Raw genomic sequence first — 72,089 nt, 5'->3', positions numbered from 1 at the left:
TCTATGACTAATAACAGTACAACTGTATATCTTTTAGTGGATTATATATTATATGATAATGTTCACTAAAGAATTAACGTTTGGATCTTTAAGCTGTCTTTTTAGATAAGTGTAATGATTTTCTTATCGAGTATAGTCTTTCCGATTACGACACTATAAGTACAATTTAATCGTAGCTTTAGTATTATCGAAAGCAATGTTTATCGTCTGTCAACAGTTAATAATAATCAACAGTTGTCGAATTAGTCATTTAATTACATATCACAATAGTTATAACGGATATAAATATTCAACACTCGAGATAAAAAAATAATAAAAGCAAATTATAATTTATTAATATCACGTTTTATCATTTTATTGATCAAACAAACAAAAAAAAAAAAAATAAAATAAAATAAAATAAACAATAATAAATTAACAAAACAAACACATCAAAACATATCTGCAGAATTATAACACTACATTAGAAAATATTTAAATAATAATTTTAGTTTTGTTCATTATAATATGTACACTAAAAGTTTAACAATATAATACGCATTCTAATATTAAATATAAAAGCAGAAATGTAATAAATATTATATATTTTGCATATGATATTCGTTAAAAATACGTATAGGTAGAATAGTATTATTATTTGTAATAATATGTATATATGTATAAAGGTACTTAACATTTTAATACACACAAATAATGAAAATTAAAAAACAACAAATTATCGTTTTTAAGTTACATTTTCATATTAAGAAAATAGCCAATACAATTATAAGTAGGTAGTTAAACAAAAGCTAAGGTAACATACATTATTAACGAATGGGTTAACCAACTCATTCGTTTGTTATTGCCTATTGGTAAGATTACGTCTATAAAAATAAAAATATGGGTTGGTAGGTAGTCGCTGCACCGAGGTACACTCGACTAAATTGTCGATTTACATTATAATAATAATTATAGACATAGGTAAATAATAAATAATAATATTAATAATATATATATATATATATAAAAAAGCTATAGATTTATGATATGGACGCGAGTCATAATGGAAAAAAACTTTGACAGAAGACTGAAGAAGACATTTTGGAATTAATACAAGACAAAAGAAAGAAAGTATAATAGTAGTTATTTACATCAAGGGCGTACCTGAATAACATTTTTCTGGGAGGTTTCACATTTTTTATTTGATACCTATAAATGTCAGAGTTATTATTAGAATTAAAAGAAAACAAATTACGTTTTTCGTTGAAATATTTTTGTTAATATTATTAATTATTATCAATATACTGTTTGTACATTATCCGATTATTGTTTATTTTCGCTCCTTAGAGATCGTCTAATATAGTGGATAGAGTCATACGAACAATTTGTGAGCCAGCGCAGTGATATGCACATGCGCGTGATCTCAGGTCATCAATTTTTGGCGCAAATAAAACAGATAAATAAGATAAAATATAAAGATTTCTTAAGTTCTATAAATTCTTGTTTCTTTTATGTATTATAAAATATAAATGTATAATATTGTAAAATATTAAATATTAACATTAAAGTCATAAATTTAAAATAATAATAACAAAAGCGTACTAGAAACCAGCATAGTTATAACTATACAAAGGTATTATAAAGAATAATAGAATAGCCAATATAGGTACTACATAGAAATTACATATTTTTAAATAAAATAATTTTTATGCATTTATTATATCGCACATTCTTGCCCGCCAGTGAAAATGAATGTACTTCGGCTACTTGATTTCGTTCAATGTTAAATCGTTTTAATTGACTTCGAATTTCGATGGTTATTAAAAGGATGTTGATTTAATATTATACCTATACGTAGTTTCATTTCGTTACTGTTGAATATTTTATTAATCGTGCATCGCACTTAAGACAACTTCTAAATGATCCTGATTCAGTCCATAAAAAAGCAAATAATACTATAGTATTTATTTATATTATAATCAACGGTAATACCTAAACTCAATTTTAAGCGGATAAACAGATTGTTGCAGGCGCAGATGTCATGGGTCTTACAATTATGTTGGTTTCAACCCAATCTATAGGTGTTATATGCGATGACTCCATTCATTATACGACACAAGATTGATTGTTTTGCTTATTAACGAAGAAATTATTTAAAACGAAACACCCGAAGCCGCCCAGATACACCCTTGACTTATACGTCCATATTTTATAATATTGTATTAATATACTATGTTATTATAAAAATCAGGAATGGTTACAACTACATATATAGTTACGTACAGGTCTACAAAAATATACTATATTATAATATTATATTATACGGGAATAGGCGAGTAAATATACATTTGATCACACCTATGTTTTTGTGATTGATATTAATTATTACCTATTCGTACTATGCGCCTATAATATAACTATACAATATTATCATGAACGTAAGCCGCCAAAGTATATACGAAGATAAGAGATAGAGTATGTTGATTACACATTAAATTTACGCGTGAATAAAACGGATTAACGCCGTTTATTTTGGTCAATTCGATTATCACAATATTGTTAACAATAACGATGAGGTACATAATATTATATATTTTGCTAAGTAAATTTTAGTATTTTATAAATTTTGGTAAGTAGATATTATTATTTTTTGATTCGTATTATTATCAATATGAAACTAGAGGATAATGTATCGCGTGTTTCTATTGTTAACTGTTAACTGCTTACACTATAATTACTTCCATCCAATAAAATTATATTAATAACTATTTTGATCTTTAAATCGTTTGTTGTAGGTACTTTTTAGTTTTTTTTTTTAAATAATAAATCACATAAAATAATTATCTATGTAATATTGCCAAAAAAATAGACTTTTGCAGTCAAAAAGGAACAAAAAACCACTTATTATAGCGATAAGCATGTGTCAAAACGATAATGATAGTCGTAAATCATTCAATTTTAAATTTAGAATATAACACATTAAAACGCTTTAAAGTTAATGTTGACATCATAAACAATAATATTCTATATTGATCTAAAACGAAAATAATTAATTTTTTTATAAAAAAAACGTTGCGCACAATTGTACATAATTTCACAGTTGGTATTATAATTTGAGCCAAAGTTACATGGTAGGTATAATAAAACACAGTATTATCTGAGATTCTAATTGTATGAACAGTATATCGAACAAATTCTATGCATTACCTTATTAGTTATTAATTATTATAGATAGTACGTTTTTTACAGCCTGGTATAATAAATCTGAAATCGAGTTATTAAATTTAATAAGTAAAGACCAATTTTTAGTTAATAGCTGTGTCTAAAAATATTAATATTTCGCCAATTGTATCTTAATCTAGTTATCTAAAAACATATTTGAATTTATTATTAAAGTTACTAAAAATAATTTTCTTACATAATTGAATTAATTTTTCTTACATCAATGTTATAACATTCAAAAATTTAATATTGAAGGGTTTATAAAGGATTTTAAGTTTTTAAAATTTAATTTGTGTTGTTAATTAAATCATGGAATTTTTGAACTAAATAGTATTGCACTGAAAGCTAATAATAAAAAAGTTTTTAAAATGTGGAAAAGTCATTTACAATAAAACTTCATGACGAATTCAAATATTTTTTTATTTGTCTTATTCGATATTTAGGATTATCAATACAATCGGCATAATATAGGTCTATTTTTATAGAAAACAAAGCCGGGATCGAATCAACTTAAATGAAAACTATAGTTTATAAAGTATGATGTGGAACGTGACCTCCGATAAGCAGTTAATTGATTTATTTAAGATGCTGGAACATTGAAGTTAAAAACCAAAATTTATAAATGAAATTGTGATATTTTTAAAAGTATTCAGTATTCACTTTTGTAAGTAGTGGATTGTGGAAAAAATGATTGCCTAAAATTGATTTGTTTAACATTTTATCAAGTGTTTCAAAATTATAATTTGTAATTTCATTTAATTGTACTGATTTATTTACATTAACATAATAATATAATAGTGTATACAAATCATTATGAAGAGATCAAATAATATAGTGTAATATTATGATAATAATAGTAATATAATACATATAAGCATTCAGAAATCATTCAGTTCATTTATCAATTTTATCATGGAAATTGGAAAGACTTAGTTAACAAATGATACAATAACCAAACATTAAATAAATAATAAATATATAAAAGGATAAAAAATTAATCGTAGAGTTGATGGAGGGTTGACGAAAGCTATCAAAAAGTTTAAATAAACTATTACTAAATAATATCAATTGACAAAATTATACTTAAAAAATAAATTAGTGGAATATCAATTAAATGATTTAATAGGTTTCATTACCCAAAAATATCTACTTTAATACGGTATGTACTATTTATTGCACACGTCGGAGGGGAATTATTACCTAAGCAAAGATGCTAAAATTACGTAAATGCGTTCGTCGGTCATCAGTGAAATTGCGATCGGTCGCGTATACGAGTATGTACCTCCACACGACTCGCGTACTAGCCACTCCTATTAGACTTGCAGTGATTGCGGTAATGAAACGTTTATATATGTCGGTGGATTATGTTATGACGAATTATTATTGCCGTCGTATACGATAAAATATTATGGTTGCGGCTGTCGCGACCACAATCTCATAATATTATAATATACCTTACAAACGATATTAATTATTATACGACGTGTAGAGAGAACGGTTAACCGTGGCAATCACTGGGGCGCGTTTCTCCTTTGCCTAGGACCGGCGGCGTTGTTGTGATGGTGGTGGTGGTGATGGTGGTGATGCCGGTGGGCGTTGGAAGCGTAACCACCCCTCGGGTTGAGCATGTTTAACACTAACGTGGAACCGAGCGCCAGCCTCGTGCCAGCCGACTGATGTCCGCGGTCCGGGAGTTTGATCAGCAGCGTTGTGACCGCCGCGTTCGCGTCGCTGGTTGGTTCGATCGCCAACGGCCTAATGTCGCCGAACCGAGCCACCTGGCTGCTGTTCGTTTCCGTTTGCTGTTGAGGCGTGCAGCAGTTCAGCACGATTGCCACGAACGCGAACGGTCTCTTGGCCATGTGCAACATCTCCACGACCTGCTGGCGACGGGCTCGTCGCATATCGGCTGCCTGCGAAAGCCGGGAAACAAAAATGACGTTTTAAGAAAAACTCATAAAAACCGCGTAAATTCATCGTAATTTGTTATATTTTACGCATACTATTATTGAAAAGTAAATCAGAACGGATGTTGAAAAATCTTCTTCCCGTTCATCGAATTATAGAAATATACAAACAAGTTTCCTGATGCCAAGGGGTTACTAGTAATACCTGACACAAGTATATTAGAAATAAGATTTGGAAATAGATGAAATATGAAATTTTCTCGGAAATTTCTTTTTGAATAAAATTTTTTTTTTTAGTAGGTAGGTACAACAAAGCAATCTAAACAATTTCAAATATCCAATCATCAAAAGTAATTGTTTAGTTATAGGTATATCAATACTGATTGATATTTGTGAGCACCGCAAAAGAAAGTAAGGCAAGTCTATTTTTTCATATGAGTTCAATCCATAATCAGATAATCGGTATATCGTTTTTGTAATCTTTTTTAAAAATATTAAATTATTATTTTAGTATTTATAAGCTGATGTACTGCAAATTTATAGATAACATGAGATATGATATGGTAACATACATAAAACATAATCTAACCTTCTGGGTCAGAAATCATAATATAATCATACAAAATAATATTAAAGAAGTATACAACTATACTGTGAGTTGATGTATGATAGTTTATCACTAGCAAAGATGTAAGGGGTACATTTTTAACAGTAAGTATTTTTCTATATGATAATGGACGTATGGTGGACCATTATAATTATTATAATCACTCATTAAATTAATATGTTTATCATGTTATTCTTTAGTTGACAATAAATTATAAATTCCTATAAGAAGTTTTTTAGACAACTTATACAGTTTTAAACATTAAGTTCTTAGTCCCACTCTTTACTAATTTACTGGTTATATAAGTAATTATATATTTTTAATATAAGAGTTTTAAAAATAATATATAGACTATAATTTGAACGAAAATGCATGCAATAATATTTATTCTATCTCTTTCGTAAAATTAGATTTTTATGACCTGCATTACTTTACTTTTGTGGAACAGACTTTTATTTAATTAATCTAATGACTAAAATACCCACAGGCCACTATTATTAGAAACAATAATAACTTAAGTCATCATAATTTACATGCGTTTTGTTTAATACGAACCCAAACAAAATACAAAGTAAGTGCATTTTCAGATTTTAAACCAAATGGCAACCCTATATTACTATGTAGTATAAATGTGGTATTATTTACTTGTTTTGCTTTCCATCCAACAACACACACAGCAAGAAACAAAAAGAAACATGAGAAAAATACAGAGAAGAACACGAAGAGATCAATATGAAGTTGGTCTTGTCTAAAGAACACTGTTCCGTATGTTGGGACGGGTACTAAATGAGTGGCTTGAGCAGGTAATGATGAGATTGCTAACAACGCCATATAATATCTTGTTGCTGATAGATCATGTTTGTCATGTGGAAGTGTAATGATCAATCTAAAAAACAAATTATATAATAATAGTGTAACAATTTGTTATAGATATTTCAACTATTTTCATACCTATTGTTGACATTTTTTACCATCAACAGCGACATACTCTTTTTCAATGTCACATACGTAGACAAACCTTTGGTTTTGTGCTCTTGATATGTAAATAAATGTCTACCTTTGGAAGAATTTGAATTACTACTCAGACGTTCAATCATTTCCATTTCGCTTAACCACTCAAACCTGAAAAATGAGCCCAGGTCATATTATTTAAATTGTTCACCACCCAAATTGATTAATGAATTTTATTACCTTGGATCAAAATCAAAAACATTTCTATTAAGTGACTTATTTTTAGTAACTATGAAAATATCCTCATGTGATGTTAAGAAGAAGTCAACAGCACCTTGTGTTATGTCAACCGTGATTCTGATATCAACATTCATAAAACGTGGTTGAACAACGAAAAACGACTAAAACAAAATAAAATGAGCACTATTAAAAAGATATAAAGTGAAACATAATATTCTACAATCAAGATTATTTAGAATATTTTTAAAATATTATTATAATATATTATAATTCATTGTTAATTTGTAGCATTATTAATAAAGAAAATGATAATGTATCCAAGATAGGAACTAAGTACCATATTTAAAAAATAATATCCCAGTACTAGGAAAATAGAAATACCTATTTTTACACAATTAACCAATAATAATTTCTAATCAGAGCAAGACATTTTATAGAGAAACAACTAATGATTTGAAAAACTACTAACTAGTAGTCAACCATCAACTTACTCTGATTGGTGATTTGAAAATTTAATTTAAACTAGATATAAAGAAAAATATTAATTATGAAAATGTTTGAATGTTTAATTGGGAATATGTCGCTTAGGCTAGTTTTCACTTAGTGAAATAATGTGTTCTGGGGAACTTATCATTGCTATTTTCAAACAGATATTTAATTTCTTTCATTACACAAACTTTTTTTTTGACTCCAGACATATTAATGTTATAATATAGATGAAATTGGAAAAAATATTTTTAAAAAAAATAGTGGAAGGTGCAGTTATAACTATGTTTTACTAAGAATTATCTTTTGACCGATGTGATTTATTATGGTTTAAATAGGTACCATCCTCTGGTATACCAGAAGTATATCATAATATAATAAAATAAGCAATGCAAGCCGTAAGGTCTAAATTAATTGCTTTGATATAATTTCCACGATTAATCATTTTTCAAAATTTCAAATGAATATGTTTCTATAAAAGCAACTAAATTAATAGAATTACTATAACTGCATAAAGAATGTTGTAAAACATACTTCATATTATAAAGTATATACATTTAATGAAATATAATACATTATATTGTACTGCATACCGTTTGTCCTGGATAAAGTGGAGTAGGTTTTGTTTTGCACTCATCAAGCAGCTTGGCATCTAGACAAAATCTTAAGTCTACACTCATTTGTTTGTAACACTGGTGACCATCAGTTGGTGTTCCCATGTATGATTCTTTGCATTTTGAACACTGTTGCATCCAACAAAGCTGAACGGTATTTTTTAATGATCGATGATGAGGTACACCCCCTGATTGACAGTTTGTGTCACTTTCAGTATTATTTTGACAATCACATTTTTCTCCAGTAACTGGATCACATGTACTCCCGTGACCGTGACATTCACAAGGTCTACAAATAAAGATAGAAAGTACATGTTAAATTTTATTATTAAGAAAAGAATTAATTAAAAATAATATATTTTATCCATGTTTATAATGTGACACTTACCTACAAGGATCTCGATTATCATTTGAACCTCGAAAATGACCAGATAAACAACCTGAACACGTAGGACCAGTTGTGTTGTCAATACAATTAATGCAATATGCATCAGAAAGAGGGCCATCATTTTGCATAAGATTAGTATTAGGATCATTTAAAATACTTAGAGCATCAAATGGTTCAGTATCGTATTTATCAACACATACTTGAGCATGCCCATTACAGTAATCTGAGCATGGTACACATTGACCATGGTCTACTGGGTTACCGACATAAAATAGTTTACACCGTTGACATTGTGGCCCTTGAGTGTTGTTTTTGCAACTCAAACATTCTGTTAAGCGATCAGGTCCAGCACAATCAGAATGTCCATTACATTCACATTGTATAGTACAATTGGAACCAACATAACCAAAACCACAGCGGCAGACATCTGGTTTTATGCATTCACCTCTAACACAGCCTGAAAATAAATTCAATTCAAAATTATTTTTATTATTTACATTTTAACTTTGATTTATAGTATTGTATATCTGTCGAAATGCAGTTTAACAATGAATTGTAATCTACTGTAATAATCATTTAAGTATAGTATGTGGTCTATGGTCTATAAATTTTATTAAATTCAGTGATTTTACATAAAATAAATAATTATAAAAATGAAATAATCTAAATAAAATAAAGTAAAAATATTAAGTATTATAATTTTATAGATAAAAAAAAATTAAAAAGTTAATTAATTAATTAAAACTATTATTCATAACTACAATTGTGCAATTTAACTGGATTTTTCAGTTAAAAAATTCTGCAATAAAAATAAATTCTTCCTGCAATAATAAAATAAATAATTATATGTTATAAACAACACCTAGTCAACAAAACTGTTGTTACCTACAAAGCCATTGATTTTATGACATTAACACAATAACACTAGTAGATATAAAGATATCATCTACTAGGTGATTTTAAATAATAAATAATACAATTATTATAAGTCATAATGATCTGTTATAAAACAACATAAAATGGTGGTAGACGTATTTGGGAGACAACTATAATATTTTATGTATTTTTAAATGATTTTATTATTAATATATTTTAATTTATTACCTTGTGTACAAATTGGAATACATTGGGAATTATCATCAGGTTGATAACCATTGCCACACACACAATGGAATCCATCAGCAAGATCAACACATTCTTCACTTTCTGGATTACAACTATGATGACCATTCACACATTCATTTTCTGGCGGGCAAGTTATGTAATACCAAGCTACAGAATCATTTAAAGTTAATTCTTTATTTAATAAAGCTACATCTGTAGATAATGAAAGTGCATCATCTATTCCATAAATGAAATCGTGAGATTCTAAGTTATGATAAGCTGCCATTTTTGGTTCAACATTTAAGTGTTGAAGTAATTCTTGACACGAATGGTTAGGGCCAGAAGCGGGACTAGACATATAACCTTCTGTACATATTCCCTGAAAAAAATAAAATATAGTTAAAAATATTATTTCTGTATTTTTTCAATGGAAATATTTTTAAGCAAATTGTAATTACTTGTCCAGTTTTGTTCAATACATCTAAAGCACACCATCCACAATGGGTGTGACGAAGACACGTAGAACATTGAGTATAACTAGAACAAGGTTGAGGGCAACGATCTATATTACCACCACTAAGAACAAGTCCACAAACACCTCCAGCACAGTACAGTGGTTGATAACTAGGTGAAATGCACTCATTTAACGTAATTGACCAGCGACATTCATGCCATCCTCCTTCACCACCCTATAAGTTAAAATAATTTTAACACAATTATAATTTATTTACATTAAGAATATTTTACTTGAGATGATAAACATGTTTCACAAGATTTGTGCGCAGAACAACGCTCTGGACAAATAGAAGAATTTTTTATTTTGATATTTGATCGTTGATTGAGATCTAGACTAGAGCAACTCCAGTCATACAACGACCCACTAGTTGAAATAGTTCCAAACTCAGATGTATGCATTTGCCTGAATATGAAAAATCATAAATTATGATTGATGTAAGTAATATAAATTTTAATAAACACAAACCTAGTCCATAAACAATTTCCTTGCTGATGACATTTTTCACAATTAGTAGCCATACATTGAACACTTGGACACATTTCTACTTTTGTTACTGTTTTACATTGATTATCACAGCTTGAGGGGTCTTTAACGCATTGTCCTTTAGTACCACAATTTGCACACCACGAACAAACCTAAAAATAATATATTAATATTGATAATAAATCTAAGGTATTTCTAAAATAAAAAAATTAATTTAAAATTGTATTCCTCAACCATACATTTGAGTTTTCATAATGATTGTTAGGCCATGTAGCCAAACAATCAGTACATGTTGTGTACTGTTCACAAGATCGACTTGATATCCAATTTGAATTGCAAGATACTCCATTATTTGTTCGTGATGTACCATTAGTTGAAACACAGGGATTAAATCCTGGACCAAGATGAGTAAAACAATAACTGACATTTGTTCCTATCACCTGACAAAATGAACATCCAACCAGTGACCTAATTTAACAAATATATAGATAGTTAAAATTTTCATAGTATGAAATTCACATTTTATTCTCTTCATAATAGTCAGTATACATATGAATTAGTTGTATAATAGGATGTTCCTAATAAATTTAACTATAGAATTATTTAAGTAATAGAAACATAAAAAAAATGTATACATTTTTTTAATATGATTAAATTAATTTAAAATATTTATTTATATATAAAATATTGTATTAAGTTAAAATAATTTCTGACCTGCATTTATCTCGTTTACCAGACCACAGATTACAAAGGTCATGTGGTAATTGAATCCGTGTAACACGAGATTGTATATCACCGGCAAAACCACCCAGAATATACATTGACTTTGTTTCTAAGTCTAATGTCATTGCATGAGCATGAGTAGGTGGCGGTGGCAAACCAATAATAAATATATCTGACGAATACAAATATATTATTTTCATTTTTATTTGAATTGTACATTTTTTTATTGAATTAGTTTTACCTGGAGTTAATAAACGTATCCACTGGTTACATGCATATGAGTAAGCTATAAGAGTATCATTTGTACTAGGTGGATCAGTTCTTCCACCAAAAACAAACATATATTCATCTGTTGTAATAGCTGAATGTAAAAATCGTCCCCTTGGCTAAAAAATTGAATAAAAACTTTTTAATAGATATTGAGAAAAATGAATAATGTATGTTTAATAATAATAATATTAGTATGAATTATATGTACATGTGTAACAAAGCCTTATGTTGAACAATCATTTTTTATATTATAATTTATAGAATTGCAATTTTACAATATTTAAACAAACAAATTACTTACTAGACTATTTTTAGGTGGATTATAATCTTTGAAAATAGGTAAAATAGTCCATACTTGAAATTCATAGTTAAGTGCGAATAATTTATCTGTCATTATTGTTTGATTTACAGAATAAATATACCCACCAAATACATACAAACTATCAGTAGGTCCATGATATACTGTACTATGACCATAAATACCTAATAATCAAAGTTTTAATATAGACACAATATACATAGGTATAGTTAACAACAAATTAAAATACATATATCAGTAATTAATTGGAAAAAAACTGTACAATAAAATAATTGTTAAATAATTTAAATATTTTTTTGTGAAGCTCATACCAGCTGGTCCATAGCCACTTGTTTTAAGCTTTTTCCAAACCTCTGTTTGCATATCAAACTCCCACACATCTTCAAGGAAGCCCAAATCTGGACTAAAACCTCCAATTAATAAAAGACTTTCTTTATCACCAACTGATCTTAATGTTAGAGTATGGCCAGCCAATGGCGGTGGATCTAATTCTGTCTGAAATATTTAAAGACCGTACAATACATTAATAAAATATAATTAGAAAATCATGTAAATTATAGTTAGTCAAGTTTTGTACACATGTGAAGATGTTATACCCCCATATTTTGCCTCTGTTTTACTAACATACATAATTTTAAAGTGAGTTATATCTATATAAAATATTATAATTTTAAAATGTTCATAACTCTCTTAAAAATGATAGCATATAACATTTCCTAGGTAATAATCTTACTTTTAAATTTGATGTGGGTATAATGTCATCTTAATTAAAAATGTAGTATTACAAAAAAAAATTAATAATAGAGAACCCAGAAAGTATAGAGTTCCTGTTCCATCTGTTTTTACTTCTTTAGAAATTGCCAAATCATAACAATTAAATTACTGTTTGATTTAAATATTTTTAATTTCAAATTAACTATGAGAATACTCCTAATACTCTCATACAAAAATTAAGAAATTTACTGTGTTACTACACAAATTGTGTACATTTATAAAATGGAAATTAAATATGCAAATTATATTTATATATATAATAAATAATTACTTGTATGCCTATCCATCTTTGATCTTTTAAACTAAATTTCCAAAAGTCAGATAAAATCTTCATTGAATATTTGGTAGAGCGACCATAAGCAGTTTGAATTTGTGTTAGACCACCATAGACATATATTTCTCTTCGAGAATGTACTATTTCAGCTGCATGGAAATACCGCCCGTTTGGCATATGAGCATCATTTGTACCGTCTACTGTGACCTTTTAATAATAATTATCATATTAAAACAAGTTAAATGTATTTAAAATATTTTATTTATTTCAGATTTGAATCAGTGAAGCTTACTTGCATCCAAGAATTGTTTTTAGAGTCAAACAAACGAATATCATTTAAAGGACCATGTGATAATGAATAACCACCAAACAACCATAGTTGACCGCGCCTTGTAGCAACCACTGAATGCCCAAATCGAGGCAATGTTTGACGCAAGTGATCTAAATTTTCTGATACGTGAGCAGAGTTAAAAAGATCTGTAAATATAAGTGGTTGTCGCAAATGACTAGATATAGGAACTAAAATTGAACAATCTTCTCCTTCATAAATATTTTCACAAATACAACGACCATATTCCTGATAAATTAATAAAACAATTATAAATTATTCTAATTCTTAGAATTTAACAAAAATTTACTTACATGATCACATTTTCCATGGCCTTTGGCTTGATTACAATCATTTGGACATATTAAGTCTTGACAATTTACTCCAGTACTTCCTTTTGGGCATACACAGCGGTTATGATGACATACTCGGGTTGAGGGGCAGGAATCTGGGCAGCTAAGCACTTGGTATGTAGCATTAAATCCTTCAGTGGGTTCAGATTGCTTGTAATATACAGTCATCACACCTGAATAGTTAATTACTTGTTTAATACAAAATTTCAACTTGTTAACATCCTATATAATATGTAAGCTTACCAGTAACTCCTTCTATGGTTAAAGGATACTGAGAATCTCTAGTGCAAAATACACCAAGAGAATGAGCTGGGTGTGTTCTAGACATAGATACAAAATTTGGAAGACCATCATACACATAAACACTGTTCATACCACATGGGACATTTATATCATTATCGATTGTTAACTGTATCACATAAGATCCGCTAAAAATATTATTAACAAAATTAATACTTAGAATATTATTATAATTTTAGAAATTATTATTTTATGACAATTATTTCAAAGTATTATTTATTTGTTTTTTTTTTTTTAATAACTAGTAATGGATTATGAACTTACATTGCAGTTGAATTATTTCGCATATTTTCCGGATCAATTATCCAGAGACATTCTTTTGATGGTGGACCTTCTAAGCGTGTTTCCCAAGCACTAATCTCTACAGATTTTGATCCAAAACCTTGAGGGCCCATACCAGATAAAATACCCCTGGCCATACATTGATGATAACAAACATTTCCGCTTCTATAAAATCAAATCACTATAAAATAACTTTTAAATTTAAAATTAATTTATAAATAGTGTTTTTAAATTATCTTGAATCATAAATATTGTTAAATTATTGATTTAAATCTTTAAACAGATTTAATAATGATAATTACTTTGGATCTCCAAAAAATCCTTTCTTGCAAAATTGACAATTATCTCCTTCAGTATAATGTTTACAATAACATTTACCCGAATTAGAATCACAAATACCTAATTGTTCATCGCCATGACCATTACAATCACATTTGTGGCATCCTTCTAGCGATGTTGCATTGCCATAACTTCCAGCCCTAAAAAATAATTATTTAATAAAAATGTGTTTGATATTTTTTTTTAAATTTATTGGACTTACTTGCAATATTCACAAAACTGTCCAGTGGTCCAATCTTGACACTGGTCACATATACCAGGCCGTTCATTGCATGTTGAATGATTATTACACCCACAGTTAATTGCACAATCAGCTCCAGTCCATCCGAGATCACATTTGCATGTATAATCAGGCGCTCCAATACAATAGCCATTAAGACATTTATGATAACACCTATAAATTGAATTACTTTTAAGTAAAACGTTTATGTAATGTTTTATTTTTTTCTTTATAAAATATAATGTAGCCAGTATTACACAGGTTCGAAATCAGTAAAAAAAAGTTGCAAAACATCAAAGGAAAGTATTTATCAATCTACTGATGATATAATACCTGCTTGTGAAACTTACGTTCTTGTGCATGAATGTTTTCCATCGCCAATAAAACCTCGTTTACACTGACAGCTATATGAACCTTGTGTATTGGTACATTTGGCTTCTTTATGGCAGTCGTGTAGTCCCAGACCACATTCATCAACATCTGGACATTGTGCATATGCCCAACTTGAGTCTTCTTCATAGGTATTGTTATTCATTATATAGGAACATGTCCCTGTAAGGTAATACACATAATTAAATATCCATAGCATATAAACTGATTATTAATACACTAATTATAATAGCTTGGATAATTAAATATGGACATACCTATAAATGGTTTACTAAAATCTCCTCCAGTACAAATCCCTTGAATTGGGTTACCACTGTCATAACACCATCCACAGCCAAGAGTTTTTAGACAACTAGAACAATTCGTACTTTTTTCACATGAGGTACATGCTAAGTTAGGTTTATCTATTTGCATCTGTCCTGATCCATAGTAATGAACACTTCTGTCAATCCATTCTCGACATCGTCCAAATTGATATTCCGATGTATATTCGGAAAAATGGAAACATTCCTAAAAATTATAGTATGTAATTAAAAATTGGACTAAAGATAAATAAAAGTACTTTACATTTGTTGCTCGGCACCAAACACATCTACCATTGTCCAAGCAATCAGAACATGAGTGTCTATTTGAACATGGGATAGGACACAAATCAATAGATACTACTCCTTCAGGTAATCTAAATAAAATTAAATAGTGATATAAATAATCAAAACAATAAATTAGTCAGTGTAAATTACTTGTTAATCATGATATAAATCTTCAATAATTTTAATCAAATCATTAAAAATAAAAAAAATTCTATGTTTACAAACCTTCCACGTCGTTCACATTTGGCTTCTTGACTCCACCATTCACAATATCCACTTTGAATACAATCAACACAATCTACATGATTAGAACAATTTGGACATAGCTGAGGTGATATAACAAGATACTTCCATTCATTAATATCATTATTATTATGACAAAAAATTGAATCTGTTTGATTTCTTGTGGTACAAACTGATTTTAATTCACACCATGCACAATTAGCATCACTAACACATATGAGACAACTTTGATAACCAGCACATATCGAGCTATCTCTGCTATGATATGGTTCAAGATACTCCATTGTAAAAGGCTATTTATATTAAAAATACATTGTTACATTAATTAATTAAAAATATTTAATAATTAATAATTATTATAAATACCTTTGAATTATTATGTCCTTTATTGTGCTGTAATTCTACAATAGCAGTACCAGTGTTCTGAGAATATGTTATATTTTTATGAGTAGTTAAATCTAATAAGTATCGTTCAGGAGCATGAAATGGTTGATCTTCAGTAGACCATGATGAAAGTTGCAAACATTGCCAACCATCAGCTTTCAATGTTATATTGATTTCCTAATAATTTATTTTTGTCAATTAAAAAAAAATTAATTTTAGTAATACAAATTTACTTACTGGTTGGTACATATATGGAGAAGTCATTATAAGTCTTGTATTTGTATACCGAGAGCATAATTGTAGTTGGTCTTTATGATTGTCCCACATCTGAGGAAATCGCAAAAATCCAGAAAGCCTTACAATCATTGTACCACCAATTGAGAGATCAGCCCGTGACATTGGTAAATGAGTTGAAACATCAATGATACTAGTATTAACTACTGATACCTATAACAATTGTTAGTTATTTTAAAATATTAAGTAACAATCAAACTTATTAATATATAGAAAAATTAAATTTACTAAATCTGGCTGGGAAAAATTTGCAGGATGTAAATATTTGAAAAAAGTCAATCCTGATCTTCTATCTAAAGCTCTGCAATTGTCTGGATAAGCAACTTCTATTCCTCCGCCATTAAAAATATTGTTATGTAGACCACATACCTCATAATTATCTGTACAAATAATAACATTTTTTTATGTTATATAATAGTAAAGTTCAAGTATAGAATGGAATTTACCATTTTTATGATGACATCGACCATCTTGTATACACCAAACACATCGACCTAATTGCATAATATGGGCAACTGAAGTGGTTGATTGATTATTGTTAAAAGGAGTACTTTCTCCATGAATTAAACACGAATGACAATCAGTTAATGCAGAACAGATACCCGGGCATCTGGTTGTTTGTAAATTGGTTGTACAATTTATACCCCCATTGCGTCCATAGCAAGTATCGTCAGAAGAACACCACCCGCATTCAGGATTTGCCGTACATTCTTGAAGACCTTTATGTCTAAATAATAATTTTATTATTAATATTATTTTAGAGTAAATATTTATACTTTTTAAATATTTATTACCTCAAGCACATAAGTTCTAAGTGATAGGAATCATTTCCAGTAGGAACTAATGTTGGTGGTAAAACAAACGCTAATAAATCTGAGTTTATGTTTCCGCGATAACCACCAACTATAAGTAATGTGTTTCCGTTTCGAACATCAGAACCATGTCCAAAAACACCAAACGTTTTCTTACGAGTAAACTCTGTAACACATATATTGACAATTGAAATTGTAAAAAAATAAAATAAAGAAACATTTCTTCATTAACCTTTTGTAGATAAACCAAGGACATCTCGACTAAGCCATGTGTTACAACCAAGATGATAGAGGTATATTTCATTGTCATAACAAATTTCTTCTTTGGCATGTCTATGTGTGTATCCTCCAAAAACAACAATGTAATTTCCTAAAATTAAAAGATATCATAAAATCTGAGATATTGTTTTAACTTATTTATTTATTATAGGTTTAGTAACTCACACTAAGACTTACAAATATTAAAAACATATTCAATAAAAATTTAAATAGGTAAGCTTTAAATAAGACTAAACACATTAATAATAAAGAACATGATAGGGTGATCGTCTGACCAGGCGATTGAAAATCTATTTTGCTTTGATCACTGAGGGGCAGTTGAGTAATAAATAAATAAATAAAAATTATTTTCATCAGTTTACTTATTGAAAATAATTACAATGACAAATTTTAATATCTAAAGCTAAAAGTAAAAAAACTTGGTTGAATAATTTTAAAAGCATTGTTATTGTATGACAAATGTTGATTCTTGAGATATTATATAAATAATATAGTTATTATTGAGTACTAGGTGTCTTGGTATATTAGTCAGCAAAATGTTATACCAAAAACTTATAATTATAATTGTAAATATTTATTTATTTTAAAATTTAATGTTCCATATTTATTTTAAATTGGTAAGTCATGTTTCATGTTAATGTAAGAATTAAGTTAGGTTTGGTATAAAAATGTGGTAGATATAAATATAGAGATGACCAAAGGTTGGAACACTGAATTTAAACATATATAATATACATATATAATTCTATATACTACCAAGTATGTTATATAGTTAACTAAAGAGTGTTTCAAATGGAATTATTAATATGAGTCAGTATACAAACCCATTATGTTTGCTGAGTGAAAAGCTCGTTCATTGGGTACATTTGATGCTGGATATTTAATTTCAGACCAATGCTGTGTTGGTATATTAAAAATAAACATACGATCACTAAGTTTTGAAAACCACGATGCACTTGTGACTATTCCACCATAAATAATGAGAGATTGAGAGCGAATATCATACACTGTCGAATGAGCTGCGACCCGAAAATTTAATTCTTTACCACCTCTTGGTTTAATTTCTTTCCATTGTTCGTTCTCATCATCTAAATGAAAAAAAAAACATTTAATTTTAAAATTAGAGAATAATAAAATTAATATTATTTTTTTTTACATAATTGATAATTTATAAAGGTATTTGACCTAAAAGTAAATTGACTAACTGTTTAAGTAAATAGCAAAAAAAGTGGAAAGTAGGTAGCTACTCTGCTGGACTAGAGTGCACCTTGATGTATGTGTTAAATTTGAATTTAATAATTTAATATATTATGTCTATATATTTTATGATGTATTTATATTATTACTATTGTAATAATTCACTTTACTATTAGTAATATGGTAAACTGAATTAATTGAGATAAGTGCTTATATATTTTTTAGATTTTAAATTTAAAAATAAATTGCTTATTAGAATCATGAATTAAAGTTTCAAGCCTTAACTTTAAAATTGAACGTTTTACATTTTTACAACAAAATAATTTGTAAATATTATCAAACTTTTTCTTCAAATATTTATAAAAAATGTTATGTCTATATACTTAACTTAATTTTTAAATAGTTTTAATAAAAAATTTAAGAAACCTTGTATTACAAGTTGAAGATATTTTTTGAACGAGTTACCTGTATTAAGTTGAATAGAAAATATCTTAGAAGAAAAATATCCTTTGCTATTACTACCGCCAACTAAATAAACAGTATTTGTATGTTCCACATATGTTAGAGTATGTCTTGTAAGAGCAGGTGGAATTACTATTGAATGTTGGGCTCGTAAAAACCATTTTTTTGTATAAATATTATAAAACCATAATTCTCCTGATAAACCCTTTTTCAGTTTACCACCATACATAAGAAATCCTCCATTGTACCTAAACAAAATTAAATTATAATATTTATTTATATATTTTTATAAAATATATCTCACTTTGTTGCTGCATGACCAAAGCGCGGTGCAGGTAATCGTTTTTCTTTAATTTCATTTAATATATGTTCATTATTTTCATCATAAGGAAACTCAAATGGTGAATGACGAGTATTCTAAATTATAAAAAAATGCACATTTAGTAACTAACAATTATAAACATTATATACAACTCAGTACACATAATTTAAGGCACAAGTAGTCAAAAATATTTAAACGTAATAGACAATTTAAATAAATTAGTTTTTCTCTTAATTGTTCAGATTGGGTTGTAAATGATACACTTATATATTATATTGATAAAACCGAATTACATCATTTTGATGTTCAAGGAATGTTGAATCGTCAGCTAATGATACAAAAATATCATGTAATACAGCAGACCACGTTTTGTTCCGTCTATGTTCATTTACACGACTAGTATTATCAGAGGATGAGTATTTAGATCGATTTGTTCCAATAGTTGTGTCTCCTAATTTTGCAGTCATCAAAGCATTTATTGTGGCTGATCCAATAGAATTGACTGTTGTGTGTAAAGGATCTATATGTGTACAGTAAACAAAAATAAATATTAAAATAACAAATACTAATTTATTAAATAATTAAAAATATGTTACCTATAACATTATCATTTCGATCATACCACATAGAAGTGTTAAACCGAAATACAACAAGATCACCAAGAATATTATTTAAATCATATCCACCAAAAATGTATAAAGAATCAACTTCAGAAATATACACAGCTGAATGAGCAGCTCTTGGATGTATGCCTCCCTGATACAAATCATGCCATCTGAAATTCAATATGTTATGAAATCTTATAAGTTGTAAGATAACACTTTAATATTAAAAGAATAAAAAATATCAAACCTATTCCCTGTAGAATCAGAACTATTCAATGTGCAACCCATTCCCGAATAGTTTTGTAGGCAATGGCATCGACCTTGTTTACACATGCCTCTGTTTGGTTCACCACATTTATCGGGGCATAGTTCAGTTCCACAGTCAGGTCCACCCCATTCATTATCACATACACAAAAATTTCTAAGGCAAAATCCATGACTTGAACAATTTCTTGGACAATCAGATACATAATAGGAAGCTTCAAAACCTTCTAATGCATAATTTGTGTCGCTGAATAACAATATTAACATCTAAACATAAAAAACAAAATCCTCTTAAATAAATTAAATAATAATAAAAATAATAAGAATAGTCATGAATTTTTAAAAAATATTTTTAGTAAAGAAAATGAATGTTTAATAATAATGAATAATTTTAATTGAATCATATATTAGGTAACTGTAATTAAAAAAATGTATCACATACAAATTAAAATTGCTATTTTAAGTGATCCAGAATTATTATCTTTATAATTGAAATGTAATATCTTACTATATAATAAACAAAAAATGTATTAGTTATAATGTTTTAAGTTAGAAGAACTATTTAATAATAGAACAGAGTTTGTGAAAATGAATAAAACAGTGACCTTTCATTATTTTTCATAACTAAATTTTTAATCATTATAGTTGATTAAATTTGTAATAATTTATTTTACGTTCATAGACATTTTTAAGAAAATCATTTATATTAGGTATAACAGTAAAAATACAAGTTAGTAAATAACAAAAACATAACCCACACATCTATATATAATTCCCATGTAAAATAATAAAACATTAAATAAGTAAAACATTAGATGTAGTAAAAGGGGATGTACATCATACAGTAACATTTTTAACACAAAGACAAAACCGCAATAATTAATGATAATATTAAATAAAAATAACTACGATGTTGAAATGAATATCTTAAGAGGATTTAATATTGGCAATGTTTTTTTATCAAAATAAACTTATCTTATGTTAATTTTACCAAATAACCAAGTACATAAAAGGATAACATTTTTAAGCATATTTATGCAAGGCTTGTCCCAAAAGTAAGGTCTCCAATTTTCTAACGGCCGAGGAAAATTATATTTTTATAAATCGGTTGTATTTGTTATGTTTCTTGAATACAATTTGTTCACGATTTTGAAATTGAATACTTAAAATACATTATGAACTTTTCAAAATTAGATTTTTAAATTTTTAATATTAATAATTTAATAACATTAAATTTTACTGGATAAATAATAAATTAATAAATTTAATTGATAAAAAATTGATACTCTAAGACAACTACATTAGCGTATTTAGGATTTTGTCAAGAGGGGGATATACGTTGGCAAACATATATTTCCTCGACAGGGTAAATTTATCACCACTGTTTCTTAAAAATGTTAAACATTTATATACTTTTTGTCAATAAGTACCTATACATAAATATATAAATCTGTTTTTTTTTTTTTTGAAGATTTATTATTCATAGGTAATTAATTTTTTATAAGATGGAGAAAACTATGAGAATACATTATGTAGTACTTGTTGATAAATATACAAATTTATATGTAGGACGAAATCAGTAAAAAATAGTTTACCAGTCCGTGCTCCGAACATAAGGGTCTCAGGGCCTCCTCAATGCAGCTACTAAAGAAGGGCCCTTTTTTGGTACTTAGCCTGGAGCCTAGGCTTCGAGAAAGTAAAGGCCAGTAGGCAGCTACTTTTAAAAAAAAAAAAAGTTTGCTAGGTGGAAGTTTGGTACTGGCACTAGCGCAAGTGTTCAACTATAATGAGTAATGAATTATTATGCTGGATTGCTGGATTAAAAATAAAATATTACAATAATAAATTATAAAACTTGTATTTTATTGTTTAAGTTTGATTATTATTTGTATTTCATTTAGTTATTGGAATTTATTGTTTAGAATGCCTATTTATAAATACATGCCTTCGCCTTGCAATATGTTTTGAAATAGCAGCCTAACAGTTAACGCTTATTATTAAAATCACGATAATAGCCAAATCATTATTGATAATAATGTGTCAGCATTTTACGATTTACAATACAAATTGTTTTCAATCGTTTACATATTTAGTAGTAAGTCATGTATGGACTACTGTAATCAACCATATTTCCAAATTCTTAATGTATCAATATTCAATATTATAATAAAGTGTAGCGTTTTCAATAATTTTATTCTGTATTTCTATAATATACATTCGAAATTATTAAACCTACAAACCAATAAAAAAAAAGACCAAGGAGGATCTATCCCCTATATACGCCACTGAAAACAAAATAGTTACCCTCTTATTGACGTGTGTATGCACCGTTGGAATATTTCGCTACTTCTTTTACATTTCATTAACACATTTACTAATTAACATCAATAAAATTATCAAAATATCAAACTATCAGTGATTAGACTCTCAAACACAGTACACAGTTTTTAGCTTAATGACAAGACAAATAAGCTTAGATAAACTATCTAAGTTATTTTTAATTTTAAATCATCAATAAACCATCAAATTAAAAAAAAAATTAACTCTATATAATAATGTATTTGTTAGTAACTAACAAAGCGTTTGACTATAAGTATTTTAATACATTTGTAATGTGTCATTAGGTATTTAAATGTTTAAAATCATAAAAAATAAATCATACTTTAAAGATATTATACAGATTTAAAATAGAGTAAATAGGCGCTTTAAAATAATTATGGTGATATTTCATAATAATATTTTTATCTTATTTGGTCATTATAGCTTGTCTACTGTTGTTGAAAATTACCACATGAAATTGTCAATAATGTTTACATCCTATAATATTTCTCTATTTAATTTTATTGCTCCGATTATCAATATTTTCAGTAATAAATAAATATCTTGAAATACGAATTGTTCATATTTTGTCTTTTTGAAAAGGACATTTTTTTTAATTGGTACCAAATTTATTTGTTTATTTAAAAATAACTAGCAAAAATATTGACTTCATAAACTTTTTAATATTTAAAATTGTTATAAAATATTTAAACTGATAGCAATAAATAATTTTGTAAACCACATAATTATTGTTTTTAAATTTTTATCATGATATATTGAGGAAAAAATACTTACAAAACCTGATGATGCTAATATTGACTGAGGTTGATTCTTTCCACTATAACTTCCAAGAAGGGGTGAATTAAACGAATCTCCATCATAAACAAATACATAGTCATAAGAGCATTCTGTATTTAGAGTCTTGAACTCCAAAGTAATAAACTGATTTGTACTATTTGCTAAAACAAAACAGAAAAAAAAAATTACAGCTAAAACATTAATTTTTGTAAGTCTGTAAATATATTAACAAGTAAATTGAGAACATTTTAGAAGTTTATATATTTAACATGTTTATAAAAAATATAACATTATAGATAAAATTAATTTTGCGTGATTAATTTTTGAACTGAAAAGTTTTCACAATCAAGCAAACTTAAACTATAAATTTAACAAATTTAAACTATAAATATTAGCAAATTTTTACTTGAACCATTAATTGTTATGTAATATTATATATAGTACATGTATTAACAATTAAATATTATTATATAAAAATATTCTATAATATCAAAAAAAAACTTTAAAAAGGTGCAATAAAATTTGTTGGTAAGATTAAAAGATAAAAAGAAAAACGTTTTGTGTTATTATTATTATTGGACCATTGTGTTGAGTATTAAATAAACTTATTATCTTATTATTTACTTAATTAGAGTATAATTTATGTTACCTTGTAAATGTAATTTAATTTATTTAAATTATGTGAAGAACAATGAATGTATTGATTTTACAATGTGTGTTTTTATTTTTATGTCTGTTAAACAATAAAAATTTTAGTTACTTTGTTGTAATTCAAAAATAATATTAATGGAGAACTTGAAATTGTTGAGTAAATTATTACATTTTATAAACATAATGCAATTTTCAAAACATTTAGGTTCATTTTAAGCTAATACTTATTTATACAATAAACCTATTCATTCCATTTTTATCAAGCAATACTAAATATACTGAAAATAAACCAAGTGAAAAGCGTAATAAATGCGATTAATTATCTGAACAAGCAGATGAGAAAATTATTACATAAATCATCAGTCATTATTCGTTTTATATTTGGAACTTTAAGTGTTCGAATAATTTATAGTTTTTCATTAGAGTAATCGAGATTTTTGCAAGGGAATGGCATTTATTTTGAATTATCAAGGTTTTTGATTTATCAAAGTTCCACAGTATGTATATGTTACGGGCAAAGTGGGGTAGTCGGGCATTATGCACAGTGCCCAATTTTACTGGTTAAAGTGAAAATAAAACACATTGCTCGGACATTGTGTACAATGACCAAATGCGTGAAGTGTAATGTATGCTACCATGAATAAAACTATACCTATTGTAAAATAAATATTACATTTATTTGTTATTATATTGATTAGATATTTAGATACAAGATACATGTTAGTATACATAGTAAACGTAATTTATTTTTTTAGTTTGATAGGTAACACTAAAAAATAGTTATATGCATGTATTATTTGAGCACGGATTACTACTGTGGCATTTAGAGTTACACATTTTACCTGCTGCTTTACATTTACACTTTTTTGTTTGGCGCTTTAGCTTAAAGTTAGGTTTTTAACTAAAAATTTTATCAGGCTGAGCTTACATGTCGATCAAGTCGACCTGGTAACGCGAATTCATTTCTGAGGAGAGGATTATCGTACAACTAAACCTTTTTTAGTAGTACTTCCTTTTTTTGACAGGTTATACAAAAATTTAGATATAACATTATAGTTTTCCTAGTAATATTTTTATGCATCAAATTTATGTCGTATATCAGTCGATTACGCCCTCCGTGTTCAATAGGTATTTAAATTAATTTTATTTATAATTTCAAATATTTCTTCATTATTACCTTTGTATCTATGATAAATGATAATAATATTTAGAAGGAGTCTATAGCAGTGGTCTTCAACCTTTCTGGACTCACACCCACACGAGCTTTGTAAAAAAGCTAAAATTGCTTAAAATTGCTAAAAAGAAGACTTATCGCGACCCAATTTTAAAACTTATGCGACCCACCGGCTGAAGACCACTGGTCTATAGCATACAGCTGTATAATAGGTGTTGAGTGCACCTCATCATTGAGCAATGAGTATTAACAATTATACATACATTATACAGTACATTTTTACATTGACCAAAATAATGTCGAGTAATCCAAATTGTCCAGACATTGTTATAGAATGACTGGGCATAGTAAACAATTATTACTTACTGATTACTTTACACGAAATTGATGGGCATTATGCACAATGTCCGGTCATTGTTGCACAATACCCAACAATCCCACTTTGCCCGTAACATATATATTTTAAATAAATACAATGAGTTTTGCTTAATGTTTATAGAATCAACCGTTTATTACCAGTTCTTATGTTACTAATATTAAATTAATCTTTTATTAGAATCACCAAGCACCGGATAATTGAATCATTTTTAAGAATATTTTTATCGTTTTAATGGTATTTCAAACTTTTACTAAAAAGAAACAAGAATTGTTTTGAAAAAGTTAAAAGGAGCTATTCATAGATATGTCGAAAACGATTTTTTTCAGTTGTTCCAAAAGTAATAGGCACAAATGTGCAATATGTACATACATTATTATTTATTTATTTTTAAATAATTAAAAATTATGTAATTATGAATATGGATTTTAATTTCAGGCTAATATGAAAATAAAATTAATAGATTCTCAGGTACAATCAAAAAAAGATAGTTTCTTCACTTTATTTTAATTTAACTTTTAATCAAATTTTAAACATATTTATAATTATAAACTCATAAAAAAAAAAAAAGTTTTATGGAATCAACCAGTTAATAGAATCGAAATGATCTAAACCAATGTGATTACATTAAGCGGAACTTACGATATATACTATTATAATAATTAAATATTAACAATATAATAAATGCAATTTTTTTGGAAAAATATATTGAACTTTTCTTATTAGTAATAGTAAAATAAATTATTGCATTATAATAGTAATAGATATAAAGATGTTATAAAATATTCATAGTAATATAGACTGATAGATAGCCTTCACCTAACCTAACCTGGCAACTTTACAGCAGAGCAGTTATCTACATTTTCCCTTTTTAAAATTGTAAATTATTTAATACTTGGATTTTGAAAATAAATAATGTTGAAAATGTTTATGCAAAAATTTAATTTAAAAAGAATATTTTCACCATGATATCAGTTCAGTATCAATACATTTTTGTAAAGTTTGAACATTAAATTTATTTATCAAGGCTTAAACTTGACAGAATAAGAAATAAATAATGATACTTTTTTAACACTAAAATATATGGTCTATAATCCAAAAACTACATTTTTATTAGCCTAATTACAAAGAAATATAAGATGAAACAAAATAGAAAAAAAATATTCTTTATACGTAAGATTTAAAGTTCAATAATTTTACTACAAAATATAAATTCTTACAGTAGAACCTCGATTATCCGTCTCCTGATTAACCGTCTTTCTCAGTTTACCGCCAGGCTACACTTACGCGTTGCAATAAATAATAATAAATATAATCTGAAACTTTCAGACAATATCTACTAGATATGCGATAAGTATATATATATATACATACATACATATTTTATAGGTGTGATCGCATTTTGTTTTTGAAAAGTCAGTTAGTTATATATTACAGGTGTGTTCGTACGCTAGACCGTTTATGTTTTTGGTCTCTTTGCGTTCAAATATTTTAAGTATATCATAATTACTAAAAATATTTATAACAACTTAATAAATTGAATTAAACTAAAAATGGATTTTTGTTCAATCAATAACCATTTGAGTGTGTTTTTGGTTAAAATTAGAAAAAAAAATGACTTGTAATTTTACAATAATAAAAGATAATTTATAATTTTGGCAATGGAATTTTTATTTTATAATCAAGAGCTGAAGATTAATATTTTTGAAACTTTAAAAATCATTAAAAATTATCTAAAGGTATGAGTGTTTAAATATAGTAAGTATAAGTATTTATAAGTATATAAAAAAATAATAACTTGAGTTATTGAGTTAATGTTAAGAATATTAGTTTATAATATAATAGTTAACAAACAATTTATCTACTTCTAAAAGTTTTAAGTTAATAGGGATAAAAATATTAACTTAACTCTATTGAAAAAAGTTAAGTAATTGTTCACCACCTGGATTAAATGATAGTGCAACTTTTAAATATTTTAAATAATAACTAATAATTTTGTTGAAAATACATTCTATATTAAACAGTAAAGTATCTAATAAGGTACCATTCAATTGAAAAACAAAATAAAATCTAAGATTTAAGTTTCAATAGGTCTGGTTTAGTTACGAGTGTTCTGATTTATTACTTTACCAGTGATTAATAAATAATGATTTAGGTCTTGAACTGAATTAATTTAGAATTTATGGTGATAACTAATATAGTTATAGCTATTATCAAATAAATTAATACCAATGAACAATGCTATATTTAATTCATTATATGATACCAATTTTACATATTAATTATTAATGTATTTTAGTAAGTAATTTGAAATGAGTACTATTTAATTTTAATAAAGACAGTAAGGTAACTAAAAATAAGTTACTCTATTCTTTATTTTCATATGTTAAATATTATTATTTTCCATTGAATGACAGAGATTGAGACATAACAATAATTGAAAAATATATTATTCCAAAAATTAAGACTTGTGATTAGTACCAATAATTACAAACCCACACTATAGCTCTAACCAAAGTAACTTACCTTTAATCAACCATTCACAGTGAGTGTTCTGTGAGTAATTTGTTCCTGGTGGACCATGAGTGATGATTCCATTAGCCTGGGATAAGATGGTCCGAGTCTTGTCGCAAGGCACGTCGTTTGAATGGACAGCATTCAACAACAAGGCAATTGCCAACAATTCCCTCGGAAACATGACAGACATTTCTCCCATTACTGTTTAACATGTTGGATACACATTAACTGCAATCATCATCGTGTCATTTCAGAGCGCAACAGGGTCTGTCGATAAAGTATCCAATGACCTATTAAGATGCATCGAAAATTCGTAATCAATAACGTGAAATGAGCTATAAATTCCGGATTTGGCGTACCTACATAGTTCCTCACACTGCCGGGCACTTTAAAGACAGATATACGAGACGGTCCCGAACGGTATTCATAGTTAAGCGTTAGTTAAATAAAAAAATTATCCACTAATTCAGTATCCAGTTCATTAATTTATTTTCTTATCACACTGTTTGTGTTTTGATTTCTGTGCCGTTATCGCGTAAGGCGTATCGCTACTCCTTATCACTGAATACTATAAACAAATGAAAATGGATAGATTTTTAGGAGGTATTGATGTTTTTTTTATCCCGACGACGAAAGGACACAATAATATTGATAATGACTTCAGCTTATCTGTGTATTACCGCTATGCAACATACATGTTGTATAATACAATGTTATGTAAAAGTGTATAACAAAAGTTCTGTTCTAAATATTTTTATTATATAGAAAAACATTTTATTTGAGCGTACAATGCTCTCGTGCAAAACTATTGACAGGTATCTTACACAAAAACTACGTATTGATAATTTTTTTTGTCATTCGAATATATATACCTATTTTTGATTTTTCAAATTTAATCGACACGCGTATTTACTCAGAATAGTTGAACCTAATCAAATTTATTGGTTCTGTCGAGTGGTATTAGTTAATTTTTTCCACTACACTTACAAACGCCAATTTTTACCAGACAAATTAATTGTATACCGTATTTATGGGTAGGTACTAGGTACACGTCGTGTTTATACATCTGGATAATTAACTCTAAAAAATTAATTCAATTCGTAATAAAAATATTAGTAAAATACTTAGATGATAAAATTCTTAGGCATAATTCTTAAGTAAATTGGCAACTACATAAATATCATATTACCAATTGTAAAAATAGGTTTTTACGAGTTAAATTAATAATAGGTACCTACACAGTTAAAACTATAATTTACATTTTATCTGATAATTAATACGAGCGAATAAATTAAAGATTTTTACACAAGTATTACAGTAATAATTATCCATTTTTTATTGTCATTTAATCTACTCGTATTTAATATTATTATATGCATCAATTATTAGCATATGTAACTCCAACGCTTTCGTGGAAGTAATACGTAAGCGGTTCCTACGACGTCGTCGATTCAAACAGAAAAATAAAAGGTAATTTTAACGCTAACCTGCCAGCTGTAGTGCTGACAGTGCTGTACTTACTCTGCAATACCTATGTATATATACCTATATGGCCTATAACGCTGTTTAGCATGGTGAACTTGCAGTATTGACTATGTATGTGAATATAGTGAATAACCAGAGTACTTAGGTTTAGATACCTTCCTAAATATGACGTGTAACCATAATATAATAATATTGTCATACTTTGTTCATTACAAAATTTAATATAAGAAATGGTCAATAAATATATTTTTATTATTCAATCACTATTATTGTTAGTCTAGTATATTGTAAATTCATAAATTTTAGAATTTTAAAAATATGAAAAATTAAAAGTTACAGTATTTTATTGAAAACGTTTAAATTTAGTACAACAATAAATATTCATTTTATATCAAAAATTTGAAAAAATAAGACAAGATTCTTTAAAAACCTAATAAAAAGAAAAAAAAAGTGTACAGAAAAATCATATTCATCTGAAAAATAATTATGTTATATCAAACGATTTTTGATATTTTAATATAATTAAAAACGAAGTACTGCAAATACTTACATAATATATGCACTTAATGTTTAAATTATCATTTTTTTTATTAGTTAAAATTATTTTTATAATATTTTTGAATTGATTTTCCAATGTCGTGTGTGTTTGTTTTGTAAATGGGTAGGTATGATGGATACATACTCGATAAATAAATATCTAGTCGATATGATATTCTTCGATTTTCAACGTTGACGGTGGTTTTGGATAGCAAATGAGATTTAGTATGTACCTATTTAAAATTAGAATTTTGATAAAATTCGACAAAATCTCGAAAATTACAAACTATATTATAGGTAGAAGTTCATAAAAAATTTTCTGTTTATATCTCTGATTTTACAATTTAATGTTAGGTTCTTCATAATCATTAGTTTTGCAATTTATATAGGTAATAAAAAAAACTACGTGATGGTCATTTTATCATTTTTAACCGTTTGAAATTCAAATTTTAATAATATTGCAGGTTTTTCACTCATATAAATATATAATAACTATTTTGTCTCAAACAACTAACCTATGTTTTTTTGTTGTAATTAAAAAAATAATAGTTGTAATTTTTACCTAATACTTATATTATCATTTTCTATACGTCATGATATAATTTTCAAAATAATTTTTTTAGCTATTTATTGGTATGAGTAATTTTCTATTTTTTTCTTCGAATTTTGATAAAGTTATTTGGTGGGTCAAAATTCTTAAAAGTTCAATGCTAGATTCCAAAACAGTTGTTATTTTATCCGTATAAAAATATTTATAAGTCTTTTCTTTATAACCATTATAAGTTCAAATTTCATAAGTATCAAGAAAATCTATAAATTGTTTTGCCGTTGTAAATGTATTAAATATGTCATTTTTATAGCCAAGGCTTTAACCATTAATACAAAGTTTTCTAAGTAACAAATTATTTTAATTTATTATTCTATGGAACATTTTAAATAAATTATTTAATAACACTATTTTTAATGAATAATAATTCACAAAATAAAATCTTATTTCTTACGTTTATTTTTGTTAATCCATCAATTATTTCTTCGGAATCGAAAGTATTATGTTTTTATGAACAGTTAACATATCTGATCGATTTTATCGGTTCGGTATTACTTTTTTATAAGAAATAATAATATGTATTATGGCAGTTTGGAACGATCGGTTAATTCATGAAGAATTCTTTAAGGTATATAAATGTGTTCTTTATTTATAACTAAGGACTATTGTTTGACAGCAAACCACCATATATTCGTAGATTATTAATTCACAAAGGAAGAAGGTAATGGGTGTATTGTGGTTTTTTTACAAAAAAACGAAATATAATAGCTTAAAATGTTCATATTATAATCACCGTCGCGTTTCCTTGGGTGTGTCACCAATGCATTAACTGTCTAGACAAATATAATGAATATATAAACAGTCGTTTACAATCTAATTGAAATTTAATTTATATAAAGAAATACCGAGCATATTTTAGAATATTCTATAATTTTGTCATCCTTCATTAGGATGCTCGTATACTATATAGAATGTCACATATATTGTGTTTTTTTTTATACAGAACTCGATTTAATCGTTTAAAATGTTTAAATTATTATTTTATTATTTGCAGGGATGTGAATAATGCATTTAAATGTTTTTTTTGCTGCACAAAAAAAATCGATTTTGAAAAATTTTGTGTTGTCTTATTTAATGTTCAATAACGAAATAACAATATTTTGCATATTTTTGAGTTGGGGCATATAAATGTATATTTTCATGATTTCTTAAAATTAAATAATGATTTTTGTCTTAATATTAATATTTTTTATGTCATCAACTATTTTATTTGTAGTGAGGTATTTAACTTAAATTTTTACCCGATTATAAAATCATTATTGATTTGATATCTACAAATTTGTAATTCGAAAAAAGTATAGATATAAATAAAGAATTTAAAATTTATTAATTTTGATTATTATTATTATTGTTTATAAGCCATTTTTAATTATTGATTTTAACATTCTTTTTTTTAATACAAACATTTGGAATTTTTCAATGCATATTTTGACTGTTTTAGTCAAATATTTAACATTTTTTTAATTCTCAATCCTGCTTATAATTAACGTTACATTTCCAACAGGCGTGTCGCCTATATGCATTACAATAGCCGTCTAGAGTCTAGACGGATAAACAATTTTAAATACGATAGCCCATTTAAAGAGTATTAGAGAACCACAATTTCGAGGTTCGTGTATCATAATTAGCTTAACATTTTATTAAGAGTGTATATTTCTAGCTTTTTAGGTGAATAATAATACGTTTTAAATGTAAGGGCCAACTAAAGGAAAAAAATATAATACCCACCAGCTATCACATATATTCTACGTGTATGAAAATCAGGCCTACGACACCTTGTGATTTGGTATGAATTTGTAGTTCGGATAAAATAACGAACAATTTCATGTTAATGAACGGGCACGTTTTCATGTTTATCGAAAGTTCAGACTACTATTTTTTCAAATAAAAAAATTATGATAATAATAATGAGTATTAACTATTGTCATATTGAACACTAGAGAAGTTTGGATTCAGGGCCATGGTTAATAAATAAAACCAATATTACTTTTTTTAAGATAGCCAGAAGTGGATTTCCCATTAGGCACTGTAGGCAGCTGCCTAGGGTGGCAAATTTTGTAGTGTTTTATTAAAAAACATCAAACGTATAAAAAAATTGGAAAATTAATTTTAGTATATTTACGAAAAATAATTAATAATGTGCATATTTTTTTATATTTTACATATTTGTACATAGTATATGGTATACATATCTATTTTGGTTCATTATGATTTATAGTCATTATAAATATAGTAAACAACTGTACCTATAGAAAACAGTTTTTGATAATACTATATTTAAGTATTTTAATTTAACACGTTGGTATAGTCCGCCCAGAGCCCGCGTCGCCATGTTAAAAATACGTATGGTCAACTATAGGTCATATTATATTAAGCAACAATGGTTATTAATATTATTCTTGTCGGGAATCGACGTTGTCGTAATTTCAGGGAAAAATAAATTTGCAAATCAAAAAACAAGACGTTCACTTTAAAATTAAAATAGTTAAGTTGCTTAGATATTGACATTATATATAGATTCTTTAAGATATTTAAGTTAAATATCTGTTTTGTATGCCTTTTAATTTGTATTATAAAAAACATTGTAAATTGTAGTTTTTTACTTAATGTTCCTAACAATGGTTATAGTTTTGTTTTATTATTGATGGTTTATAATTAATAAAAATTATCATTATAGGTTTTTATTAAAATTCAGTGGACATTCATTGATATTTTTAAAAGTAGGCTAAATAAAATAATAAAAATAAAAAATTAGTCTATAAATTCAAATGGATTTCCACTACTATTATCTATATATTTAATATTTAGAGTAGGTATTGTAACTTGTTCGCCTATTGTAGGGCAGAAATAATTTGGTGCCTCTATAGCCGTAAAAAAAATAAATCTGCCTCTAAAGATAGCCAATAGTCATCGGACAAAACAAAAAAAAAAATCCTATTTCTCAAACATAATTAAATAACGTTAAATAAGATGTCAATACGTTATTCTTCATTATCACGCCTATGGATGAATGTATACTTTTCCAGGATATCGGTTAGATAAAAAGGTATTTAATTAAAAGTTTTAATGTAAACTAATTTAGTATTATTTTCTCACCACTTGTAATGGGTATATTCTAGTATTTTTAATAATATTATTAATACGATGTATGATTCCATGTGCTAAATATGTAGGGTCCTATATTAATTTTTTTTTTATTAGCTCTAGTTATACGAGTCTGAAATCAATTATTATTGATGAATCATGATGGTATGTACCTACAGTGTCACAGTGAATGCCAAGTTAAGTAACATTACACCCATTTATGTAAAGTTTTTAATCTGACGGAAATACTATCTTTTGTACGGAGAAAAATGCATATATTTTTTTATGATGGCTGTGTTTAATTAGAAATTATATAATACCCGTTTATAATTTATAAACATATAATGTTTTGGGCGTCTGGTAATAACAAATATTATTTAAAAGTTCTAGAGTAAAATAATACGATAAAGATGTCCAGCATATCGATGAACACTTTATTGACAATTGTTCAAGGTATTTGTATAATGTTCAACGTCATAAGACATAAATATTCGTTTATACTAATAAGTGTAGACAGTGTAGGGCTCAAGTCAGTAGGAATGTATTAGTGTTTATAAAAAATTGTTTGAATCATTCATCGAATTGTAACACTATAGGTAACAATAATATATTAATAATAATTTTTGTTACTTCGTTTTTTTTTTTACTACACGTGGAAAGTTATGTATTAATATATTACGAAGTTATTGATGTAACTTGTAACTTGTAGCTTGTAAGTATATAAACATAATACATTATTATTAGATAAAAATATATTGGCATTGGTAAAGCGTGTGATCTACTGAGAAAACAGTAGATAATTAGTTAAATAAAAATAATATGTAATATTATGTAATTAAATTAAAAAAATATTATACTATATTTAATACATAAAAGTTTTTTGTGTTTACAAAACAAATGATACAATTAGTATTAGTCAAAATATATAAATTATGCTTAAATATGATATTTGTTACAATATTAAAACATAATAAACTTATTTTATATCTTCCAAAAAATGTATAAATAAATTATTCCGATTCATTATTGAGCATGATAATAGATTTTCATTAGTCCCATGCATTTTTCTTAATATTTTGAATTTTAATATTGACCATAAACATTTTATTGTTTGTGTATTAGCCCCATTTACAGGATTCACAAAATTTTTAGAATAATTGACAGTTAAATGATTATAGCCAATATCATTTAGACTGGAGTATATTTCCATTCATCAGACACTATGGTAGTCGCCAGCAAAACTTCTCTTTGTATGATTAAAATTAATGTATTTTTATCTCTTCGTTCAACAATAAAAAATTTGCGTTCTAATACATCACCATTTTTCCAGCATAAACCAAACACCCAAAGACCTTATCACTGTGTATTAAGTTACAAAAGGCATATTATACGTTACCTATTGAGTATTAATTAGTAGATCACGGCGGACCCGGTAGATCACACGCTTCACCAATGCCAATATATTTGACCTTATCTATCATGAACTAAGAACTGCCTAAGATACAATTGACTTCGATATCGAAACGTTTTCAGCGGATTACAAAAAAGGTACATGAAAGGTACGAGAAACGGGGATTTTTTTTATGGAAATACTCAAGTATCTAAAATAAGTCTATTATGATATCTTTGTCCTCGTACTTAGTATTAATTAAATAAAAATAATAATAAAATACGCTAATGATACCACCTATATAAGATTAAGGAATCTACTATAATAAATAATCAAGATTTTATCAATATGTCACAGGTAAAAAAATAACCTTTTTATATTATTTTATAATGTTCTCTATAGTCTACACTTGCCATGCGCGTAAGGCGTAACGGTGGCGTTCATTTTTCGACGTATACCGTCCCTCATTCGTAGGTAGGTCATGCTGTCGACGTACAGCCGGTGTTTGATCCACCCAACGACCACTGTCGCCGATACTTTTAAGATGGAATGCAGACCGTGGTTCGACATCAGTTAGCTAGATAACCGTACTATTCATTTTATACATCACTCTTCGCTTTGTGCACTACTACGTTCTTTTCGCCCGTCACAGACTAGGCTACGATTTTTTTTTTTTGACTTTATTCCGTCCGCATAAATTCACTATTTTTTTTTAACTTACTGTTTGTATCAGTTCATTTTCTGAATAGCTCCGCAATACGATGGAATCGATAATACGAATTTCCATTTTACTTATCATAACATCCTCCTGGACAGCAGCAACAAAGAACAATCGTTTGGAAATACGGGGTCGACAAAGTCAGTATATAAATACTATTTATTAAATAATATTTGATTTATGTTTTCATTTATAATTACTGAAATCAATATCGTTTGTAATTATTCATTTAGTATTTCATAATTTTAGTTCGTTTAATATATTATGGTAATAATAATGTTATAGTATAATAATATAATGTACAGGCATACAAAGAGTATAAGCTGGACTAGGTAATTACTTTTAAATATAATTTTATATATACAATTTTTAAATATTGTTTTTGTATCTAAATAATTCTTAATGTGTGTACTGTATAGTATCATTATCAATATTTGTAGTATATCATTTATTGTTGTACATAATATCATATGTTAATGAGTAAAGACAAATATGAGAAAAGGCTTTGATGTAATATAGTATGAGTAAAATGTATAAATCATTAATAATGATTAACGATTGTAATAATGATTTATTATTATTGAGTAAGGATGTTAAATTTAAATTTGATGGTTAATCATTGTATTCGAGGAAAAACGTTTCTGAGTGGAGACGGTCTCTTTATCGGCTATGTATATATAAATTAATATTTTTACTAGTCAATTATTTATCTGTTACTGCATAAAGACAAAAATCGTACGAAATATTTTGTTTATAATATAAATTATGTATAACCAGAAAGGTGGGAGGGCTAATAGTGTAATACTAATTACTAACAATGAGCTTGCTTCGCTCCTATCCATCACGATGATAATAATAAATAATTATCAAACTATTATTGTGCGCTTCTATGGAAATGTTATGGTTTCTGTGTATGAGAAAAGGCGTACGTACGTGAGAGAGAGTGAATGGTTTGTGATCGTGGTGATTCGTCGAAAAATAGACCGTAGGGAGTTTTAACGTCGGAGAAAGGGGCTAGGATTATGTGGCGGGCATGAAGTCTCAAGGTCGTAAATAATCTATTGCCTATTTTTATTAATAATAGGTATTTATTATATATACACACGCACGTGTGTAATCGTAAGTTTGTGTGTACGTGTGTGTATTAAGGTGGTCAGATTAAATTGTATGATTCCCGGTACAATAAGTTATTATGTATAATTATATAGCTTATAATATACGTTACCTATATAAGCCTTTCCCAAATTATGGAACATAGGTTGAAAAATACTTTTATGGGTCAATGTTCGTAAAATAATAATAAATGAAAAATAAAAAAACTCGTGTGTGTGTTATCAGTACGCGCGCGGGAAGTTAAACTTCTTTTGAACGGTACTCACTGAGTGAGTGAAAAAGAAAGTAAGGCATGGATAGAATGGGGTAATGAGGATAATAAAGAAAGAAAAGAAATTATAATACGTAATATTATTATTATTATGTGATATTATGTATATGACGTACTGATACGCTTCGCACCGCCGCCCCGACGACCGTATGAAATCATCTCGGACGATCATTCCGTTTTTATCTAAATATTTATCTCATTAATATTATTGTTGAGTATTCTTTGTTTAATAACCCAACCAAAAATACTGTCGCTTAATGACACAACGCATGTTTACAAAATACAGCTACGACAATCCGCGGCTGCGCACAACGACATGTCCGTGTTTGCGTTCGTACGGCCACCCGTTCGCTTTTTTTTTCCTCACTACCCTGCGTAAAGAAGTTTAACTTCAAAAATAAATTTAAAAATTATCTTTATATTTAACCAAACAATATTGATTATTCAATACATATTGTACTATATCAAAATAAAATGATAAAATTGCATACAATAAATATGATTATTAATATTATATTATATTATACTATATTGTATTATGGCGTACTTGTTTTTTTTTTTTTGTTTGCGGATTACCTACCTAACCAACACAAAGTAAATCTGTGCGTTTTCGTAACAAAATATGAAAGGTTGGGAACTGTTTGTACTGTGATACATTAAAACCTTATAGGTAGTTTTTTAGTCGCCAGACATCCCCCTACACAATGAAGGTCGTTACTCGCATTCTTTCGTGTCAGATTTTTCGAACTAAAGTAGGTCATTCATTTATAATCATCACTGTTATCCAACAGGTAGCAACATCGAACGAGTCTTAACAATTATTTTTATATGGTTCAACATAAAAAAACACGCAGGACTGAATTTACTTAAATGTATGTGGGCGTTGTTACTGTATATATATATTACAAAGCAATCATCGATAATCGGTGGTATAGGATTGGGGAGTAAACACGTTTTGTTAAGAGCGCTGCGCATGTAATTTATAGATGGTTACTGAAAAAGAAAATAACGTATACGGCAATTACTTCCAACGTCGTATGCTGATAAATACACACAAATTAAAAATGAATGTTGATTAAAAAAGTAATTAAGCCTATCTAACTTACAATATTATATTACCTATATTTATCTATCCATGTTTTATAGTTCAAATGTCTATGATAAATAGTCGCTTAGTAAAATTATTGACAAGCGATGAATTATTTATTATAATGTAACATTTACAAGAAATTATATTTTTAATTGATGAAGTAGTAACTTGTGGTGGGCTTCGACAGTCATGAATCATGATGGTGGGCAATAACGTAAGGAAGTCACTCGAAAATCGTTTACTACAGATAGAAATACGTGCATCCAAGTACTAGCAGTGGTCATGATTAGCGTGCAAGTGTGTATTAAATAAATATAATATAAAATGCCTGCACTAAATGATACTGTGACATACGTATTTAGTAAACTGTAAGTACAGAATTATTGACAGGATCGATGTTCGGTAACCCTAATCACAGTTTTGATAAATATGATATGAATTATTAAAAATTAAAAAAAAATTTATAGTTAATACTATGCATAAAATCAAATATAAAATATAGACAAATAAATGTATAGGTAATCTTCGAAATATGGGGGAAAAGTAGTTGTCATTTTGACATCGTATTAAAACTAAATTTATTAAAAAAATTACTAAAAAATTACGTTGAATAATATTAAATTCTTTATTCAATATTATTTAAAACACATAGGTTAACATAAAAATAAAACAATTTTTTAGAAACTGTTAAATACGCATAATATTTCACCGAAATATGAATCTACTTCTAAAATTGACGAAATATACCAAATACGCATTTTCAATTTTTGATCATTAGACCACTGTGTATAAGACGGATTTTTAATTTGGTTCGCTATAAAGCGATAACTATATATGGGGCTACAAACGCTACAAACTATATGTAACTATATAACTATGCTATAATTTTCGAAACCTATAGCTATATAATCAGATTATATAGATTATGACATTGTTTCAGCTAGTCAACTTAAGCAACAAATAGGTATATATGACAATAAGTTTATGCACGCTGTGAAATAAACAATAACAACAGTGTACAAACAGTATAATTCGTTTATATGGAAATGTATATTTGTCTTTTCGTGTGTTGCAGTCAAGCAGAGACGCGGTGGCCGATATTGTCCTCCAATGGGATACAAGGAAAAATACGAGGTAGCTTTTGTAGATAATGGACCACCGATGTACGGATGCGCCTACTTGGATCACGACTGGCAATTGAGCGTTGTGCCATTGCTTCATCTATGGCTTGAACGTCGCGAGGAAGCAAGTATCGAACCCGCATATTGCAAAAACATGAGTAGTACGTACCTATAACGAATCATTATTGCTATATAGTATAGCGATGAGGGGAGATAGTGTTAAATGCACTACGCCCGTGGTCCTAGGAAAGTTCTCCCTAAAAATTTTGGAAATTTAATTGTATTTTTTGTATATACTATAATGCACTACATGCTCACAATTCTAGTAACTTTAAATGTCACCACAAGTTATTATTTTAGTAATTAAAACACATACACAGAATACAAATTTTACATTTATATATTTATGTAAATACCCGTGATTCTGTTTCAAGTGTTCGTCCGACTTGGTCAGTAATCAAGATCAGTTATGTTATAACATCTCTATGTAATAAAATATAATTAAAATGTATGGGTTGGTTGTCCTCTTAATTTCCTCCCTCGTACGTAGAGTTATATGTATTTTAATATTATATAATAATTTAACGTTCTACTTGTCACGGTAACAGCAGTAGCAATAAGTTTGCTCATTGTTTCCTTATAATACATTATAATAAAAATAATGTAAATAATAATTCAAAATACATTCAAAAAGTTTTATTTTAAAGGTTTATTAATAGGTTTTTTTTTTGTATAAGCAAACCAATTTTTTATTCAAATACACAGTTTCATTATACTAAGTAGATAAAATACAAATTATATAGAAATTAAAAATATATCTTCCGAGAATATAATTAGTGTTTATAAAATATAAATTTTACTGTGAAATCCGTGATTGGTGAATGTTGACGTATTGATTAAACTTGAATTCTTTTTAAACATTCACTAAGAATTATCGACATTTACTTAATGATATATTGGTAACGTTAATTTAATTTAATTTTAATATAAATAATATAACATTGGGACCACGGAATTTCAATACAATAATATGCAGTTGTAGGAATACTACCTTTAATATATTAGTTATTTTGAAAGTTAATAATTTTGACAAAATATTTTATTACTTTACTTAACACCTTTTATAACATTTTATAATATTTTATCATATATGAGGACTGCTGTTGTCATTAATTGCAATTATACATTGTCTACGATTGCTTTACATTTACACAATAACTAAACATTTTTTTATACACCAAAAATTAGTTTTTAGTGTGTAATAATTGCTGATTTAATGATGTACTAAGAGATTTACAACATTTTGTAAAATAAAATAAAAGTAATTTAAATAAATAATGCATATAATTGTATTTAATAATAATAATTTATTGATTAAATTAAATATATTGTATATTATTAACCAAACCTGTATTGTGTATGTCAAAATTAACTAAAATCATGATGTAAGTGTCCATATTTTTTAATTTTGCCAACATTCACCAACTTTGTAGGACATATGATTTAAACTAAAATATAAATATTATACACATATACCCTAGCATTGCGATAAGCCGAAGGGAATTGGGGAAGGGGTTGCGACCGGTCGTTTGAATCATCTATGACTTTGTTACAAAAATGTCTTGTAATAAAACTTAAAATTTTTTTATGAATTTTCGTATAAACTATATGTGTACAAGAAATATAATAATTTATTAGGTACACTTTTTTTTAAAATTTATTGTTTTAAATTATAAACATACTTATACTCAGTTATTGGTCTACATAAGTATAACACTGTGGCGATAAACACTCAAAGACGTTCGGATTACTACGGCGCTACTGTATAATATTTTAATCTATCACTGTATAATTTCTTATATAGGTAACTAACTTTTTTCTTTAATTAACGTTTACGTGCGTAGATCTTGTTGACTGGAGGTTAATATTTTCGTTTACATAGATCATAGGCCGATTATTATATTATATTATATTTTGATTACTAAAGATAATTTAATCATAGCAGTAATAAATCAAAATATAAGGACTCCTAAAATCTGTATAGCAATGTTTATACATATAGATAGGTATATCTACTAAATTTATAAAAAAAAACGTAGCCCTCAGGAGAGATACAGGCTCCGTATTCACGTCTAAGTCGATTAAGGTTTTATGAACAATATCATTATTAATTTCTAGTATTTCTACATCTTCGTACTAATGCTGTAAAAGACAAAAGTTATACGTTATTATATAGTATTGTTGCTCCCTTATAAATTGCCTAGTATAATATAATTCTCCCCAAGTATAGAATCACTCTGATAATAAGTAATACTTATTACTTACATGTGATTTACATGCACGCAAACGTGTTCATCACAATATAGCACTAAACATTACTTGTGTCAATAAAAATGGCTTCTACGCAACAATAATCTTTATACTCTTGTATTTGTTTTACAGATATGAATCACTACATTTTCGAGTGTTTATCAAGAGAGGAACCTATCGACATTGAAGAGATTGAGAAAGGCTTTCAGTATATGTCGCTGTATGAATACACACCAAACGCATACGGTGAACACCTCGAAATAGCTAACACATTATTCTACAGATGTGCCGTGAGTATATACTGTGTACCTTGTATTTACTTATATTGTTTATATATGATATTATTAGTTACGGTTCATTAATTGTTTTCCTCTATTTCTACCTTTTTCTGTGCGGCCCATAGGTATACGTCGCTGATGAATACGAAAACTATGGGGTTGTGGTAATTCGGATGGCACTTGGCAGGGGAAGAGCAGAGCATTTTAATCCAAGACAGTGCGAAGGTTTATCGAATCTTCTGGCGGATAAAAATCTAATATACAACCCTCCAATGCAACAAGATTGGCCCGAAGGAGCTATGTATGTATTTATAATGGGAGATATCCAGCCCAAAAGACGTATAACTACAACTACAACTACAACAACTACTACAACAACTACAGAAAAGCCATCCTTATCATATTATCAATTTTTATTAATGATATCGGGTGAACTTCCCTAGATAAAAAAATATTATTAACTAATACAACTGCTGATGAAAGTAGTTTTTAAAGTATAATGATAATATAAACATTATTGTATATCATATAATATTTAATATTAGATAATAATATGATAAATAAAATTTTTAGATTTAAGACGATTAATTAAATAAAACGATTAATATATTAAATATATATATATATAAGTATAATAATAATTATTTTTAAAATATTAATGTTAAATTAATTATATTCTTTTTATAAAATGACTTGCGTATGGTGGTCTCGTTATGTCGCCACCAGGAACGTTATGGCGGCAGGATTAAATATTTACCAAATCATAGATTTTAAAATGGTTATGGGCTAGCTGCTGGGTCCAAATTACGGATCGTGATCAACGGCGTCCTTTTAGAAAGCGGAAGTTGGGCATGCGTTGTTACTGTCTGATTTTAAAAACTGCTCAATGGGGCGGTGCCCGGTAGTTGTTGTTTAAGCATTATTGGTATAAAAAGAAATGCCTATTTTTAAAATATTATATTGTTTACTAGGAATTGAAATTTATTGTCACAACGATAAATTAGTTATCATACTTATTACTAATATTAATAGCTTAACAAATGGAATGTATGTATTGTATTGTATTGTATTGTATTCTTTATTTATATCGAACAACATTTATTATTTCAAAATAAATTGTTGTAAAAGATATTTTATATAATTTCCAGTCAAAATAAATCAACAATATTTAATATTTTTCTATCGTTATATTTTTTTATTTATTTACTTTTTTGTATAACAAAATTTATTTGTAATTTCATATTCTGAAGCAGAATATTTTTTGTAGTATTTCGATAACATCAAAATTCAAAAAAATAGATAATGAGTTATAAGTGTTTAAAGTTTTGGTGATATTAATTAAGGGATACGGAGATATAAAAATATATATGACGGTATTTATCACAAACTAAGATACATAATTGACTGCTATCGAAATGTTTTTAATTGATTACAAACAGGGTATGAGAAACAATAGTACGGGGATTCATGATGGAAATATTCAATTATCTAATGCAAGTCATTATAATATTTTGTACACATAAATAAAATAAAATAATTCATATGGAAAAATAATAAAATATGTTATTGACTAAGTATACCGCTAAAATCTAAATCTATTACTAATAATAATTTTATAAATATATATATTGTAAAAAACGACTTTTTTATGTTATTTTATTATTTTGTTCCTTATACCTGTCGTACGCGTATCGGTGGGGTAAATTGTTCGACGTATAGCGTCCCTCGTTCGTGCACAGGACTGCCACAGGTATTTAGGTATTATTAATGTCTATATAATACACTAATACGATAATGTCATTGATGCACAGCCTGTATTTAGGACTCACCACCAGGAGTACCTCTGCAGTGGCTTATGAAAACGATACGCAGCCATCAGTTAACTACCAGAGTAGCATTCGTTTAGTACTTCATCATTTGCTTTGTATTCTGCTGCGTTCTTCTCATCCGTCACAGACGTTAGTCACGATCGTTTTAACTGTATTTCGTCCGTTTAAATTAATTTTATTTTTTACTCGTTGGTTACATTATTGCACAAGAAGATGGAATCTATAATAAGAATAATACTTCTACTTATCATCACGTCCTACTGGGCGAGAGCCTTTAGTCATTACGAAGCTTTGAATAAATTCATTCAAAGAGGTCAGTATAGATATTATTTAGCTTACGTCTTCGTTCACAATTACGATTATTATTTTATTTTGCTATATAATAATTTTATTATTTTTTATTGTTTTTATTTATTAACATTACCGTGTTTACTTTATTTTGATTAATTTTCTTTTAATTAATATATAATTATTAGCACAGAGATCGTTATCATTTGTAATAATTTATTTAGTATTTCATAACTTTAGTTCGTTCAATTTAATATTATGACAATAATAATAATAAAGTTAGTATAATAATATAACATACTGCCATACATAGAGTATTCGCTGCACTAGATAATTATTTTTAAGTGAAGGTCTACAAGATTTTCTGTTAAACATTTTTAAATATCCGTTTTTTATCTAAATAATTATTAAGTGTGTTGTGTATAAATTATCATTTACTTTGAGTAAAATAAAATAGGAGAAAACGCTTTTGGGTGTTACCCGAGTCCGTTCCAAAAAAAGTCATACTTTTGACATAGGTAGCCCAAAATGGTTCTAGGTCACTTTATACGGTTGAGCATCAATATTGCGAACCTGGACACTTTGTACGGTCGGGTAAAATAGTATATTGCAGAACGAGGACACTTTGTACTATTATGTATAATTTTTATTAAAATTGTTATTAAGTTTAAATATTATTTGGTAAATCTAAGTATCTTATACGTTCTCCGAGTTTTAGGACAGTTTTGCGGGCATTACAATTGGACGAATGTGTCAATAGGCTACATAAGAAGCAAAAATCTAATTCTGGTGAAAATAATAAGCTATTAACTTTATGTAACCAGAAACAAAACAAAGAAATAATTTAAAATTTTAAAATTCCATTTATTATTTATGTTGGTTTTAACGTTATTTCTCTTTTTTGACATATGTTTATATTGTATACGTTTTTAATTAATTTAAACTAATTATTTTGACTAATAGTATAATATATTATATTTTATAACGTTTTTAATAAATTTACTTTTTTATATTTAATTTTTACATTTTAATAACTTACATCATATAAACAAAACACTTAGGTATATTACTGTATACATTTATATGTATTATATATATATATATATAATAGTATACAAAGTGTCCGCGTTCTGCGATCTAAAATTTTACCTGACCGTACAAAGTGTCCGCGTTATGAAATTTAAACAATGGACCATATAAGTGACCGCTTACCAGCCTAAATACATTCCATTTCATTTAGAGTTACCCAAAGTGTGCCATTGAGAATTGAACTGACTTACATCCCAAAATTATTTTTGATTCTAATTTATTAATTTATGTTATAACTTTTTATTTTGACTTACACTTTTAAGTTTGGGTTACCGTACTAATTTTTTTTAATATTTATATTTTAAATTTAAAGTACCTATCTTTATGGCTGGTATTTAAATGCCATTCTTTTGACAAAATCTAGTCTTGGTATAATATTTTCAAAATCTAGATATATATGAGCGGTGTCTATAAAATAGGTACCTATTTGTATGCTGTAGACTAAGAACGCACTCGGTTATTTAATATAATTTGTTGATAAAGCGTGGACACAGCCGAGCTAAGAAAATGGTAAAAAATAAAAACAGGACGCAATCAGGATATATTCATGCTTTGATGTAAAATATGAGTCATTTGTATATCATTATTATTGAGTATGGACAGTATGGTAGTTAAATTTGAATTAAATGGTAAATCATTGTATACGAAGAACAACAATTCTGAGTGAAGACAGTCTCTTTATCAGCTTATACCTATTTCTAAGGATATAATATTATTATAATATTGTACTAATATTTTGACTAGATAATTATTTATGTATTACTGCATAGACTTAATATAAGTATATTAATATGATTATATAAATTTGTGTTGTAAAAATAATTTTTTTTTTTGTCAAATATTACCACCTACTATTATTTACTAACGATGATAGGTAAAATATTATATATATATATTAGTTAAAAAAAAAAATACCAAGGGGAGATTTATTCTCCATATCCCCCCTATCCTGGTAAATACGGCACTGGATGATATAGGATTATAGGTTGAAATAAACTATAACAATATAGTTTACACGCAGTATAATTCGCTTATATGGTAATGTAATATTTGTCTTCCCGTATGTTGCAGATAAGGATAGACGCGCTGGCCGACTTTGTCCTCCAATGGTATACAAGGAAAACTACGAGGTAGCTTTTGTAGATAATGGACCGCCGATGTACGGATGCGCCTACATAGAACACGACCGGTCATTGAGCGATACGCCATTGTTTCATTTGTGGCTCGAACGTCGCGAGCAACGAAACATCGAGCCTACCTATTGCAAGAACATGAGTAGTACGTATAATGAATATCATCATTGCTATAAACGCTATAGTATAGCGACGAGGGGAGATAGATACTTATTAGTTTTATTAAATTGTTTCTAAATAACCGTGATTCTGTTTTAAGTGTTCATTAGACTTTGCCAGTACAATGACATATCTATATAATAAAATATAATTAAAAACTAACGGTTTGAAAATAACCTGTCGAATATGGGTTCATCCCTCGCATGTAGAGTTATATGTATTTAAATACCTACTTTGTAAAATATAATGTTCTATTTGTCGCGGTATCGGCGGTAGCAACAAGTCTGCCCATTCTTTCCTCGTTATAAATTGTAATAATTAAAATAATTTGCGAATACTAAAAATCCAAAATGTTATTCAATAAGTATTATTTTAAAGCTAAAATTGTATTTTTATTAATAGTTTTTTTTTTTAATACGCATATAAATTTTTTACTCAAATACACAGTTCTGTACACACATCATCCTTGGTAATTAAAATAAAAATTATATAGAAATTAAAAAAATATTTTTGGAAAATATGATTAGTGTTTATAAAATATATATTTTACTATGAAGTCTGCGATCGATGAATATTGACGTATTGATTAAACTTGTATTCTTTATAAACATTCATTAAGAAATATCGACATTTACTTAATGATTGGTGAATATTGGTCATCGAACCCGCCTATTGCAAGAACACAAATAGTAAGCATAACGAATCATTATTGCTATAGGTAGTACAATAGCAACGAGGGGAGATAGTGTTTGATGCATTTCACCCGCGGATCCATAAAGCTGTTCATTAAAATTTGCAAATTTAATTATATTTCTTGTATATTATACTGTAATGTACTATTACATGCTCACAGTTATATTAACATATAATGTCACTACAAGTTGTATTGATGTAATCCGTTAATCGTAACAGTTTTCGAATATTATATATTTATGTATAATAATATAATATAATAATTGACAAACACAAAGAACACTCGTTTTATATTTATATATATATTGTATGTAAATGGTCGTGATTCTGTTTCAAGTGTTTGTGTCTGACTTGGTCAGAATTATAATGTTCCTATGTAATAAAATATAATTAAAAACGAATGATTTTAAAATTACTTGTCATGTATGGGTCAGTTGTCCTCTTAACTTCCTATTAGTCTATAATATTACAATATCTGTCACGGAAACGGTGGTAAAATTATTTGTGTCAACAAAAAGGGTTATCAAGCATAAATATATCTTTTACTCATGTATTGTTCTGTTGCTCTATCAGATATGAACCATTACATTTTTGAGTGCTTGACAAAAGATGATTCACACGATAAGGATGAATTTGAGAAAGGCTTTCAGTATATGTCGCTATACGAATACACAGCAAACGCATCTAACAAACATATAAGTAAAACCGACAAGCAATTCTACAGGTGTGCCGTGAGTATTCTGTAATTACGTTAATTATTTAATCATAAAAAAAGAATACCAGTATCACTCGTATCCAAATCTAAAATTTTGTAACGCTATGACTTTGATGATTGTGGATAGCGGTGGGTTTTAGAGTACTTATTTAAATTTATATTTTATGTTGTTAGTTAAGGTTTATTTATTTCTTTTTCTCTATTTCTGTATGCTCCACAGGTGTTCGCGGCTGATGATTACGTCAACTATGGGGTCGTGGTAATCCGGATGGCACTTAGCAAGAGTATAGCACACTATTATGAATCATCACTGTGCGACGGTCTATCGAATTTGCTGTCAGATAAAGATCTGAAGTACGACCCTCCATCGCAACAAAATTGGCCCAAAGGATCTCAGTATGTATTTGTAATGGGAGAACTTCAGCCCAAAAGACGTATAATAACAACTACTACAACAACTACAACAATAGCCCCATTAGATTTTTTTGATTATTTTTCCATGGTATTGGGTCATCGTCCTAAATATTAGAAAAAATATATAATATATACTTTCAAAAATCTATAATACATTGTCATATATAATTATAATTTTGTATGTACCTTTAAGAATTTTTGTGTAATAGAAATTATTATTCAATATTTTATTATAATTTAATTACCTATTCAAACACACTTTTAGTAATCATTTTTTTTTTTTTTGTGACGTTCTATATAGATTTGTAAAATAATTGGTCACTATGATATTTATAATTTAACGACAATCTGTAATACTTACATAATATTCATCTATGTGGTAAAATATATTACTTAAATAAATAAATACTATTCTAACTTTACAGCAAAAAAAGTTCAAAAATATTAGTCTTCTTAAGTATTATGCAGTCAACCGAAATGAAAAAAACGTATAGTTTTAGTAAACTTGCCTATTAGATTACAATACCAATATGTTTTTTCAATTGTCTTTCTCTATTGAAAAGTATTTTTAAATGGAAGCTATGATGCTTCAGTATTATTATTAACCTTACACTAAATATAAAATAATTCATATAAAAACAAAGCATTAAAAATAAAAATTACACAAGATAAATAGAGGTTAATTATCTTCTGAATACTTTAATTATATTCTACGATTTAAGGTTAAACTGATAGTTTACTAAAACTATAGCAAAAATGAATAAGGTTGTATTTTCACTAATAATTAGTACAACAAGTTTAAACAAACTATAAGGAAAAGGATACGATGAGCTATTAAAAATGACTTGCTATGAGTTTATAGTTGCTTATTTTTTTAAAACATATAAGGTAAGGAATGATACAATTTTTTGTAACATTTATTAATGATTATAATTAAAAAATTATAAAAATTTTCACAATGACTTAATTTCTTTAATTTATTAACAATAAATTTTAATTTTTAACTCTAATAGTATTTTTGTATTGTTTTTCTACCGACTTAATAAAAATCCACACACTATCATCGCAAGCAAAATTTGTCAACAAATATATCACCAATTGTGATGTGTTAGGATAGTACAATTTTATAACTAAAAATTAATTTAAATAAAGAATCAATTTTATTTTTTTCCTCTAAAATAATAATTTATTACTATTTTATGATCAATAATAATTCAATACAGCAACGTTGCATAAAATGTAATAGGTAAAAATATTCGAAATCATATCTTTTTGTAAAGAGCTGGACAAAATAGTAATTTCATTTATAATATTGGTGCAAGAAGAAGGACCACTCGCGTGGACGATTGCTCACTCGTAGCACAGCGACAACGCATAAAAAATTACAGTGACGGTTCTGGCATTACGTTTTTGAAGAGGCAACAGTTAAACAATAAAATATAAATATATTATCTGTTATTACATTGATATTAATAATAACTTATTTATGACAACATGCAATAAAGACATAAAGTAGGGATTAACAATATGATCTAAAGATTAATTAGGTGTACATGCCGAATGTCTAAACTCTATTTGTTCCCAAAAAATGATCATCAGTCAGCCGCTGAGGCGCTGCGGCTGTGACGTTTGTCAACGGAGGCTACGGTTATGTACAGTCTCCACAGAGAATCGCACATGCGCTATTCGCATATATTATGTGCGTCTGTATGTGTACACATGTAACGTATCGATAACGGCGGCGACGATTGCCTCCCAAGAAAGTGGGAGGGAAGTTGCTGTCATCACGGGACGTATGGTGGGGCGGCAGTAGTATATCGGTATATGTATAATTATTACTTATTAGTATAGTACTATTACTGTTACGTACGGGCATCGGGCAGTTTCTAGTGTTTCTATTTCTACTCTCTTATCTACGGGCACCACGATATTACCGATATGGGCCAGAACGTGCACGGTACAGTGTACACCCTTAGTCCTCTCTTCAATACATAATTTGTATATATTTTTTATTTATTTCCCTTTAATAATAGCATATGTATTTAAAAATGTTAACAAACAATATTTCATAATTTAAATAATATTAATCATGTATTTTCTCTTATTTTCAAGGGAAGCACTGCATCCCTTGCCTCCTCGGTAAAACCGCCACTAAAATATATATATATATATATATATATATAATATATATGTTACATACAAAGTCCGGCATTGTACATTTCGCAATTTTTACAGTGATTTTTGTACACATTGAGAATTTTATAATGTTGCTGTACAAACTAGCTAGATTTTAGTTACATTATACAATTCAAGATGTGTACAATAATCGCTGTACAAATTGCGAAATGTACAATTCCGGACTTTGAATGTAACATATACATAACTACAAACTTACCTATAGATCTATATGTTTATTTCAGTTTCCTACTGCCAATACACATTATACTAAATAGAAATAAGTATTAAACTAATCTCAATACCTACATATATAGATTAACATACCCAAGGTGATACATCAAAAAATACTTTAACATTTAAAATTGACTAAATTAAAAAAATAATAATAAATTAATGTAATAATATAATAGGTAGTCAAGTTGATACTAGTCCACTGTACTACAGTAGCTTATAAATGGATATTTATAATAGAAGGTATTAAATTTGAATTCAACAAAAACAATTTAAAGCAAAAACGGTTTGTTAGCTTATAATTTTTCTTGATTTTTAAATTAATAATTACAATTTATATTGCTACATCCGTGATTTGCTTTAAATGAAACTGCATTAAAACTAGTATTAATTAAAAAAATAATTGTCTTATGTAATTTTTAATAGGTACAGGTAAAATTAAATTACAGGTAATTCAGGCTATTTTATACCTGACAATTTTGATGGGTTATATTTTTATTTCAATTTCACTAAATTGGTTAAAAATAATAAAAATACCATGAAAATTTAATGAATGACATCAATATTCACAAAAATGACCTAAAATCGAAAAAAATTTCAAATAAATATTAAATAAAATTAGTTATTTGTATATATTCGTACTTTATTGAAACACATTTTAAGCTAAAAAAGCATATAGTCTATGGTGATTCAAAAAAAATATACAAAAGTCTTCAACATCTGGGTCCTAATATTAATACAAATATATAAGATCCAATAAATATAAATTACAATATATAAAACTGTAGATCTGTGTACAAATAAAAACAATTTTCTATTTTTAAATAAACGGATGTAATGTAACACCTAAACATATAATAGGTATAATAATTTTATCATAATAATAAAACAAGAAACGTAATAACTGTGTTTCGTGGGAATCTATTTTGTCGTCTCATAATATAATAATATGAATTATGATTGAATATTTTCCTAGTGCGCAGGTACTATTACTTATTACTTAAATAATTAATCTGTACTACCTCGCTATCCAATGCATCTTCACTTGGGGATTATAGATATTATTATTATTATTATTATCTCCATAGTCGTTACACAATAGTGATCTCTGTGTTTTTTTTTTTTTGAGTTTTTCCCCTACGGATAATTTTTTTTTCATTCCGGTAATCATTGTGTTCACCGCATATATACTATAAATTACTTAAAACGTGCCCGGTACCGTAAAACCGGTTGTATATTCCCGATTCCGACAATAACTGAAAAGTCGTCTTCTCTTTACAATGCACCCCTCGACAAAAAGACGGAGAAAAAACTGGTCGCCGCATCTATCGGACCCAAGGTTAAATTCCAATTTAACATAGCATAGAACGAACAAATGACACGATATATTCACGGGGCAACGCACAGTGGTCCGAAACATATAATTTTAGGCGGCCTAAACTAATATATTTAAAAATTTTATTTGTGTGTTTATTTAAAAAAAAACCATTATCTATACACCCTAGGGAATAGTGATACAGAGTTACAGCCGTCTAGGTCAAATTTCACGAAAACAGTAGTATCGTTCGCAATCCCTATCACGTCGTATTTCGTTGTCTTACTTGTACATGTATTACGGTCAGAGTATAAATATTTTTACGATCATAAATACTATTAATATAAGCCATGAGTATCCTTGAATAATATAAAAGACTAAAATAGATTTTGATTTTTTTTCTAATTTATATCTTACCTACTACAAATATTAAAAAAATTGATTTTGGGCGTTTTTTTATTTGTTTAAGAGTGCCACTTAAAATTACGCAATTTTTTCATTTGTAGAACAATTTTAAGTATTAGAACAAGTTCTTAATTATTCAAAAACAATATTTGTTTCGGCGCTAGGGAAAGATGTCGGCTTAAAAATATTATTTTTATAAAACAAAATTGGATTACCGCGAAAATCAGTATTTAACAGCTTTGCGATTGGATAACCATACATAACCATCTTGTAGATAATTTTGTCCTCTACAATTTTTGTATGAACATTTTTTTTTGTACAACCAGTATAAAGCGAAATATTAACGCAATGGCTACTTGTTTTTAGCAAAAAATTTATATTTTATTATAAGTGTACATTTTGGTGGCCTTATAACGCAAAAACTGTCACTTTTACGTGAAAATGTAATAAAACCTTTTTGTAGATAATTACTTCCTCAATAATTTATATCTTGAACTTTTTATTGTACGACTCATAAATAGCGAGATATTCAAAAAAAGATCAATTTCGTGACCTTTGACCACGAATAACCTTTGACGCGTACACGATACAGATGGCGACTTTTCACACGTTGTTTACAACGATGTCATAAAGGTGTGTACCAAAATTCAGCTAGGTGGGAATTTTTCCGAGCTGGACCCCCTTTTTTCGGCTATCACTGAACTATTAATGAATGCCGGTTTTATTCGAATTATTTTGATGAGTTCTGTGAATTTTTATTTTTGATCTCTCTAAGAGTCAATAAAACCAACCAAACCTAATTTTTATTATAAATTACTACTTTCAAAATGTTCAGTTGTACCTATTAGGCTTTTGTCCACATCGTTTCAACACAACTCCGGTATGGTCTAGTGGCTAGGATACCTGGCTTTCACCCAGGAGGCTCGGGTTCGATTCCCGGTACCGGAATTATTTTTTGTAAATTTTTTTCGATTCACATCAAAAATTCTAATTTTCAAACTGTATTATTAGTAGCTATTTAAAAATTGATGAAAATTTTGGAATTACAACAATAAATGCAATACCTTGTGCAGTTGTGCGGTCCAAATGACGGAACTAAATTATTGCCTACCCATATAGCAAAGATATATTTATCACATATTTGTTTTCATATTGAATATTTGAGGCTTCATTGTACATAATTTTTTAATATCTTTATGATATCATATGATAGACGTCTTATGAACCAAAAAGTTGTATCTCCTAAAAATATTTAATAAAATATTTTTCAAATATATAATTCTCAATATACAATAGATATTTTGTAAAAACATCACAGAAATATGGTTGAAATATTGAGAAATATGATTTAGAATTCAAATAAATATACAAATTGGAATATCCAGTGCATACATGTTTTATAATTTCCTATAAATATCTTTCAATATCAGAATAACCACCAATTCACCGCTACCACCGGTCATGTCATGGCAACTCGGCAGAGTCGTTGCTGTTCATCCACGTCAAGACAACATTGTGCGCGTTGTGACAGTTAAAACGGTTGAAGGCGTTCCGAAGAGACCGGTGGTGAAACTTGTCCGACTTCCAGTTGATTCAAGACCTTAAAGGGGCTCCCATTTTACACTGTCCTATCGTTTTTTTTAATAAATATTTTCTTTTTTAAATTGATTATGTTTATATTTTATTATTATTAATTTTTTATGTATATATACGTATGTCGTTCAATTCTACTTTGTATACAAATCGAGTAGGTATCTTTATTATAATATGTCGACCTGAGGCTGATTTTGAAAGTTTCCAGTCTTTCAAGGGCGGGAGTATGTTTGATATCAATAACATCGATGACTGATGAACTGATGGTGCTTCCACCGGCCGCCTGAGCAATATGATGACAACGCACAGGACCGATCGTCCGTAGCATCGATGCGTCGCTGTCGTTGCCGTCCCGACGCCATTTAATTATTATATCATTATTCGTGTACGCGGTGAACATAGTACATTAATATTATTATTCGCTGTTCGTATTTTTTACACAGTACCTACACACGGTGTGTACCATACAATTATAATTATATAGTGCGTCAACGCGGTTCGGCGGATATTTTATATTATTTGTTTCGAATGGTTCGATATTCTTATTCGCCGGTTCGGTTATTCTATTATTACACGTCGGGTGTAATTTACCGCGTTATAAAACTAATATTATTATAATATAGTTCATGGTATGACAATATGGCTCAACGGTGATCCGGCTTTGATACGATTCGGGTGTACCTTCCTGTCGCTGATCAGGTCAGACTCAATTCTATATTTGTTTTACATGTATTTATTATGTTATTAAATCACTAAATTAGTATTAGTATTAAACATTATTATATTATATTACATTAGAGTGGGTCGACCCGGTAAAGAATATTTGTATTATTATTATTATTTTATAAATGTGCTATCAGAATACAGTCCATTATTATTAAAATATTATATTGTGGTTATTTTGTCGGGCCGTACCTGGTCTGCACGTATTATATTCGATTTGGACAACGTATAAAACCACCGTACACACGTATGGATATACGCGTCTACATGCAAAATAATGTTAACAATTTTATTTTTCTTGTATCATTTATCATTGGCAAATTAAAGTATTTCAAAGTTACAGAGTTTTGAACATATGTAAATATTTAAAAATCCTTACATTAAATAATAAAAAAAAAAATTTTTCTTCAAATAATTTAATATTAACTCAAATACTTTTAGTGTCTTTTATAAACACAGTATATATTATAATTATTATTTTATTAATCTTATAACTTTAAAATAATAATTCATAGTTATTATTACCAAATATTGCTCTGTTGATGGCTAATTATGAAAAATTCTCTTTATTTCTTAATCCATAACAGGCCTCCCACATATTTTTGGCCCGGGTACACAACTAAATCCGGTTCTCTCTTAAATAACAATATATTTTTCGACATGAATGTACCTTTAACCTTAAATATTAGTTTTAAGTATAAATTATAGGAGTAGGTATAATTAAAAAATAAAATATTAACAAATTTATAGGTATCTTGAGTTGAAGACATTATAATATTTACGATTTTAAGAACGTATGACGTGCCTATACGATACGCGGTTATAATAAAAACTAAAATGAAACCAATTATCAGTTATTGTATAAATATAAATATTGCTTGTATTTCGGCTTATAAATTTTGTTTGTATCATATTTATTTATACATTAGTTATTATGAACACCGTAGACTTAACCACTGTTTTTGAGGGACAATGAAGAGTCATAGACATATTAATAAATGTTTTAATATTTAATATGTCTATGTGTAGAACTGCATGTTTACACAAAATAAATATACGATAATAATATAACATAACGATATAATACATAAATATAAACTAACATTTATATCTAGAAAAATATTATTCAATTAATATGACACAACTAAATTATTACGAACAAAAATACCACGTATATACATTTATAAATTAACCAACTTTGGTTACTAGTTACGGAAAGAGAAGGAAAATTTTCATAGGCGATCAATTGTTTTCAAGTTATTAATAGTGGTGTGATATAATATTTAGAATATGATAATAAGCTATAGATTTCGCATATGATTTTCGAGTTAATTAAAAAAATCTTAAAATAATTTATACTTGAATCTTGAAAATAATTTAAGTATTTAAAATATTTTTCTAATATATTTTGAAGTAATTATTATTGTCCCGGCACGGACGCCGGGCCTCTCGAAAGTCCGGGCTCCAGTACCACGGGTCGTCCTCCCCCCCCCCTTATGGGGATCTTTAATATGTGTATTGTATTAATATGCCATCTTCAAATACCCGTTTCATGATTTTGTAGATCATATTTTGAAGTGATTTGCCACCAATTCCGGATAGCTCATATACCTGCAACAAAATGTAATAATATAAGTAAACATTAATTTTTCCTTGTAAAGAGTAATGCATACAACTTGTTTTCTGAAGTTTTAATCAGTTTTATCTTTTGTTCCATACTTAACAAATCATCCGTGTCAGATAAAGGCCAAAATATACTTCCAGAGCTTTTAGCCAAAGGTAAACCACCCACCCCTACAACTAATTTAATTATTTTATCAGAAAAGTCTTTATCTAAATACCTTTTAATATTACATTTAACACCAAAATGGTAATAAATGCAAGGTGGAACTGATTCAACATTTACGAGTTTATCATAAGTCACTCCAATATGAGTTATAAAAAATTCTACTAGTAACCGGATACTCATCGAAACATTTATGACTTTTTAATATCTTTAATAAACATTAAATTTGTTACTTGGCACATTATACTTTTGTTATGTATTTAAACACCCACCTGTGACCATTGTACTTAACAATTTAATTTAAATAATTATATACATTATTTTTCAACAACAGCAGTAACAATCATAAATTATCATACCTTGATCATTCTTTTTTATAAGTTTTTATTATGGTAAAAAAAATTTGCAAATTTTTTTTCCGGTACCGGGAATCGAACCCGAGCCTCCTGGGTGAAAGCCAGGTATCCTAGCCACTAGACCATACCGGAGTAGTGTGAAGAGTTGGTTGCCAAAAGCCTAATACAACTGAACATTTTGAGAGTGGTTATTTGTAATAAAAATTAGATTTAGTTGGTTTCATTGATTCTTAGAGAGATTCTTAGAACTACTATAATCCTTTAGGATATATCAATTTATTTCAATACCTTGACCAGGTGCGGATCCAGAATAATTATTAGAGGGGTGGGCATTATAAATTATATAATAATTATATTATTATATTATAATTAGGGCTGGGAATTGTATTTGTAAGGAACAAGAGAGGTTTTTAAAAATTATTCTCAAATATACATTTTATATTTCATATTAATCTCCAAAAATCAAAATTCAACAATGTTAACTGAAGAAGAAGAAAAAATACAGTTTACAAACTTTTAAACTACCTTGTATAAATCTTGTTCGTGTTGCATTCATCCAAAAACATATCGAATTAAAGAGGAATATAAATCTTATCACCTTATTCTTATTTATTTTGTTCATTTTTTCTATAGAAACTGTGAAATAATATACAGCTGTAGGCAATTGTATTTCTCTTATTGTTATGTCTATATTATATCAAATATAATAAACATTACTTTTCCAAGTACTTATTCCTTTGGCATGCTTTTCGATATACCACACCCGGACGGCCGTACGACAAAACAACACATTTATTATTTAATATCAGTAGATACATCGATACATCTCCATTATTCTATGTTATAAAACGAAGTAAAATAGTAAGATAAATCGATTTTGGAATTTAGTGTATAATTTAGTAAACCTACCTTATGTCATCACTGACAATAGGATTATGGAATTCAATGAAATTGAAATATTGATTGTCTGGCGCCAATGAGCAATGTCACGTACTACGATAAAACCGTTGTTTGGATCAGAAAATCGAACAAAACCCCCCGAATAATAAAATACATTTCATGTTTATTTTATAAACATGTGTAGTACTATATAGTCATTATAGTCACGCAGACAGATAAGAATTTTAGACTAATTCGACGAGAAACATCTAGAACATAATAATAAATATAAAAATACTAATATAAATGATAATTATAAAAACAAAAAATAAACGTGTTCTGGTTATGTAACAGTTGCATAAATATTAATAAAGATTAGAATTTTTTTAAATTAAAATTAGTACTCGTATTGACTAAGTATGTCCAATGAGTATTATTAATATTATTTTTAAAAACTCATAGTAATTGACTATATTATTTTAAAAAATGTATATTATATAACTATAATAATTTTAAAATAAAAAATTAAAATTGATTATTAGTTTGATGTAAAATTCGTATCTTCAAAATATATAAATTAAGTCAGTTAAAATGTTTACACAGGTAAATTTGGCGCAAATAAGTACAATAATAAGCCATTATAGTATAATATACCTAAATAAATATAAGTACATATAGATACAATAATATATATATATATATATATATATATGAGAATGTATAAAATATAAAATATAAATAATTTTTACACAGACATACATTAATAATCCTGAAACTAAACTTATTTAACATAGAAAAACTACTTCAGCGATAGTTTTTGCTAAAACTATTGCATTTGAAAATAACCTTATGTATACAAAAGAACAATATAAATAAAAATGTCACCACAAATAATATTTTTGAATTATAAAAAAGTAAAAACTGTTGAGTAAATATATAATATCATCCAAATTAGTATTCTAATTAAAATGTTTAAAAAAAAAATTGTACTTTTATATTTTTTCGTTTCAGTATGAGCTATTTCAAACTATAAAAATTGTACATTTTGTAAATTGTATATAATAGGTATGATTAAAAACTTGATACAAATCTTGTATTACAATTTTAAATTAAAAAATAGTGAGAATTAAGTACTTTTTTTATTAATTTTTAAATAATTTAAAAATTTTACGTATTTTATCGAAATTGTAAATTTAAACGTAAATAAAAAATTGTTGTGACTATAAATTGACAATATTTTTTAATTGATGAGTTAAAATCTTGTTAAGAATCTTGTACAGAATTCCTATGTATACCAAATTATAGAACTACGAGTGTGATAGACTTGACTGTGGATCACACAAACACACAAACAGACATTGCCTTTTATTAATATAGATCTATTACATAGTAATAACTAATAATAAAATATATTAGCAAGATACCTTATTGGAATAATAATGACAATTACAGATATACTCATGTCATGGCTTTATACGTAAGAGTAATACTAGTCAGTTATTAATATTTTAATATTTTAGGTGATGGATTTAATCCCAATAACGGGGACGCATATAGGGCTGCGTAATACAGTAAAAAACAGCTTCGCGTACGTATGATTAACATTTGACAATAAAAATAAAAATAGAAAAAACGTGGTATTAAACAAATTAATTGCAAACAAAAGAACTAACAATGGTCTTGATGAAGATAGAATAAGTAAAAAGAGTTGTGCGTGTAATGTAGATTTTTTTTATCTTTTAGTGTCGTTAAGAACAATAAATACGACAATACATCAGTGAGTTTTTGAAAAACTAATGACGACATCGGAGAGCGGGGACAGGAAAATTGACAGGAACATGGCTTTTTATAGCTTACAATTTACAAAACTTAATTAAAAAAAATTTTAACACCAAATACCTATATAATAATGAATAGAATAATAGAAAACTATACTTAAGTATTAATGTGATAGCGTAATTTTCACATAAAAATATAATAAAAAACCAATAACAAATTTTCGTATTAAAACTAAACATGAAACATTTAAATAAATTTAAACTAAAATATATAAAAGTCGTTAGATACCTACGACTAGTTGCTCTTGTTATAAATCAGTGTAAAACTGATTGAATTCGAAATTGATTATTGCGCTAATTGCTTACAATGCATTTCTTTTAAAGAGACTAATTATGTAACTTCTCATTTATACATACACACATATGCGTATAAATATATATAAATACAAGAACTAATTTGCAGTCTTTATATAACATATATCTGTAATATTAATTAATTTATCATAGTGTAATATAAAAAGTATAGTCTATGTTTACATTTATTATATATAATATATCTTTATTAATACTAAAATAGATCTCAGCTAGCTTCAATGGAATGAGAATTACGCAGGTATTTATATATTATAGAAAAATAGGCAATAAAATAAATAAACGGTCGAAAATATGCCCACGATAAAAATTATAAAATATATAAGAAAATATGAAGATATAATAATTAAAAAATTGAAAAATACTTATGGTTCACAGCAATTACGATATAATTATATGACCGTATATATCAACTGTATCATTATATAAGGATTATGATACGTTATTATATTTCATATGGGAAATATATTATACTCATATTGACATATTATAATATAAAAAAAAAATGTAGTTAAAACAACGTAATCACATATTGACTATTAATTAGTCATAAAACAATATTTTTGATCAAAAGAGCTGTATGCAATACTTAGTAGGAAATAATAATAATACTTATTGTTTTTAGACAGTATAAATAATATAATATAATATGTTTAGCAATATTCCAGATTCCTTAAGAAATGATAATAATTTCAACTTTTTCAGCCATAGACCATAGTTGATAAAAATGTTTATTAGTTTATTGCATTTACAATTTACTTGTTGAATTAGAATCAGATCTACGTTGTAACTTGTAAAATGTAATTAATTAATTAGTAAATATCTACTAATAGATAATATAGTAATATACTTTTGGACTCTGTAATAAATAATAATATATCGATGATTATATAGTAAGATAAGTAAACAATAACCACCCAAATCACGAAAGCTGAAAATTTATTTTTCAAATATACATATTTAATATTTTTACATACTTTTGTTTTTATCAACAATAACTATAATATTGTCTGTTATGTCTAAGAATTTACGTATTATTTCTGTTATTAGCTTAATATTATTAGATCACTTAATACATATTATACATACTTTATATAATATAAAATGTATAAATTGATGAAAATACATATTCGTTCAAATACAATACAATACATTTATTGTTCAATTACAAATATGTATAAATATATAAATATGAATGTACCTACTTTTTATTTATAAATTTTGGGCTGCACACTATAGTTGGGGTTATGAATAACTTTTGAGATAAGCACATATAACAGTTGCGGTCACAGCAAAGACTGAACTTTTACTGTGATAATAAAATAAATTTAAAAATGTAGAGTTGAAATTATATATTAGTAGTAATTGGTATGATATTAGGTACCTAAAAAATTTAATTTGAAATTTGGAGCCCACGGTTTTTAATTTTTTAAGTAGTCCAATCTTGAAATTTTTTTAGTATGTACAAGTTTTATGTTTTCATATTGGAGTTGACCTTGACGGCTTGACTTTAGAGCTATTAAATACAATTTGATTTAAGTTTATACTATACAATATACAGTATAGTAATCTTAAATGATTATCAACCGTCACCGTAGTTTGTTACGATATAAAACAATATGATATTTATAATACAAAACTTTAACTTGAGTCGATTACTGTTGTTTTTGAAATATAAAAATATAAAAAATATTATATAATATATTTAAGAAATATTTATTTATTTTTGTGCTTTTATTCCACTATTGAGTTATAAAAGCGCAAACAGTGACCGTAATTAGTAGGTAACCTTATAGATGGTTGACCGCAACTAGTAAACACCGAAATTTTCAACAAATGTTATAGAAAAATATAATATGGTATTTTTTAGTATGATTAAATCTGTTTCATACAACAAAATAGATTCTGCAAAATATACTTATGAATTAAAAAAAAAAAAAATACTTCATGTTTATTTTGTTATACATTTTAGGATCTCGGCAAAGCGATGGATGTAATAATTTTATCATGATGTATATTTATGTTTTTCTTATTTATTTTTCTGTCATGTGGCTACGTAGGTAGTCACTAGCAGTCAATACAGATTGATACAATAGATTTTTGGAATACAATGATATTGAAATCGGTAAACTTACCTTTCATATAAACTGACGCCAGTCCCCCGCAAAGTATCGAAAATCGAAATGTTTCTTTTTATTGTATATTTCAGATAAAGGTATAAAACCAGAAAAATGTGGGCATGTATTTTAGTCCGCTGTCATCACTGATTTATGGTTATTTGGACAACGATTTAATGAAATTGGAGAAAAAAAATACAGAAGGAACTGCTTTATTGGGATGTCTAGTATATAAAAATCCCGTGTAACAATGGAAAATGTTTGTTACCAAACTCCTCCGAAACGACTGGATCGATTTTCATGAAATTTAATGTGTATATAAAGTAGGTCTCAGAGAGTGATGTAAACTATTTTTTATACCCCTAGGTTTAAAGGTGGCTCACAACAAAAACTTTTTAATAATAATAATAATCTCGATTTGCCATAGCTACTAGAATATTTTTTTATGTGTGTATTTTATCGGCGTGTTGATATGAATTATTCTGAAGCGTAAGACACCGATTAGCTCAATTATATTACCTCTTTATTATGTTTATTGCTTAAAGGCTGTGAGATTATTTAATCGATTATTCGAACAATAGATTATTTTTAACGAATGAGATACTACATAATCGGTTAATCGATTGAAAAAATGCAACTCTAGACGGGACAGTTATGTAAAATTGATATGTCAGAGATATCATCTATTATCTATCATACACACCAAATCAGAAAACCAAAAATAGTTTTTATCCTTACACTAAATGTTAGCATTATAGACAACTAAACTTAACTCGGGTACATTTTATACGGGCGTAGACCGTTGGGCGAGAGTTTATTCAACTGAAAAATATGCGGTATGAAAATGCTTATAATATACACTCAACAATTAATTAAACAAAATCAAACAAAATATAAATAATTAATAAATTAAATACTCAACCGCACGTTATCTTCTCAATAATCTAAGGTCACTCGAAGAAGCCTTCAGTCAACATAACTCCGTCAACATTTTTAGATTTTTCAAAAAAAATAGATTTAGATAAAAAACCATAAATATTACAATTTTTTCATTGTACTCCTACAATAATAAGTTTATGTCTCCTTTTATATTGTAATACTATGACTTTTTGTAACTATAGGCTAATAATCTTTGAATTGAAGCTTTTATGTCAATAAAAAAATAAATAAATTTCTATTAAAAAAAATATATTGATACCTATAGATATTAATAATATTATATAGGTAAATACTTAGTAATCTACAGTCAAAAAGCTATAAATAAAATTACATTTAATATAATTAGTACATTTTAAAATAATCTATTTGTTCTGTATGAAAATTTTCGTACTAATATACATTCAACAATTAATTATTTAAATTTTCGATAAATGTGATTAATAATGATTAGCAATAATATCATTAATATCTGTCACCGGGCTTTTACCTCGCAAATAGGTAAAAATAATTTCACTCGCCCAAACGGTACAAAATCCAAATGATAGTCGTCCAAACGACTATATTATTTTTTTGGTCAAAATTATTAGGTACCTTCGCCCTAACGACCACCGCCCTTTTGTACGGGTGACGAAGTGCACGGGGACAGCTAGTATACTATATTTTCATAGCATAGGTAATAAATATATATCTAGAGAGTAGGGTCACTCCATAACAGTTAATTAAGTTAACTTAGTAGATACAGAATTTAATTCATTTCATTTTATCACCGTGTAAGAAAGTACATATGTTGGTGAAGTTTTATTCGTGTAGCAATTTACATGTAATTTATATGTAACCACTTATTTGCTATGTTTCGTGTGGAAACTCAACAAACTCGGTCTCGAGATTATTAAGTAAACCATTGTAATATACTAATATCATTCAATCATTGTCAAAGTTTGGTACACGAAAAAGCTGTTATTGTTATTTGTTTACCTAGTTGTAAGTAGTAATCACTGATCCGTAATACAAAGTCTTTCTTCATATTGTAGTTTTTACTCACGACTCATGACTGAGTTATGAGTTATCATGATAATTTACTAGGAAAGGAATGTTGTTCACGTAATCATAATATTTTTTAATTGTATTGTTTCTACATTCAAATATGGTCATGTTGGAAATATTCGTCTTGTATTTTATTTATTATATTATTATTTTAGTTTTCAAATAATTCTTATGATGATATTTAATACCGTTTCTACTCGCATCATTCAATTGAAAATTGGTTTTGACTTATTAACAGCTACTATCAGCTAATTATATTATATGAATTAATATTATGATAATTATTACTATCAATAAAAATAAATTACGATGTACTGTTGAGTGGAACAGTATAAATGGATTCATGGTATAAATATCATAAAATTATTCTATGAAAATTGCATTATGTGTACTGTATGGTATACGTAGAACGTATATAATGGCGTAATTAGGAAATTTCCTGAGGAGGATTAAATTTTTTTAGTAAAAACTGTATGTTTTATCACTTGCAAAAAAAAAGAACCTTAGACTCTATTAAGAACACAATTATTTAAATTATTATATTTGAATTACTATTAAATTATAAATATTAAAAAAAGTTAGTAAAATAAGGCTCCGGGGTTCTATTCCGCTCACCGCCCCCTTAATTATGCCTATGCGTCTGTACGTAGCCGAACGTAGCTACTAACATAATTCACTCACTAAAGACATCAATCAAAAACTAGCTACGCGAAAACAGACACAAAATAATCCGCCGGCTGGTTATCTTCTTTAGGTTCGGGTACCTATAGATAATTCAAATTATTTTAAATATATTTTTTGTATTTCAATAAAATGACTAAAAATGGTACAATAATTCTTTATTATTACAATTAAAAAAAAAAAATTTAATTGATTTAAGTTATCAATATTTTAAAATTTTAAATCTGTCAACGTTTGTGTATAATAGGTAAGAATGAAGTATGAACATTCATATTCATTACTTCATTAGTTATGACTAATATAAAATTACTCATCATGGTTAGCGCGATTAATGTGTAATTTAAATAGAATTAGGTTTTGAATACTTCCATCAGTGTGTTCCAGACCAAAAATCTTCGTTGGAATTATTCGCAATAGGTAAGCTTTTATGCACTACATACATAATAGCTATTTTAATTATAATTATGTTAAGGTAAATACGTATTACATACTATACCTAATATAATCCTTAGACCTTAGTAGATATTGTCTACGAATGTATTAAGAGGACGCTATACCCGCAAGTGTTGTCCATAGGCGAAGATTTGATTGAATTTTAGGGGGGGGCTTAAATATTTTTTTGGAAAATAAGCCGCTGGGGCTTTGCCCCCACACCCCTTCACTAATATCAATATATACAGGGGACGCCGTTTATAAGACTCACGGATATTAACGTTCAGTCGCTTATTAGACTCAATATCGTCTGAAACGATTCGGACGTATCCAAATACATTATAAAAAAATTTGGTTATAAGACTCACCACTTTGTTTATAATACTTAAATTTCGTAAAAAATAAAAATGTTGGGTTAAAATTTAGAAATAAATTGGTTTTTAAAAATAACATATTTTTTGGGTTATTTCTAGTTTCAATTCATGCTTTATAATGTGTGTATTTACAACAAATTTTATCGCATTTTACATTTTTTGCAATTATTGTTATTGTAATATGAGTACGAGAAATATATTTTCGAAATATTAATACTCAAAACAAACCAAAATTACAATTTTTTTTTCATAAATAATAAATACATCATGCATCTTTTATAATTTTTTATTAATATGTAATAATTTTTATAATATGTATACCTATGTATTATAATTTTAATTTTTTTATCAGATTTTTTAAATTTATTCAATAATAAATATTTAATATGTAGTATTATATGTATTAAAGTAAATTAAAATTAAAGCAAAATATATAGTAAAATAAAATTCATAAATATGTAATTCAATTTTTTTTCTCACTTCGCCTATAAGATTCATTAAGTTTAAGACTCATTTCGTGCTGGTCCAAAAGTGAGTCTTATAAACGGCGTCCACTGTATTACCTCCAATACGCGTTAACTATACTCATAGGCGAAACTAGACACTTTTATTAGGGCTGGCCAAATGAAAAATATAAAAAAAAATTCTATTGACAACTTTTTATAGTTATTTTATTTAATGTATATACAATGAATATATAATGATATTATATGATTATATGATGATTTGGTGATATATTTGGTGTATATAATATAATGAATATTTACAATAATTCAAATATTTTATAATAAATAAAAATTTTAATAATTAATACATTTATTAAAGATATACACAAATTATAATTTTTTTTTTACTATTTAAATTATTATTATTAAAATGTCCATAATTATATAATGTTAAAAAAAATACATATTTTACATGAATTTTTTTTAATGAAAGATTATATTTCTGTATACGTAGTTTTAAAATTATTCCGAATTTTTTTCATTTAAATTTTGATAATTTACACGCTTGTTCTGTATCACGTGTCGAATATAAAATAAAAATGACGAAAATATTGAATTTTTCAATGAATTTATATGAACAGTAAAACGATAAAATTGATAAACTATAACTACCGATAAGAACAGGAAGAAACTCAAGAAACAATTATGATCGTTTTTGTTTATATCTAAAAAAATAATCATTGACGAAAATAATATTGAACAAAATTATCCGAGTTGTCACACACTGTATTTTTAACAGGCTTGTGACTTTCAAATTACATATAAATTCAACAAATAATAGATAATTGTTTTAAATAGCATTAAATGATAGCTAGACTTCTTGGACAATGAAGGTATTAAAGTACACGAAATAATGTAAATTACTTACAATGAGTAATTTGAAAAATTATAAACGCCCGGTCTTTTAAACAGCGATGTGACTAACGGGGGTTAATAATAAATAAATTATTTGGTGATGTATTAATGTGTATAATAATAATATGGTATTATATTTTAAATAATAATTAAAATATTTGGCTATCCTCTATCTATAAAAAAAAATATTCTAATTAATAATTACCTCTTCATAATTTTGTATAATGTTAAACGCAAGAATCTTGTGAATAACTGCTGTCGCCGGTCAATGATAAAAATATGACTGGCAACTTGTTACATAAAATTAACTACTTAATAATACTTGCTATAATATAAAAATAAACGTCAAACGTCTAAATTAAACAATAATTAATAAAACCGATTATTCGACTACATTGAATAGACTATACGACTCCATATTTTTATAATCAATGTTAAAAATAAAAGTTATTATTATGTTCATATTGTTTAGTATGTACAATTTTTTAATTTAAGAATTTAAGAATTTAAATCAAGTCAACATATTCGTACACTTCTAAGTTATTTTAGGTACGAGCGGTATAATAATCGTGTAATAGGTACGAAACATTTAAACGAAAAATTTCACAAAATTTATATGCGAAAAATAAAGTTTTTAATTTTAAATAAATATACTGTTAAGTATTAGTCATTTAAAAAAAAACACTTATTATGTTATATTATAATCCTCATTTGTACCTATATATAATATCTGTATACTATATATGATATTATAGTATTATATAAAACGTACAAATGTACACGTTTACATGTATAAATATATTATTTATAATGCCTAAATAATTATTAAAATATATAATATATTTTTAGTCAGTATTAGGCCAGGTCAGGACTGGCCTGACCCGTAGTTTCGCCTATGACTATATTAAATAACCAACTAATAATTACCAACTAAAAAGAAAACATACTAAATATGCATTACTAACTACATATGTACTTTAAAATCATTAATTTATTATACAACAAATATATTATTATTTTAGTATAATAAACCAATTTTGATTAGCAAATATATTAAAAATATTTTCAATGTTGATATTGATATCTTTTTCAATATATAATATTGAAGAGTTATTAAAGTTTTCAATCCGTCGCGACTATAATAGGTATAATATGTTTTAATAATATTATTATATTGATTAAATTTCGAGAAAAAAATATTTTGTAAAGTTCCAAGATTTTGGCAGTTGTTGTAAAATAAGTCAGACGTCCGGCCGGCCACATAACTTTGAAAAATGTTCAATAATTTTGGAGGGCTTTCGATCTTTTTTTTTGGGGGGGGGGAAGCTTCCCAAGCCCCCAACCATCGCCTATGGTGTTGTCTCTGTCTTATACACGCGTAACATAGTTAAAAACTGTTTTGTGCGGACAATTTTACTCCCTCGATATTTATATCAAAATTACCAAAATTTTAAATCGCATTGAAAAGAACTTTACCTGTGTTGTAGCGTTTTAACTGTTTTGATAGTGGTAATTAATCATTTTTAATAATTGAATGAAAAAACCTAAAGTTCTCAAACCGATAACTTTAATTGCATTCATTTTATCAAAAAAATTAAAACGCTACGATACAGGAAAAGTCCTTCTCAATGTGATTTAAAATTTTGGTAATTTTGATATAAATATCGAGGGAGTAAAATTGTCCCATGCAAAACAGTTTTTAACTATGTTACGCGTGTATAAGACAAAGACAACACATGCGGGTATAGCGTCCTCTGAAGTATTATTCATCATATTCATCATACTATTATACCACAAGTACAAGCACTATTACAGGAATATTCATAATTATTTTGTTTTTAAATTTATCTTCTCGTTTTATAGAAATTATAAATAATTTCTAAATTGTATTGGTTTTAAACATTAAAATTATAATTTTATTTACAAACAGGTCCGAATGGTGGGTAGTAAAGTCTTGTTGTGCTATTTATACTATATATTATTAAAATTCCCGAACAAAAGTCCGGCGAAAAAAGTCCGATGAAATAAAGTCCCAAATTTAATAGTTAGGTACCTAATAATATTTGCTTAGGTCTAAGGACTAACCATATTGTATTATTATTTTTTTGTTATTGATTATTACTTTAATTCGAAAGTCGTAAATTACAAATTTATTACATACATTATCTTTACACATTATATCTTTATTTATCTTTCTTCAATTTTAAATGTGAATTTCTCTGGATTATAGTTTGGTTATTTTGGCAAACACTCAGTCTGTATCATATCTGTTATCTGCGTGACTGTGTCTGTGAAATCCTTATAGTGGTTTTAAATCCAACAATTTTATTTTAGTGAAAATGTCATTATAAGTAAACGAAATACAAGTTCCAATTTCATATTAAAGATAAGTGTATATCTTTCGTCTAAGTGATGATGAAAATCGGCTTTCGTAGTTAAATTAAATTATTTTAAAGTCTTACAAGTAGTATGGCTGAATTTGATTCATTTCGTTTCCTTTTGTTATAATATACTAATTATACATAAGTTTAAAAATAATGTTCGCGTTTTACGTTCAATATCAACGTAGACCGATTAATAATACTTACTGTTGTACGGCGCTCGAACCAAAAGTAAGATAAATCATGTCAGGTTTATCCATTTATAACTATAAAATAGTCTCGTTCATTCGTTGGCTGTATTTACTCACAGGTTCCGGTTCTTAAGTCTAGCACCACGAAAGTTTGCAAAATGTACTATTTCCAGTTGTTTTAAAATGCATAAAACCTTTTTTGAGTTTTTTGTGTAGACTTTTAATAATTATTTAAATTATACAAATTTACTTTGCAAACTAAGGGCCATTCTTACAATCGATTAACGCTTAACCGGACATTGTAAGAACGGGCCTAAATTATTTATTTATTTCTACGTCTGAAAACATTATCGTCATTCACCAAGTATTGTGATTATTGATAGTAAATTGCGCCAAAAGGGTTTATGATCAGTTATATCATTTGTCATATTGATTATTAATCTCAAAAACCTTAAACTTAAAACTTTGTATTTGTACAATACAAAGTATGTAAAAAGAAGGATTAATGTAAAAAAAAATGTATAAATTCAGAACCAGACCTCTTGTACGTCAAACAAAATAGTAAGTAACTCGATAAGTAAGTACCTATACTTTGACAATATACCTAGTTTTTAAAGTAAAAACATACATGTTAAATTCAGTCGAGACATCATATTTGCATGAAGTATGATAAATAAGCAAGTAGGTACTAAAGACTTGTTATACATAAGTACCATATTGTTTATTAATGTTTTATAGTTTGTTATTTATTTTATCTTTATTTTTAAACGGAATAGAATAGTAAGACTGTGCAGTGATAATATAGAACAAATGTAAAATCAAAAATTAAAATTATTGATGGGAAAAGTATTTTAAAAATATTAATAGGCATATAATAATAATAAAATATAAATACTATTATAGTGCCATTTTTTTAGCTTTTACAAACTATTTAAAAAAGTACTAAGTCGATCTCAAAGTTGAAGATTGAAGAATATTATCTATTCAAAAACTTAATGATTGACATATCTACGATATATTGTAGTAGGGTTGAGAGACCTAAAATAACAGTTATCTGTTAACCAAGTAATGATTTATTTTCTCTGTGAATATTTTTGGTGTTACTGGGAGTTTGAGCACTATTATTAAAGGTTTGATATGGTCAATTTTATAGAATGTAATTTACTAATTTATATAAAGGGTGTAACATATATTATGTTACATTATTCTTTCCTTTATACAATTTTCATTTGTTTTTAAAAGTATCAATAGCTAACATAAAAAAAATAAAAAAAAAAAAACAATTTTGAAATTGGTAAGTAGCTGTTAAAATGTTAAATACTACAAAAATATTATGTATTTACATAATATGTGCTAAAAAAATGCATATGTAATAAATAAATTTTGCATTAAATCTACATGTCGATCTTTTAACCAATTGAATTTCTGATGGATTGAAAGTTTCTTTGTAAATTTATTAAACATAATTTATTGTGCTCTCTTCGAAAACCAATTTATTAGTATATTTTTATATAAATAGTTTTGAACTAGAAATTTCTAGCAGAATATCAGCTTTAGTAAAAGTTTAAACACCAATCATTATAAAATATATTAGAAACCGATGAAAACGTTTATAGAAAAAAACTGTTTAAATTTCTGTCTTTATTATCTTTATTTTCTTTGTGATTATAATATTAGCTTGTAGAAATTGTGTTACCTTCCTTAAATTATTGTTTAATGGCGTTAGATTTTAATATAAATATTTGATTAATATGGTTTATGAAAATTAGTTTTTATAATATTTTAAAAACAACATTTTAGTAAATATTAGCTTAACTATGAAAATAATTATTATAATACATCATGGTTTATAAAAATGACTTTTTATGATAAAAGTTAACAATAATATATTTTTTTGTCTGGGTGAATTTTAACCTTCTATCACCTAAAATAATATATTTATAAAAACTAAATGATCTTTCTATATTCACCAAGGTCAGCAGTGCGTATTATGGTATACTTCATGTTGATCAAAAGGAGAAGATTTTTGAAACTTTATTTCATTTTTGCTGAATAAAATCAGTTCAATTTAATCTAATAATTAAAATCCTTTATTTTTATCATACAATTGAAATATTTTAGTTTTTAAAACAGCACTTTTGTCATCTATTTTAGTTAATTATGTTATAATTATATATTCTGCTGTGTATATTTCTCTTTAATGTGATTTACACTTATATTTCAAATGTCTCTCAGTTACAGTCTTTAGATTCTACTATTCTTAATTGTTAAA

At 27.0% G+C, this 72,089-nt stretch overlaps 2 protein-coding genes and 2 non-coding genes across 6 annotated transcripts; 2 read left to right on the top strand and 2 right to left on the bottom strand.

Moving 5' to 3' along the window:
• Positions 1 to 690: 690 nt before the first annotated feature.
• LOC113560247 (multiple epidermal growth factor-like domains protein 8) lies at positions 691 to 28,843 on the bottom strand. Of its 3 annotated transcripts, none has more exons than XM_026966020.1 (41): positions 28,721 to 28,843; positions 28,367 to 28,647; positions 23,637 to 23,800; positions 20,506 to 20,789; positions 20,250 to 20,428; positions 19,947 to 20,173; positions 19,636 to 19,748; positions 19,335 to 19,579; positions 18,497 to 18,760; positions 17,626 to 17,763; positions 17,376 to 17,559; positions 17,028 to 17,308; positions 16,810 to 16,961; positions 16,525 to 16,734; positions 16,270 to 16,464; positions 15,886 to 16,196; positions 15,638 to 15,749; positions 15,328 to 15,580; positions 15,031 to 15,232; positions 14,663 to 14,854; positions 14,424 to 14,600; positions 14,104 to 14,286; positions 13,783 to 13,967; positions 13,501 to 13,712; positions 13,151 to 13,435; positions 12,856 to 13,065; positions 12,122 to 12,305; positions 11,793 to 11,974; positions 11,463 to 11,607; positions 11,213 to 11,393; positions 10,738 to 10,966; positions 10,481 to 10,650; positions 10,246 to 10,417; positions 9,957 to 10,187; positions 9,499 to 9,877; positions 8,395 to 8,851; positions 7,986 to 8,295; positions 6,907 to 7,067; positions 6,667 to 6,837; positions 6,361 to 6,601; positions 4,713 to 5,114 (listed from the first exon to the last, which is right to left on the bottom strand). In XM_026966020.1, exons 2-41 carry the CDS (start codon positions 28,554 to 28,556, stop codon positions 4,713 to 4,715), a joined length of 8,763 nt encoding a protein of 2,920 aa, XP_026821821.1. In that variant the 5' UTR covers positions 28,557 to 28,647; positions 28,721 to 28,843. The 3 variants fall into 3 exon arrangements, with proteins under 3 accessions (XP_026821822.1, XP_026821821.1, XP_026821820.1); XM_026966019.1 differs by having other exon boundaries at positions 28,717 to 28,840; XM_026966021.1 differs by lacking the exon at positions 28,721 to 28,843 and having other exon boundaries at positions 691 to 5,114; positions 28,367 to 28,556.
• A 5,637-nt stretch (positions 28,844 to 34,480) lies between these two features.
• LOC113560109 lies at positions 34,481 to 48,796 on the top strand. Its single transcript, XM_026965882.1, has 7 exons — positions 34,481 to 34,523; positions 39,728 to 39,934; positions 42,216 to 42,373; positions 42,487 to 42,700; positions 46,639 to 46,845; positions 48,126 to 48,283; positions 48,488 to 48,796. The coding sequence occupies exons 1-7, from the start codon at positions 34,481 to 34,483 to the stop codon at positions 48,794 to 48,796; spliced, it is 1,296 nt and encodes a 431-aa protein (XP_026821683.1).
• A 4,890-nt stretch (positions 48,797 to 53,686) lies between these two features.
• On the top strand, positions 53,687 to 53,758 carry Trnae-uuc. The gene has a single exon. It is a non-coding gene; the product is annotated as a tRNA-Glu (tRNA).
• Positions 53,759 to 57,328: 3,570 nt separating this feature from the next.
• On the bottom strand, positions 57,329 to 57,400 carry Trnae-uuc. The gene has a single exon. It is a non-coding gene; the product is annotated as a tRNA-Glu (tRNA).
• Positions 57,401 to 72,089: the final 14,689 nt, after the last annotated feature.

This window comes from Rhopalosiphum maidis, chromosome 3, assembly GCF_003676215.2.
Source record: "Rhopalosiphum maidis isolate BTI-1 chromosome 3, ASM367621v3, whole genome shotgun sequence".
NCBI lineage: Eukaryota > Metazoa > Arthropoda > Insecta > Hemiptera > Aphididae > Rhopalosiphum > Rhopalosiphum maidis.
The sequence above is the reverse complement of the archived record's forward strand: the minus strand, read 5'-3'. Positions and strand labels throughout refer to the sequence as shown.

Excerpts from the sequence above, each read along its gene's own strand:
- LOC113560247 (XM_026966020.1), bottom strand. The coding sequence starts at position 28,556 with ATGGGAGAAATGTCTGTCATGTTTCCGAGGGAATTGTTGGCAATTGCC. Across the intron at positions 20,174-20,249 it reads TCGAAATGATAATGTTATAG|ATCCTTTACACACAACAGTC; the intron begins GTAACATATTTT and ends GTACACATATAG. Across the intron at positions 13,436-13,500 it reads GCCATGGAAAATGTGATCAT|GAATATGGTCGTTGTATTTG; the intron begins GTAAGTAAATTT and ends TTAATTTATCAG.
- LOC113560109 (XM_026965882.1), top strand. The coding sequence starts at position 34,481 with ATGTCCAGCATATCGATGAACACTTTATTGACAATTGTTCAAG. Across the intron at positions 34,524-39,727 it reads TTTATTGACAATTGTTCAAG|TCAAGCAGAGACGCGGTGGC; the intron begins GTATTTGTATAA and ends CGTGTGTTGCAG. Across the intron at positions 39,935-42,215 it reads ATATTGCAAAAACATGAGTA|ATATGAATCACTACATTTTC; the intron begins GTACGTACCTAT and ends TTTGTTTTACAG.